A 72089-nucleotide genomic window follows, 5' to 3' on the forward strand; every position below is an offset into this window, starting at 1 on the left:
CAGAGGGGAGCATGGCAGAAGGATGGCTGGTGCAAGAGTCTCTTGTATTGACGACCGAATTTCTATTCGTTTTTGACCCAGAAATGCCTCGATTGTGGAGCAATGAGGAGGATGCAAGACTAGTGGGAGAGGAGCCGCAAGGGCAAGGAGTGCTGAAGAAAATGAACCTGGCCATGCAAGAAAATATCATGAAGTTATGTATACTAAATTCAACACCGATACAAAAATGGCTTGAAAGGTACGAAGAAGAGAAAGAGAGACGCAATCTAGAGCGACAGGATTTCAGGCGAAGTCGAACGACTAGAGGCTTACCCTTGCCAGACTATCTCGCTCCTCTACTTGAATTCCCTACAATGGCATGGTTGGACAAGACACTGAGAGCATCTCGACAGATCGGAGAACCCATATCTCTAGAAGAGGAAGAGGTGGCTATTGGATGTGACTGGAAGTATCATACATACATGGCACTATGGTCGCATGGAAATCATTTCAGAACACAACAAATTGACAGCAGAAGAAACACGTTTGACAGTGGGATAATGGTTAGTTTCATGCAAAAGAGCAGGGCCAGTGCTAGAGACACGAATGAGAGCACTAGCAACCTGGATTACTGTGGTCTGGTGTCAGATATCCTGAAAGTAAGCTTCAGGCGGTTTGAGATGTTTCTGTTGGATGTGAAGTGGTTCAAGGTGATTACTTCTGGTCGTAATGCAACGGTACGCAGAGATGGCAACAAAGTTGTGCAAATAAATTCTACAAAGACTTGGACATATGCGAGCGACACATTTGCTCTCCCCGAACATTGCGAGCAATTGGTCTTTGTACCGGACCCTCGAGAGCGACAATGGTGGTTTGTGGTTCAGGTTGCTCCAAGAAATAAACAAGTATTTGAAGGGCAAGATCTCCTGGAGGAAAGTCAGTCAGACGACGTCCATACTACTGTGACATTAGATGAGATGGATGAAGGTATGGCAGAGGAAGCTGACAGATATACGAGGGATGACGCAGGCGAGCCAGAATTGACACTTGTAGATGAAGATGTAATGGATGAAGACAATCTTCCAGAACGAGTTGGGGTAGAGTTATGTTTGCAGTTAGAGATAGATGATGATACGGTGCAAGATCTTATCGATGATGCCTCACTCATCGAGGCCTAGGCCTATAAGTGTTTGTGTGAAGACTTTGATTTAAAATTAAGCTTAAAGTTAATTTAAACAACTGTGTTCTGACGCTTTATTTTACTTTCTTTGTGCATGACTTTAGTATGGCAGACGAGATTCCAGATCCCGCTTCCATGAGTGCAGATGCATTCATGGGCTTCGTTACACGGATGACGCCTGCTCAGATGGCAGAGGCTTCTCAGTACTGGGTAGCCAGAGGCACTATGCCTCCAGGCTTTACACCCGAGGGACCGACGCCTAGGGGGGGGGGACACCTACGGGGTTCAAGACGCCTATGGGTACGACGCCTTCTTCTCCCATCACGGCTGCTTCGACACCTAGGGGTGGGGCGGATGCGGGTACGTCCTCATCTCCGCAGCACAAGCGCACTCGTCGATCTCGGCGATCGTCAGGTGGAGGTGGTGGTTGCTGTAGAGGAGGGTCCACAGATGCTTCGACCCCTCCTCACTCACGACCCCCATCTTACCCAGGCACACCTCTCGACACAACTCTTGGCACACCTCGGACACCTTGGGGGGCATACGATCCTAGTGCCTCCAAGCTCTATACTATACGGGGAGATGGTTCTATTCACATGGATAGAGTCGGGACTGAGATGTGATAGCGGATTGGCCAGCTCGTGGAGCTGCAGTTTTCGACCAGCATTCTGACGTCTTGGGATCAGCAAGAAAAGGAAAAAGTCACTTACATAGTGGAGACCATCCTGAGAGAGTACCAGCCTGCTCCGGGTTCTTCCGTTGTTTCGGCGCGGTGGATCAAGGGTGTTGCACGGGACACCATCAAACATCAACGAGATGCAGCTCGGAAGGCTTTCAGGACCGGCTCGCCGAAGCCTTCGGGCATCCCACATGAGACGTGGCTGCAGATCAGGGAGGATGAGCGGATAGCGGCCACGCGGTTCAGACAGTAGCGTGAGGCCGCGCAGGTATGACAGATGACTAGGGGGGCATCTCATCTTGGCAGCGGAGGCTTCGACACCTTTTGCTATGATTTTGTGAGTTTCTAATCCGTTTTTTAAAATGTGATGAATCATGTATTCTTATTACTTTGATTTTTGTATAAACGCAGAATCTTGCGATGCATCGAGCTCCATCATGTGAGGAGGAGTCAGATGGATATCGCAGAGGTATCTATGAAGTACTGAATGATCTTGAAGCTTCAGGAGAGCCTGTAGACTGGGAGGCCTTACAGTCTCGCTGATCGCTTGAGGTGAGACGCTAATATGTGTGAGTTGATTTAATTAAGTCAGTATATGTGAAGTAATATCAATACTACTTTTGTGAGTTGTCCTATGTGCAGGTTGCAACGCCTAGTCATTAGTGGACCAGATTTTATCTATATGCTTTGTGAGACACAGACACGCTTCTGTGTCTCTTTTTTGTACAAACAGTTAGTGTTCAGACAGTTATTGTTTCCCTTATGGTTATGATTATTGTCATTGTCATTGTATAGACAGTTATTGTTTCTCTTTCTGGTTATGCTTATGGTTATTGTTAATTTTGTTTATGGTTATGGTTATCTGCATTATGGTTTTGATCAAAGTGGTTATAGCCGGTTATGGTTTTAAGTTATGGTTATGCTTTTAAGTTATGGTTATGGTTCGTTATGGTTATGCTTTTCAGTTGGTACGGTTGTCTTTCATTGACCTTAAATCTCATGTGAGATCCTACATGGATAGCATGTAGGAGGCGTATACATGATATGGTTTTTTTTTAAAAGTTTATGTAAAAACAAAGGGAACTCTGCCGAAATTTCTGCGCGCGGGAGCATGGTTGATATTTTGGTGCTGCTCGCTTTCTTGGGCAGAGGGCAGGAAGTCTGGCTGTGGCTGTGTCCATCTTTTAACTGGGCACAGGCCAGGCTACCTACCCTCTGCCCAATAAAAAAAATTTCTGCTATGGTCGTCGCTATATGCGTCGCTATGCACGTCGCTAATAGCGACTGGTTTCATAGCGACGCGCATAGCAACGGGCAGCGTCGATATATGCATCGATAACACCTTTTTTTGTTGTAGTGAATGTAAAAATATTCTGGTGTCTACATTCCTCCCTCACTAAATTATGAAGTCGTCCTCGATGAACAAGAATGTCTTCTACACTGGAATGAACTTCTTGAACTGTTGCAACTCCCCAGTTTGGCGGCCTCATTTCAAAGAAAATTTTGAAAAATAACTCTCTTCCTTCCTGGACTGTGAATGTCCTCGTGAGCATTTAGCCTGAAATACATTACACTAACACCAGTAGTCTGTCCATTCTTACTTATTTTAAAACAAGAACTAGATTTGTTTCAAGAATAAAACCGTTAACCAGCCAGTCAATGACAACTCAGTGACAAATTAATAAACACTAGACATAGTTATATAAACATGTTAACCCCAGTAATCATATATACCCTCTCTAGCATTTATAAAAATTTAAAAATCACAAACCTAAACCTCACCAATAGCAACTAGAATTGATAATAAGGTGACTAGTTAATGGAATAACTATAAACCGCCCTAAGCAAGACAATAAATTTATTATTGTTTAATAGCAAGAACAACCCCCCTCCATGGCGCTAGATCTCTATAGAGGTAAACCAATTAACCCCTATATTATAGAAAATATCTTAGCATTAATATCTAAGTGGAAGTCATCGCCTTTAATCTAGGTTTCCTTCTTTTGAATTCCCAAGTTTTTATTGCCTTTTTTTCATGCGTTCTTTTTTCTTGTTTTTGTTTTTATTTTTAATTTTAGCAAGTCACATCGAACTTGATTGTTGTTTTTTTTTCTCCGCATACATTCCACTCTCACTGCTACGTCGAGTAGGAATTCTTAACTCTTACACTTCCACCCCGTACAAAACTTGGCTACGGCTCGTGGCTCTGTCACTAGAGACAAAGTGGACCCACCCACTTACCAAACTTGTACGGCAACGGTCGCACAACATATAACATAAAAGTTTTGTTTTATTCTCCCCTTGGCTCATCACTAGTGTGAATTAACTAGCATATCACCCATAATCTAGAGTTTAAAGGTCTATACTCCCAACCATAGAGACCTACATCACTTCTAGGGATCGTTAGATCACCATTAAGAGCATAAATATATTGCCCAAAACTAGTTTAGCTAAAGTGACCCATATAAATAATCACCTTGACTACTTCTCTCAGCCACTACAGGTTGGTCACCGATCGGTGATTGCTAAGTGTAGATAAAGGAAAGTTAAAAAGAATATATAAACCCCCTAAGCTAACAAGTTTAATATGACTATGAATAGTGTGGTATTAACTTGTCACTGACACATCTATTACAACAAGCATAAAAATGATAAAAAATAAAAAAGAAGAAGAAAAAATTGAACATTATAGTTAGAAGTAAACCACATGTTTAATCTTCTTGAGAATGCTCCACTTTAGAACTACATCCCCAGATATAGCTTTGACAATCAACTACAATTTGTAACAGGTATCTTCTCTATAGAAAATTGCTCGGTTCTGCAAAAAGATTAGACTACACTCCCCATAAAGGAATGTGGGTATCCTACTCCTAATTTTTATGGGTTTTTGTTTTATTTTTTTGATTTGTTTTTATTGTCTGGTTGTTCTTTTTTTTTAATTGTTTCTTTTTTTAAAACATAAATTTGCAAATAAATAAGCATTCAGATTTCCAAGAATAGTGCAACGGATTACAAGCATCTCTACGTGGTTCAATCACCTACAATCTAAGGAGCTACAATATCCTACTCAAAGACCGTATCCTAGGTCATAGACACCTATATGTGCTACAGACACCTACTTCCGTTACAAAGCCACAATTTTCTACACATAGACCACACCCTCTCCAATTTCACATTCTTCACATCATGTATATGTTTTTTTTAAAATTTGGTTTGATTTTATATTTTCATTCAAACATTTATTCAAATGCAAATGTATTATAAACTACTTCTTTGAAACTGACACCACAAACAATGATAAACTAACATCTTGAAACTTCCTCTCAAATCTCACATCTCAAAATCTTGTATTATTTCTAACTCTCAAACTTTGTCATACCTCTCGGACAATATCTCCACTAACATCACCCAAACATCTCTCAAGCTTTAATTTCCACTCTACTTCTCAATCATCTCTCAACATCTCTAACTTTCAAGCATCTCTCAACTTACTAAATTTTCTACAAACTTCCTCTCGGGATTGCCTGCAGCATCTCCTTCATCTCCCCAAGGATTACACACATAGAGGGTTCCACACTTGGGCTCTCTCCTCCTCCTCACTCTCTCTCTCTCTCTCTCTCTCTCTCTCTCGCTCTCTCTCTCTCTCTCTCTCTCTCTCTCTCTCTCTCTCTCTCTCTCTCTCTCTCTCTCTCTCTCTCTCTCTCTCTCTCTTCTCAGTCATGCGTCATCCCCCTCGTAGGAGGATGTGCTGCTCTCACAGGGTACCTTCTCTCTCTCCGCTCACTACATGGCGACAATCTCTCTCTCTTCCTATGCTCTACACACACAACAGCGCAGCCCTACTTGGCTCCTCGTAACTACTCATGCTCGCACCCCTTCTTGGCTCTGCATCGCAACCTCTCTCGTTTTGGCAACCCTCTCCCTTCAGCGGCGGTTCTCAGGAAGACCATAAAATAACATTTTTTTTATTGATGTTTTTAATGATCTTTAGAGACCTAATTCTCACCACAAAAAAAAACATTTGATGTCGTACTAACCATCTCAGAAAACCTCAAAAATCTATCCGACCAGAATTGGACACTAGACCTTGCACATTCTATTACCTCAAAGCCTCACCATTTCTCTCCTTCTCCCCGTCTTTGACTCAAAGTTTGAAGCTTTTCCCGGTATTCACAATAAAACTTGTGTAAACCTCACGTTTGTTCAAAGCAAACTGAAAATCTAACTAGGATTTTACTGTTTCAACCGGTTGAAATGTATTGCATTAACACAAAATATGGAAAACTCATAGGACTTCGAAGGTCTATTTTGGCTAAGACTAAACTCAAGACCTCACTACTGCACTTTCACTTGGACTGGATATGGGGTGACTCATCTATTCTGCCAAATCGATCACAAAAAGAAGAATTTTCTTACATCCTAAAGCAACAATAAGGAATTTTAAAGAATCCATTCCGACTAATCTCGAGCTCGCAACCCCATTGCGGTCACTAATACCTATGAAATTTTTGAGTTTCTTTCGGACCAAGCTTAAAATCTAGGTAATATCTGATCATATTGTCGGCTAAACTTAGGCTAGGAACTCATTTAAAACTAATAATATCCTATTCAACATAGAATGAGATACCTAATGGCCATTGCTTGAATTTGAAGTCGTTAAGTTAACTATCAACAACAAGCTCCTTTCAACTAACTCCATCCATCAAGTGACTAACTACCTTCAATAAAAACATATCAGCAAGCACTTATAAAACCTGACAAATCTTAACATTAATGCATCCATTATGGAAATCATTAGCATGCTGATGCACCTAACATGCCCATGAAAATCCCAATTAACCCCAGTTTTGGTACAAAATGTAAAAATATTCTGGTGTCTACACATATCAAGGAAAGTCTGGTCTTCACAGAAAGATGGAGGATCATCTTCTTTTGACAACAACCAAAATCTTTGACAACGATATCAATACGAGTCCTTGAAGCTTCTCAAATCTATGTGGAAACAACACAACCAACCATAGGAGAGAAAGGTAAAGCTAAAGCAACCATGGAAGCAGATCAACCTCGTAAGTTGACTTTATCTCTAATGATTCTCCACCAAAATTCCAACATAGCCTCTACATCAAGAGCCACATCATCAACAATGCAATGGAAAACCAAGAAAAAAGATTATCAACCAAAGTTTCCATCACAACAAGGCCTCCAAAAGAATCCATAGAGTGTAAACCAAGTGTTTTAGTATCCAAGAGTACATCAAAATCAATGACCCAGTTTGGATACATGAAGCAACCTCAACAACAAAAGGTGACAGGGTGGGTTGCATCAAATGAGTCAATCACTGCTCAAGGCTACTTCCAAGGAAATGCTAATGTTTGGGACAAAAATCCTAAAGTAACAGCTTGGACCTACTTACCTCAAGCATAAAGCTCTGCAGCACGCAAGGTGAGCTATCAACAGACAACACCCACCTCAAGAAGGAGAAATAACAACCACAAGAGACAAAAGAAAAGATCAAAGAAGTGGGCAATGTGACAAGTTTGGGTAACAAAGTTAGACTTCAATCAAGCTACCCGACAAAGATAAGTGCAACACCAAGTGATTCCAGTCAAGCTACTTGAAGCACAAGGATCTTATGAAGGTGACACTCAAATATTCTTAACAAAAGCAGTAGCTAAACCTGGAACAAGGAAGATTAGTCAGCACAAGGCTCCACCAAAAGGCAATCAAGGTAATACTCAAATATTCTTAACAAAAGTAGTGGCTAAACCCGGAACAAGGAAGATCAATCATGCAACACAAGGCTCCACCCAAAGGCAAGCAATGACAACTAAAATCCATTAGAAGCCAATCACAACCAAGGGTAATACAACCTCCAGCTGGATACCTTGCCATATACTCTAAAAGCGAGGCTTTTACAATGGTAATCATCAGGTCTAGATATCGCAACCAAGTGTCCATCAAGTTATCAAGAAAATGGAGAAAATGCATAGGAAGATCACACAAGGGCTAAAGACAAGTTGGGTTCCAAAATTTCTAGTGGAAAATCAATCACAAAGAACCCACAAACATCTTCAACCACAGGAGCCAGCATATGTCAACCTACAAAATGATGTCATCCAAAGATCAACACATTTAAAGAGGCCTAAATCTCAAGAGCCTATGGAATTAGGTTTACGATTTTGAATAGGCCTGTCCAAGTTTCCATTCAAAATACATGGCATAAAAGTCAAAGTCGGATAGCTAAGCCACTAAACAAAGTGAGGCGTTAGTTCCAAAGCTTCAAGTAATATTCTTGTGTTCTAAGCATTTTAACTATTCTAGGTACTACTCAATCCAAAAGAATTGAACATAATTATGTTTTGTTGCTCATGCTAATATAGGTGAGCATAAGAGTCAAAGCCTCTGTAATTTATGTCCGGTGAAGTGAAGGAGGAAGTCCACAAGACACGCACACACTGAGCACAATGAGGTATGAGTCAGAAAGCTTCTACATCAAAAACCCTTCTTGAAAACAAAGAAGCTATTGAGGTGTCCTATGATGTCACATGTGTTACATTTGTTCCTTGAAGCACCCATCAAATCCCTCTATCACAATGCATGCTTTTGTTCAACAAATTTCTCATATACATATAGAGTGTCCCATAATTGTCCCTTGCATTAGGTACTCTTTCTTTGTCTCTCCCAAGCACTCACCTTACATGATAGGTACTTCAAGTCCAACTTCTCAACTCCAATAAGAGTGTATACTAAAGGAATTTTTTCCCATCAGGGCCCATTTGGTCATCCAGGTTTTAGACCCTAATCTAAAAATACTCATCATCATCTTCTTGTATATATTCCTTTTACATCAGCATTAAGGAAATGTCTACCCAAATCAATCAGCAATGACTTGGAGCTACATCTACTACAGATCCCAATATACTTATCAAGCACAAATCTTACTTTCAAGAACAACAATCAAGCATCATCAAACATGGGAAAAACAAAGAAGGGTATACAAAGACAATGGACAAACAATAACAACTAGCAAGAAAGCTCTCAACAAGAAACATAAGAATCTCAACAATGTTGAATTTAGTGAAGTATTTTAGGATACAAAGAACAGATCCATCATCCAGTCAACAAAAAAGACAAGCACATCAAAATCCATCTTCACGGACAAAAGTGGCAACAAAGAGAAGAATGAGCAACAAGATGCAAAATTCCCTTCGCAATTGAATTCCACCACATGATCACCCAGAACACAAGAGATATGAACCATTCAAGGAAGGGGGGGCGTCATCAATGGAAAAGAAATTCCCAAGCTAAATGCCAACCTTGAAGACAAAGATGAAGACAAACCTCACAACAAGATTGCACATAGTCGTGTCAAGGGATGACACGAGCTACGAAGGGGGGAATGTTGGTGGACTTCCTAAACGTGCATCCACCTAGACGAACACTTAGCCGCACATCACATTTGTACTCTTATTTTTTCAAGCTAGTGTAGCTACACTGTGTGTAAATCCTGATTCCAGAGTAGGAGGTCAATTCCTGATGCATCACCCAAAACACAAGAGATATGAACCATTCAAAGAAGGGGGGGCGTCATCAATGGAAAAGAAATTCCCAAGCTAAAGGCCAACCTTGAAGACAAAGATGAAGACAACCCTCACAACAAGATTGCACATAGTCGTGTCAAGGGATGACACGAGCTATGAAGGGGGGAATGTTGGTAGACGTCCTAAATGTGCATCCATATAGACAAACACTTTGCCGGACATCACATTTGTACTCTTATTTTTTCAAGCTAGTGTACCTACACTGTGTGTAAATCCTGATTCCAGAGTAGGAGGTCAATTCCTTGAGTTGTAATTTTGTCATGATATATGTAAAGGTCCATGTGAGCCGACCGCCAGCCATTTGGAAATCCCTAGGTGTAAAAGTCAATAACCTTAATGTAGAAGGAGACTTATCTTTTGGAAAAGAAATAAGCTATGTGTACTCTCAAATGAGTACAAAGTTGAAACTTGTAATCATCACAACTAATGATTTGATAATCTGTTTTCAATTTCAAGACATGCATTGTGTTCTTATTTCCTTAATCTTTCAATTAAGTGTAAGCATTGACAGTTTTGTTGAGGTTCATGACAATGTGTTAGTAAGCCTAATTTGTAGATTTGAGTGCTTAAATCACTGTTTTTTGATGTTTTGACCATTGGAGAGTGCTCCTTGACCATAGGGTGACCTTTTGGTTAGTTCTATTGGAGTTTTTAGGACCTCAATAACGATGGATTGTGATTTTGATGCTTTGTTGGATTGCAACCAAACTCGGTATGATAGTGCCCCTAGGTGTCTTAGACCTCCCCCTAAAGTTTTGTTGCATTTAAACTTCGTTTGAGTGATGAAAATGCATGATGACATAGAGTGGCGAACAAGAACATATACCAATTTCCTAATCATTGAGTGATGGTTTGCTTGTTGAGTTAGTGTGTTTGCTTGCTAGGTTCACTTCTTCAGATTGACAACTTCAAAGAATGTCCGTGCCCAATTTGAGTTTCTTTCCTCAGTATTGACATTATGTTAGTGCTAGTAGATAGCTATGCTATAAACAATGTTGAAATAAGTGAAGGGGGTCCTCACTAGACACTTTACATTGTGAGAATCTATCAGAGCCAATCCCTTTGCTAAATACCTTATTCTTGATTGGTATGACACCCCATAGTACTTTTTATAGGAGATCTTCATAGCTAGGGGTCACTTGGGTCCTCGATGGCTTGCTATCAATGCCAATCTAGAGTTTGGACAATTATTCTTGTTTATTGAGCTACTCTCTGAGAATTATGAGCTTCAAAATTCACTCTTTCCAAGCCGTTCCCCCAAAACAACATCAAGACTCTTGCAAGTTGTCTTCCCAAGATAAGTCTTGCAACATTTGACCTTGTGAGCCTCTTTCACTTCTCTCAAAGTCGATCAAGAAACCAAGGGGCCTCCAATGCCCTCTAAAATTCACCATTGAAGCAACTAGGGATGCCTCTTTGAAGTTGAGTGAAGAGGCGAGGGTACATAAGGGGGGTTGTTGGCAATGAAAGGAAAAAAATGCAGCATTGTTTTAAAACACTGCCTGTGCAAGGGGGGGAGGGGGTTATTTTGTTACCAAGGGCTATAAATGGATGATGCCAGTAGAGGTCTAATCGTGGGCATTTTAAGATGCCATGAGGGAGGAAGGAAAGAGGTGTGGGTCCTCTTCTCTATGTATGGGTCCTCTTCTCACTAAGCTACCTTGATCCACCAAGGCTCTCATAACATGACCAAGGGGGAGAGAGAGAGAGAGAGAGAGAGAGAGAGAGAGAGAGAGAGAGAGAGACTCCTAAACCAATCAACCTTGGCAATAAATAAACCGATAATCATACAATGGGGCTTATGTGTGCTTTTATAGACACCTTAGTAAATTTCCCTACCCAACTTTGACAAAAAAGTAAAATAAATACCTAAAAGAAAAAATAATAATGGGAGATCACTTGAGATGACACAACGTTAACAAGACCAAGGATGTCCTAATCTCCACTTCTATCTTATTCTATCTAACTAGTATTGATAGCCGTTTTTTTGGCTATCCAAATTTCCATAGTGAGATACCTCACCCTACCAAAATCAGCCAAACACTGTGGCTATCCCTACCATTTCACTGTACATAGGCGTGTGTGAGTTAGAGGACTTTTCTCACATTTTTTGAAAAACCCTCAATTAGCTAGTCACTGGGCTAGTTGAGCCAAAAAAATAAAAAAATAATCTAAAAAAGGTATATTATGACCTCTTTGTGTGTAAATATTTCATTGTATATAGGGCCTAAATATAAGGATTTTTCATAATTATTTTGGTATCTATTTAAATATTTTTACCTAGGTGTGTGTTATTTATGCTATGTACTTTGACTCACCATTACCACAATTTTGCTTACCATTTTGCATACTCTTTCTTCCATATAGAAATAATTTCATGCAAGCTTCTCTTATTTTTGGTGTAACTCCATCTCAACAAAAATCCAAAAAAACTAGTTTTATTTATGTGTATATGTTTTTCACTATTGTGATTTTTTCCTTCCTACATCTATTCTCTATTACTCTCATAAATTAGAACACCAAAACTATTCATCTTTTTATGATAGACTTATAATGAGAGATTTATTTTGACCCCTTTATATTTTTTCCACCCATATTATTTATATTTGACATGTACATATTTTTTTAGACCCCTCAATATTTGATTTCCTTAGTTGTACTATTCATTTATATCATGATCTCAACAATATCTTCAATTATAAACCTACCAAATAAGGTCAAGGGTATGTGGCATGCATGCATGCACTATGGAGGGCTCACTCTTGGAGGCATTCAAAAGAATCATCCCAAAAAGGAACCCACAAGGACTTTGTGCAGTGGGAAAAGACAGTCAATTTTGCTAAATTTTTAAAGATCAATTTCTCTCCGAATTCGAAAAGGTGATACAAACAAAAGTTGTAGCTCATGGGCTGAACTTTTGCCTCACATTTTTTCATATTTTTTTGAGCTACCTATGCTATGCAGCCACACTCCCTCTTTCACTTTATCATTTTCCTCTTTCACACACACTTCTCCACTCATCATCCCCACCTCTATCACCACTCCTCTCTGCACCCTACTCACCTTCTTCTCAACCTTGAAGAATAAGAGAAATCATGGTGAACTCATGTCTCCTACACACACTTCCATTCCAAAATTGACCACCTAGTCTCATTTTTCCTCCTCTATATTACCCATATCTATAAAAAAAACCACAAAATTCAGTCTCTTCTCTTGAAAGACATCATCATGGTGATTGATTACTCATATTCAATTACCTTGGCTCCCAAGGAAGGTCAAGAGTGGAGAAAAAACGTACCGTCAAAGCTAGTGGACCATCAACAAGCGTCAAAATTGACCCTACTCAAGATGCTTCGAGCATCAACATTGTAAGAAATCCATATTATCTTACCTATTAAGAGTTTTTTCTTCCTTATTTGTATCCTACATGGATACTCCCATTGTAAATATCCAATTCCATTTGTAAATCAATAAAAATACTAACTCTACTAATTTACAACCTATTATGAAAAGTCTTATCACCTCCACTTCTCTCCTCTCTCTTTTCTTTATCTATCCCCACAAACTTCTTGATAATCCCAAGCAAAAGAAATTAAATAAGTGCTGAAAATCTAACCCAACCATGGTTAGAGGAGTAACCCTAGCCCTCAAAATTGCTATAAAAGGAGGGTGTAGCTAGCACAAAAGGGGGAAGCCATAAGCAAGAGCACTATGCTATAGCTTGAGAAGCCAAGCTCAACCTCTCTAGAAGGAGCTCTTGCGTGGAAGCTCATTGGCTTATACATATGCATGTGTTGTATTAGGGGTGATTACCAAGGGAGATCTATGCCATTGTAAGAGAGAATGATCATTCAATTGATAGTAGGAAATCTATCATTTCTCCTACTAGTGTGAGCCCAACATTTGCTGAATCAAGGAGGGTGGATTTGGACTAAGCATGGATACTTTGTCTCTCTTCCAATGTCAAGTCATGGACAACAATGATGTGTAAGTGTCTTGGTGTTTTTATTTAAGTTCTTGATAGCTTGTCTCTGGGTGTTGTCGTCAATTTAGACATAAATCTCATATACTGTAAGAGGGCAATAGGGTGGAGAGGACTCCCCTGGCCTTAAGATAGTGATTGGGGTGGTTTTTCTTGTGATGTATTGTGGTGTAATTTACTCAAGCTAAGTTGAACAAATACTAATTTCTTTTTTATTGGTCATGAAATATTTGTAAGAAGGTATTAATGCAACAAGCACCCCCTCCCCCTTCTCTCTCTTTCTTACATATATAATTGTGTTTGCTTGATCACTGCCGATACATTTCAAAGCAGCCCAAGTACTATCTCTCTCTGTCTCTCTCTCTTTATCTCTCTCTCTCTTTATGCGTCCTAGTTTGCATCCAAAACTAGGTGGTGCCCCAAATTTGTGTAGGGTTAGGTTGTGGGTTTGTGTGTGTGTTTCTTGTTTTTTCCAACCCCAACCCAATTGAGCAACACGGGAGTCTAGAAGGGTGCTTAGAGGCCACTCTTCTTGTTGCCCGCCCTGGACCGCCTCAAATTGGTGCCCCCACGGAGGACAGCTTGTGTATCCTTTTGTGTAGGTTAGCATAGTCAAGTAGGTTGCATGAATCAAGAGAATTTGTATGATCCTTTCATTCCCATTGCAAGGCAAAAGGTACACATAATTGTTAGTACTAAGTTGCAATTTCAACGTGCAATTCGTAGAATTTTAGGTCCCCTTAGGTTGGCAGAGATAAACGCATCAGTAAATCCCTTTATTTTGCCTCTCATTAGGTACGACCTTAGTTTGGACGTCTATATTTTTGTTTTGTTTTAAGTATTAGGCCATGCATAGACCATGGATAATGGCCCAAGAATAGAGGTTTTCCCCTTCGATTTCACTCCACACATTAGAATAAACATTGCAATTAGTAGGAAGATCCACTTTCAACAACGTATGGTGTTCAAGTTTGGTGCCCAAAGAGTAGGAGAAATTCTGGCGTCCCCAAACCCTGTCATCCTGCCTCTTATTGATTATCATAGGTCATTTGATTTGAATATTTTTATTTTGTTGTAGAATAGATTGCAATTTAGAAAATACTACTATGTAAATCCTTTAAAAAAAAGGAAAAACAAAAACGTGTTGTCACTTTGAAACTGATTCAATGGAGGCCCAACGCCAAATGTCCGGATATCCTCTTTTCTTTGGAGAGCCTGAAGAGGATGCAGAATTATTTCTAGCAAATTTCAAGATGTCTTTTCGTATCAAGAGGATAGTAACTGATCAAGAATGTCTAGAGATGTTTGAGGTGGTCCTTAGGAAAGATGCTAGCACTTGGTTTGACTCTTTTCCTGAGGAAGTTAAAGGGAATTACATGGAATTTGTGAATCATTTCAAGAGATACTTCTTTGATCCCCAAAACACGCAAAAGCTATGGCAAGACATTGTTTCTCACAAACAAAAAGACTTAGATGACTACTACATGTATAAACAAGAGTTTCTACGTCTTTGGGTTGTATGGGTGAGAAATGTTGCTAACTCTGGTGATGGTGCAAAGTTCCTAAAGAAGGAGAGGTTCATAGCCGGACTCTTCTCTGACCTTAAGGTAAAAGTTGAGGCGGGTGCACCTGCTACCTTTGATGCACCTGAAACTAGGGCTGCTGAGAAATATAGGAAACTCAAGTGCTTAAGGGGAGAGGTTCCAAAGAAGGTCTTAGACCCAAATGTAAGTCACAAGCATACAAATCTAGGGAGCTTCCTGAGGTAACGACGGAAGTGATTAAGAAGTTAAATGAATCTTTAAGGAGCCTGTCAATTCACCTTGCACAAGCTGTAGGTCCAAAGGGACAAGCAAAGTAGTCTGAAGAGCAAGATCCACGACCTAGGAGAGTCTTGCAATGTTGGAATTGCGGAGAGTCTGGACATGGGATGTATAATTGTCCTTGGCCCCGTGGGGAGCCATGGAGACCTAACTTGAATTACCCAGTGCTGAATGCAGGTGAAGGAGTTGGTCAACAACCGAGGCTTCTACAAAGGCCAAGTGGACCAAGACCATCTCCACAAGGGGTGGAAGGAGTTTCACCTTTGCTTGACCCAAATGTCAATGTTATAGAAGTCACACAATCCAAAGAGGGTGACTCAATGAAGCAAATGGCATTAAGCATGGCTGAGGAAAAGGTAAAGGGAAAGAAGGTGTCACATCACAGAAGGCAAGAAGGCAAAGGCAAGAAGGCAAAGGAGACCAAGGAAGCTAAGAGGACTCGACGTCGTATCAATCTCGAAGACTTCCCTCTTGGACATGGTATGGCTCCATACAACCTGTTGGAAGACATGCGAGGTAAGGGTCCTGATATCTCATGGCCTCAATTCCTTGCATTATGTCCACAAGTTAGAAGGGATTTAACAAAGGTAGTTAGCACTAGGAGAAAGGTAAAAGAGAGTGTGCCTATTGTAAAAATTGCACAAGATGAAATGAATGAGGATATTACACATGTGCTAGATTGTTACATCAAAGGAAGATTGGTTAGGAAAGGTGTAGTGGATGGGGGCGCACAAATTTGCATCATGACAGAGGGACTCATGCAAAGACTAGGCATGCACACCCATGAGACACCTGAAATTAAAGTCAAGATGGCAAACAATAGCAAGGCTAGATGCGTAGACATTTGTAAAAATGTTTTTGTGGAGGCCTTTGGCATTAAGAAGGCAGTGGATTTCTATGTCATCTCTACCAAAGGAAATGGTTACCCATTTATCCTAGGAAGACCATGGCTAATGAAAATGCAAGCTTTGCAGGATTGGGAGAGTGGAAATCTAATTTGCAGGAATGACAATCATAAGAAGGTTATCTTTGACATGAAGGAGCAACTCCAAGAGGAGCTCCATGAAGAATCATCACAAAGTGAGACGGAGGAAGGCTGGACAGATAGCACTTCAGAAGAAGAAAGTAGCGGTAGCATTACTGAAGAGGAGTCTTTTATTGAAGTGATGGGGGTAAGTTTTAAGCCAAATAACCAAGAGACCTCTTGCCCAGGTTTGGAAGAGGTAGGTTCCCAAGAGAACCAAAAAGTGGAATATGAAGGAATGCTAGAAGGTATGTTGTACAACACTTACAAAGGATGAAAGAGAGGAGTTCGAAGGTGTTTCAAGGAAATTTCCTAGGCTTTTTGCTAAATATTACACCGATGTGCGTGGAGTAGATGTTGTTCAACACAAGATTGAGTTGAAGCTAGAGGTCACACCTAAGGCTCAAAAGCTACGAAGGCTAGGAGTCATCAAGGACCAGGCTTTACTCAAGGAGGTAAGAAAGCTTCTAGTAGCAGGTTTCATTTATCCAGTGGAGAATTCAGAGTGGGCTTATCCCGTTGTTGTCACTCCTAAGAAAAACGGAAAATGGAGGGTGTGTGTGGATTACCGTCCACTCAATGAGGCAACAAAAAGAGATCACTTTCCCCTCCCATTTCAAGATGAGATACTAAATGAGAAGCTGGTCATGAGAAGTACACTGTGTGTGATGGCTACTCGGGTTACTTTCAAATTGGTATCGCATTGGAAGATCAGTTGAAAACAACCTTCATCACTCCTTGGGGTTGTTATTCTTTTAGATTCATGCCATTTGGCCTGACAAATGCTCCTGCAACTTTCCAACGCTTCATGAACATGGTGTTTCAAGAATTCTTTGGAAAGTCCATTAGGGTTTTTATTGATGATTTTTGCATTTATAGCTCAAAATCATTGCATCTACAAAGGGTAGAAAAAGGTTTAAAGGAGCATTACAACATGGGAGGTCAACTCAACCTCGACAAGTGTCACATAGGTGAGGATGAAGTGATCTTGCTTGGTCACAAGGTTTCCTATAAAGGCATTGAGGTGGATCCTTCAAAGGCAAAGGCTCTTATTGAGCTCCCATCACCCAAGAATCTCAAAGAGGTCATCTCATTCATTCAAAAGGTGAAGTATATGTTACGCTTTATTCACTTAGCTTCGGAGTTGCTTCATCCTTTGCAAAAGTTGACACAACAAGTAGAATTTGCATGGTCTGATGAGCTTGAAGAGTACTTTTGTAACATTAAAGTCATCATGTCAAAGCTACCAACACTCATACCTCCTTGTTGGGAGTACACATTCTTTGTTAGCTCTAGTGTTGGGAGAGAAACAATTGGTGCGGTTTTGCTACAACAAGATCCCCATAGTACCCGGATACGACCCATCTACTTTGCTAGTAGGGTCATGAATGCTTTGGAAAGAGGCTACACGGAGGCAGACTTCATGATGCTTTCTCTCATGTTTGCGGTGAGAAAGTTTAGATCCTACTTGCTACCAAAACCTTTTATAATTCTCACTACAAATTTTTTTTTTCCTTGGGTGTCATCTCAAATGAATCTTAGTACTAGGATCTCAAAGTGGATTATGGAGTTTCAAGAGTTCCAATACTCTTTCAAGGTAGAAGATAGTGTGCGTGCACAATTGGCAGGGATCCTTACTTATAGGGTACATGAGAAGGAGATTAAGGTGCCTGAAATAAATACCCTACCATTGCCACCACCAAAAAGTATTCATAATGCTTTTACCTTGTTCTTTGATGGATCTTTTCGACGAGCCACAGGAAAAACAGGGGGAGGGCTAGTGTTGCTCAACCCAGGTGGAGAGGTGGTCAGGAAAGAGAAGGTCAATCTACCAGGTTCAACTAGCAACAATGAAGTAGAATACGACACACTACTTCATGGTTTAAAGATATGCATTGGCCAAGGTAAACAACGTCTCATGGTAAAAGGGGATGCACTTCTCATTGTGAAGCAGACCTTAGGCATTTGGGCATGCAAGAATGAAAGCCTAAGGACAAAAGTTCATGCCATTCGTAGATTGTTTAATCAGTTTGAAGAAGTGCAACTATATCATATTCCTAGGAAACAAAATGAAGATGCCGATTTACTTGCACAACAAGCAGTTACATGTGTTGAGAAAAAAATGCAGGTCATCATAGTGGCATCAACTGTCAAGCAACCAAGATACCAGGGATTGGAGTCATTGACTCCCACTATTGGCTACATTTTGGAGGGTGAGTTTCCACAAGACTTCACGAAGGCTCAGAAGAGGGGACTCATGAAGAAGGCAAGCGTGTATCTCTTCCTAGAAGGATCCCTCTATCAAAGAGGGAAGGATCAAGTGTGCAGAAGAGTACCAACTATCGAGGAAATTCCAGCTATTCTAAAAGTTTTGCATGAAGAGGCATGTGGTGGTGATCATTTTGCCCAAGAGTTAACTGTGAAGAAGATTTTGCTTGCGGGGTATGTTTGGCCAAGTCTGCATGTGGATATCCAACATTGGTGTAAAAGTTATCACAATTTCAGGTAAATGGGAATAGAAGATTGGTTTATGGTCCAAGTCAAATCGTGCTTGCAAATGGACCCTTTGAAAAGTGGGGCATTGATGCTATGGGTCCTCTGCCTAGGACAAAAAATGGTAAACTCTACATTCTAGTGGCTGTAGACTATATGACTAGGTGGGTAGAAAGCACAAAGTGTGGCAAAGGTAAATGAGAGGACAGTGAGCAAATTTGTCTACACTCACATTTGTTGTAGATTTGGCACGCCTTTGGAGATTGTTTCTAATAATGGTCCAGGGTTTAGAAAGGGCTTGTTCATCGAAGTCTTTGAAGAACTTCACATTCTACATCCTCACAATACACCCTACTATCCCCAGTCAAATGGTTTGGTAGAAAAAGCTAATGGTGTCATTGCAGGAATCATTAGAAAGATGGTGAAAAATAAGACAAAGTTGTGGGATGACTTCTTGGATGGTGCCTTGTGAGCGTATCGAACCACATATAGGGAAGCCACAGAAATCACACCATTTCACTTGGTCTATGGTCAAGAGGCTTTACAACCAATTGAGCTCAACATTCCAACAATGCGGCTTCCATGTCAAAGCAACACAAGATGATCAAGAAGCATGGATGGATTGACTTCTTACCTTAGATGAGCTTGAGTGGAAAATAGAAGCAGCATACAAGTGCTACCAGAGGAAAGCTACATAGGCGAAGGAGAAGCTTGACAAGAAACTAAAGGACAAAGGCATCAATGAAGGAGATCTTGTGCTAAGGTATGACAATCGACTCGATAATCATTTTGATGCCAAATTTGAAACTAGATTTCAAGGTCCATACATAGTTAAGAAGGCTTTCAATTCAAGTTACTATCAACTTATGGACATGAATGGGAAGAGCACTCTAGGAAGGTAAATGGTTATCGCTTGAAGCCCTATTTGAGTCGCCTTCTACCAAAGGATCTACCAAAGGTCTTTCAAACGGCAGCTATCTCATGTAAGTACTGTTCCATGAAGCATGAGTGTAACTCGATCCAAAATTCCAAGGGGCCAAACAATGAAGATCTCGTCAAGGACTCTGAAGCACTCTCTTTGGAAAGGATGCTCTATGATGGTACATGAATATACCATCATCCGGGGGGGGAGGGCTAATGATAGTTATTTTTTTGGCTATCCAAATTTCCATAGTGAGCTACCTCACCCTACCAAAATCACTCAAACACTGTGGCTATCCCTACCATTTCACTGTACATAGGCGTGTGTGAGTTAGAGGACTTTCCCTACATTTAAAAAAAAAACCCTCAATTAGCTATTCACTGGGCTAGTTGAGCCAAAAAAATAAAAAATAATTTTAAAAAAGGTATATTATGGTCTCTTTGTGTGTAAATATTTCATTGTATATAGGGCCTAAATATAAAGATTTTTTATAATTATTTTGGTATTTATTTAAATATTTCTACTTAGGTGTGTGTTATTTATACTATGTACTTTGACTCACCATTACCACAATTTTTCTTACTATTTTGCATACTCTTTATTCCATATAGAAATAATATCATGCAAGCTTCTCTTATTTTTTGTGTAACTCCATCCCAACAAAAATCCAAAAAAACTAGTTTTATTTATGTGTATATGTTTTTCACTATTGTGATTTTTTCCTTCCTACATCTATTCTCTATTACTCTCATAAATTAGAACACCAAAACTATTCATCTTTTTATGATAGACTTATAATGAGAGAGATTTATTTTGACCCCTTTATATTTTTTCCACCTATATTATTTATATTTGACATGTACATATTTTTTTAGACCCCTCAATATTTGATTTCCTTAGTTGTACTATTCATTTATATCATGATCTCAACAATATCTTCAATTATAAACCTACCAAATAAGGTCAAGGATATGTGGCATATATGCATGCACTATGGAGGGCTCACTCTTGGAGGCATTCAAAAGAATCATCCCAAAAAGGACCCCACAAGGACTTTGTGCAGTGGGAAAAGAAAATCGATTTTGCTGAATTTTTAAAGGTCACTTGCTCTCCGAATTTGAAAAGGTGATACAAACAGAAGTTGTAGCTCATGCACTGAACTTTTGCCTCAAATGTTTTCATATTTTTTTGAGCTACAAGCTGTGAGCTATGATTTTATTGGTGGACCCCAGTTGCCCATGTTATGCAGCCACACTCCCTCTTCCACTTTATCATTTTCCTCTTTCACACACACTTCTCCACTCATCATCCCCACCACTCCTCTCTGCACCCTACTCACCTTCTTCTCAACCTTGAAGAATAAGATAAACCATGGTGAACTCATGTCTCCTACACACACTTCCATTCCAAAATTGACCAGTTCCTCCTCCATATTATCCATATCTATCAAAAAAACCACAAAATTCAGCCTCTTCCCTTGAAAGACAGCATCATGGTGATTGATTACTCATATTCAATTACCTTGGCTGCCAAGGAAGGTCAAGAGTGGAGAAAAAACATACCGTCAAAGCTAGTGGACCATCAACAAGCGTCAAAATTGACCCTACTCAAGACGCTTGGACCATCAATATTGTAAGAAATCCATATTTTCTTACCTATTAAGAGTTTTTTCTTCCTTATTTGTATCCTACATGGATGCTCCCATTGTAAATATCCAATTCCATTTGTAAATCAATAAAAATACTAACTCTACTAATTTACTAACACTAACCTACTATGAAAAGTCCTATCACCTCCACTTCTCTCCTCTCTCTTTTCTTCATCTATCCCCACCAACTTCTTGATAAATCCAAGAAAAAGAAATTAAATAAGTGCTGAAAATCTAATCGAACCATGGTTAGAAAAGTAACCCTAGCCCTCAAAATTGCTATAAAAGGAGGGTGTAGCTAGCACAAAAGGGGGAGGCCATAAGCAAAAGCACTATGCTATAGCTTGAGAAGCCAAGCTCAACCTCTCTAGAAGGAGCTCTTGAGTGGAAGCTCATTGGCTTATGCATATGCATGTTTTGTATTAGGGGTGATTAGCAAGGGATCTCTATGCCATTGTAAGAGAGAGTGATCATTCAATTGAGAGTAGGAAATCTATCATTTCTCCTACTAGTGTAAGCCCAACATTTGTTGAATCAAGGAGGGTGGATTTGGACTAAGCATGGATACTTTATCTCTCTTACAACCTGAAGTCATGGACAACAATGATGTGTAAGTGTCTTGGTGTTTTTATTTAAGTTCTTGATAGCTTGTCTCTAGGTGTTGTCCTCAATTTAGCCATAAATCCCACATACTGTAAGAGGGCAACAGGGTGGAGAGGACTCCCTTGGCCTTAAGATGGTGATTGGGGTGGATTTTATTGTGATGTGTTGTGGTGTAATTTACTCAAGCTATGTTAAACAAATACTAATCTCACTTTGATTGGTCATGACAGATTTATAAGAAGGTATTAATGCAACAAGCACCCCCTCCCCCTTCTCTCTCTTTCTTACATATATAATTGTGTTTGCTTGATCACTGCCGATACATTTCAAAGCAGTACGAGCACTCTCACTCTCTCTCTCTCTCTCTCTCTCTCTCTCTCTCTCTCTCTCTCTCTCTCTCTCTCTCTCTCTCTCTCTCTTTATGCGTCCTAGTTCGCATCCAGAACTAGGTGGTGTCCCAAATTTGTGTAGGGTTAGGTTGCGGGTTTGTGTGTGTGTTTGTTGTTTTTTCAAACCCCAACCCAATTGAGCGGCACAGGAGCCTAGAAGGGTGCTTAGAGGCCACTCTTCTTGTTGCCCGCCCCGGACCGCCTCAGTATATCTAAGGTAACTTTGCCAGTTTTGGTATGTGTTCACACTAGTATAGGTACTCATTTCCTAGAAATGGCACCAATGTCTGAGGGGGCCTTTCTACAACATCTATCACATCTCACAAATTAAGAGATAGTCTCAAGACTAAAATATCAATCCTAGGGAACAAGTGACTTGGCTAAGACATGGAGGCACGCCAAGAGGTTATCAAAGAACATTTCATAAAATATAATATCCACCTATCCCAAATGATTTTCTCTATTGAATTGATCATTTAATATGGGGAGATAAATACAAAAAAGAGATAGAATAGAGATATGTGTTGCTAGACCCATTCTCAACAAGGGATCAAGAGGAGAGATAAGCTAATCTCAATCAAGGTCCAGAGGGGGAGAGGTCTACCAAGGAGTAATGTGCACCTAATGGAGCTTTAAAAGACTTAGGTTAAGCTTCACTAAAGCCTCCAAAGGCTACTGTTAACACTAGGTTGGTAATGGGACACTTTTATGTCCTGAGACACTTATATGTCCTGTTAAGTGACCATTTTCCTTGAATTATGTCAAGGGTTTCAAAATGGATTTTGAGGTGCTATCTATCTAGAAAGTTGTCTCATGAGCTGAAAAAAACTCGACATTTTTTTGGAATATCAATTCCATCTTTAACATTGTCCTTGCACAACATTTCACAACCTAAACTGTGTGAAAAAACGGGTCCTGTTTTTGGCTTTTTTCAACTTTTTGCAACTATACCACTCTAGAATTCATGTTTGTGAGGTCTATAATGCTAGAGAACTATCTTTAGTAGTCCTCAACATGTCCAGATGCTTCTAGGGAGAAACAAATATTATAGTTGTAAGTTATGACCAGATTACAAAAATTGTCAAATCCTGTTTTTTAGCCAATTTTAGCTCTTCTATGATTTTTTTGGTGGATTTCATGATATCCAAATTCATTTTTGATTTTCTATGTCGCATATTGTAACATAAAGCTAACATTCCTTGAGTTTTGGGGCACCTAATACCCTATTTTGTTGAGATGTCGAGCTCTACACCTTGAGCTGGAATCCACTACGGGTCTTGGCCGCTTACGGCATTTACTCACTGGTGCGTTAGGTGACCGACACGGAGGATCTCTGCCAGTGATTCTACAGCTGGACTACACTTATAGTGACAGCCTAGTACGCTTCTAGCGAGTTCACACTTAGTGACCGCATGTACATATGTGCTACTTTTCAGCTTTAGCACTTATTCATTTTGTACTCTCTTTTCTGTGAAGAAGAAGAAGAAGCTTTCCATCTCTGTGTGCTTTGTGCTTGTCTTGTGTAGCTCTCTTGCATCCTCATTCTTTACATGGTATCAGAGCCTGGTGCAGGCAAGAGAGGCTAAGAGAGCAAGAGCATCACAATCCCTTCGTTCGCAATCCACGACCAGATTTTTCGCACAAGTTTCTGAACAGGTCTCCAAAGTGCAGTATACAGAGATTTACTGTACAAGTACAGTGGTTGTGAAACGCTTGATTGTGGACACTCGTTGAGTGTAGAAAGCGTTACAGGAACCACGATAGCAGGTTCAGCAGATTTGCAAGTTTTTGCAGATTGCAGCTATTTTGTCTTAGTGCTTCAAGATGTCTGACGGTTTCAGTCAGATTGTTACTGAGAAGCTTGAGAAAAATAACTACCCTGCATGGAAGTTCAGAATAACAAATTTCCTAAAAGGAAAAGGTTATTGGGACTATGTAGAAGGAGACAATGAAAAGGAACCAGAGATTCCCGAGGCAAATGCTACACCAGAACAAAGGAAAGCTTTGAGGGACTGGCAACAAGGCCAGAGAAAAGTGATGTATTGGCTGTCTATGAGCATCACAGATGGCATGATGGGCTATCTACAGGATGCTGAAACCCCCGCCATTGCATGGAGAAACTTAGGCAGAGTGTTCGAGGTGAACACCAAGGCCAGGAAGCTTCAACTAAAGTCGGAGCTAAATCAGGTTAAGAGGAACAACCTCTCAATCAATGATTATGCCTTGAAGATCAAGAGTATCATTGAGGCTCTTGGATCTATTAAAGTCTCAGTAGAAGACGATGACATTGTCCGTGCATGCTTGGATGGTCTAGGAGATGAGTATGTACATTTTAGGTCTTCCATGAATACAAGAGACGACATCCCCGTGTTCCAAGATTTGATTTCTATGCTTATTCTTGAGGAGAAGAACCTTGACACATCTTCTTCTCATGGCAGAAATAATTCTGAACAAGCCTTCTATTCTAACTCCAACAGAGGTAGAGGTAGAGGTCGTGGTCGAGGCCCAAGGGGTTGCAGGGGCCAATTTCTGGAAGGTCAATCAAATCAAAACAATACAGGTGGCAGGGGAAACCAGTCTCAAGGCAGGGGGAGTCAAAGAGGTCGTGGTGCAGGATCAAGCAGGCAGCAACATACTCCAGATAGTAGAGAATGTTGGACTTGTGGTGAAAGAGGTCACATGTCACGTGACTGTCCAAAGGGAAAAGCAAGTAGAAAGAGAGAACAGGGCAACTATGCATCTACTAGCAGAGATGCAGATGACAGCAAAAACGAGCGCATGTTTGTTATGCAACATGTAATGAATACAATGACTGCAGAGAATTCCACCCAAGATGATGTTTGGTATGTGGATTCAGGTGCCTCTAATCACATGACGTCTCGTGGAGAGTGGTTTAGAGATATGCGCAAACCATATGTGTCAGGCTATGTGCAGACAGGAGATGACACAGCTCACCCCATTGCTCATGTAGGGGACATACCTCTAAATACGAAGAGTGGGAAATCAAAGTACTTAGCAGATGTACTTCATGTCCCAAACATTACAAAGAATCTTGTTTCTGTTGGACAAATGGTTGAGCAGGGTTTGCAGGTTCGCTTCAATCCAAATGGCTGTTATGTAGAAGATTTCCAGAATGGTTGTAAGCTGATCACAGAGGGCAAATGTGTGGGCAGAATGTTTACGCTGAATGTAGACATGCCTGAGGTAAAAGCTGCATTATTTGCAGAGGGCACAGGTGTTGTGGCTGATGTTGACATTTGGCACAAACGCATTGGCCATGTCAATGAGCAGAGATTGCGCAACATGCAATCAAAACAGATTGTAAAAGGTTTGCCCAAATTCAAGGTGGATGGTATGCATAAAGTGTGTGCAGCATGCCAGTTTGGAAAACAGTCAAAGGGCTCATTTCCACATGAGCGCAATGTATGTAAAAAGCCACTTGAGGTGGTGCACACAGATGTTTGGGGTCCAACCGATACTGCAAGTATACATGGTTGCAGGTATTATGTCTCTTTCATTAATTACCATACAAGGAAAGTATGGGTCTACTTCATGCGTAACAAAAGTGAAGTGTTTGGTCACTTTCAAGACTTCAAAGTCATGATTGAGAAGGAGACAGATATGCAAATCAAGACATTGAGGTCAGATGGAGGGGGAGAGTACTTCTCCAATGATTTTTCAGATTTTCTGCGAATGCATGGTATACACAGGCAGTTTACATGCAGATATACTCCACAGCAGAATGGGGTCGCAGAAAGGAAAAACAGGCACATTGCAGAGGTTTCACGTGCATTGATGAATGAGAAGAACATGCCTCATCATTTCTGGGCTGAAGCTGTAAATACAGCTGTGTACATTATGAACAGGACACCTACAGCTGCGGTGCATGATGTAACACCTGAGGAAAAGTTTACAGGTACAAAGCTTGATTTGGCACACTTGAAAGTGTTTGGATGCATAGCTTACGTGCATGTACCAGATGAGTTGCGTAGGAAATTGGATCCTAAAGCAGAGAAATGTATTCTTGTGGGATATTCCCTTGAACAAAAGGGGTACAGGTGCTACAATCCTACTACACGAGAATTACGAGTGAGCAGAGATGTAGTCTTTGATGAGATGAGCAGCTGGTACAGTAATGCACATGGCACTATTGGGGCTGATGTAAAAGATGATGTGGTTGTACAAAATGTGAGGCCACAGTCACAGGTTTTGAGTGGACCACAAGAGTCCTCTTCTCGTGGCTCTGTTGAGAAACCATGGAATGGTAAACTACGTACGCAGGTTACTCCACCAACAGGTATAGGGAATGTATCACGAAAAGGAAAGGAAAAGGTTGATGAACCTCCCTTTATGGTTGATGCATCATCAGGTTTTTCACATGTAGACATGGATTCAGATGGTTCTGAACAAAGTCTTGATGAGGAATTTGGAATTCCGGCTGTCAGGACACCTGGTGTAAGGAAAGTACAAGAAGATGCTAGAGGGCAAAGGAGTGACCCAGGACCGCGCAGATCTAATAGAGTCAGAAATCCAATTCAGAAATTGACTTATGATGGGTATCTAGCGCATCACCAAGCCTACATGGCTAAAGTGATACAGGATGTGAAGCCCACATGTTTTGAGGATGCAGTTGGAAATGTGCATTGGGATGATGCAATGAATGAAGAGATGGCTGCATTGGAAGCAAATGACACATGGGAGTTGGTGCCATTGCCAAGTGGCAAGAAAGCTATTGGCTGTAAATGGGTGTATAAAACCAAGCATAAGGCTGATGGTAACATTGAGTGTCACAAGGCAAGGCTGGTCGCAAAGGGTTATGCACAGACGTATGGCATAGACTATGAGGAGACCTTTGCTCCAGTGGCAAAGATGACGACAGTGAGAGCTGTCATAGCAGTGGCTGCATCTAGAGGATGGATTATGCATCAAATGGATGTAAAGAATGCCTTCTTGAATGGTGAGTTGCAAGAGGAAGTGTATATGGATCAGCCACCTGGTTATGTCGATCCAGGTTACCCAGATTATGTATGCAGACTTCTCAAAGCTTTGTATGGTTTGAAGCAGGGCTCTAGAGCATGGTATGACAGGATTGCCAAGTATCTTGTCAGTATTGGTTTTAGGAGAGCTCATGCTGATCATTCACTCTATGTACGTGAGAGTGATGTGGGGATTGTGGTCATTACCATATATGTAGATGACCTTATTATTGTTGGTGACAATGCTATGGAGATTGACCATGTGAAGGGTCTTCTCAAACAGGAGTTTGAAATGAAAGATTTAGGCGAGTTGCGCTACTTTCTTGGCATTGAAGTGATCAGGACTCCAGAGGGTGTATGGCTATCACAGAGACAGTATGCTTTGGACATGTTGTCAAAGTATGGTATGGCTGATTGTAAGCCAATTTCTATTCCCTTGGATGTGAATGCAAAGCTGAGTGCAGAGAAGGGTGATGTTGTTGAGGATGTCAACATGTACAGGAAGATTGTGGGTAGTCTAATCTACTTGACTATCACGAGGCCAGACTTGAGCTACACAGTAGGCTTGGAGAGTCAGTTCATGCAACTTCCGAGGAAGCCACATTTGGATGGAGTACGACGCACACTTAGGTATGTGCAAGGTACTCTTGACTACGCATTGTTCTATGCAGCAGATGCACCATTAGCATTGTATGGGTATACAGATGCAGATTGGGCAGGTAGCATTGTTGATACGAGATCTACGAGTGGCTTCATGTTCTCTTTTGGGAGTGCTGCTGTTACTTGGAGCAGCAAAAAGCAGCCTACGGTTGCTTTATCGAGCACAGAGGCCGAGTACAGAGGTGCAGCAGTTGCGGCGTGCGAGGTAGCTTGGCTACGCACATTACTTGAGGACTTGGGAGTGCAGGTGGACCAGCAGATTTTCATCCATTGTGACAACCTCAGCAGCATGCAGTTGGCTAGGAACCCAGTGTTCCATGCCAGGACCAAACACATAGAGGTCCATTACCACTACGTTCGAGAGCGAGTGTTGGCGGGCGACATCGACTTGGTCTACGTCAGCACAGAGGAGCAGATAGCGGATATCTTTACCAAGGCCCTCGGAGCTGAGAAGCTATGACGTTTCCGGACTATGCTTGGACTCTGCGACATGCAGAGCTCGAGGGGGAGTGTTGAGATGTCGAGCTCTACACCTTGAGCTGGCATCCACTACGGGTCTTGGCCGCTTACGGCATTTACTCACTGGTGCGTTAGGTGACCGACATGGAGGATCTCTGCCAGTGATTCTACAGCTGGACTACACTTATAGTGCCAGCCTAGTACGCTTCTAGCGAGTTCACACTTAGTGACCGCATGTACATATGTGCTACTTTTCAACTTTAGCACTTAGTCATTTTGTACTCTCTTTTCTGTGAAGAAGAAGAAGAAGCTTTCCATCTCTGTGTGCTTTGTGCTTGTCTTGTGTAGCTCTCTTGCATCCTCATTCTTTACATATTTTGCATAGTACACAACGATGGTTGATTTTTTCAATTATAGAAGAAAACAAAACATTCTAGTATATCAAGTATAGCTTTTTTAATATTGTTAGTTTCTTGTGACAACTGCATGCATTTTGTAGGTATTAACCATATCTAGTCATAAGGATCAAATTTGGCTAGATATTGAATAGTTTCTATGGGATTCTACAACTCATAATGTTGAACCCAGGTTTTTCATGTTTGCTGTATTTAACACTTCATCTTTGTCCCCAAGATTCCCCTTGGTAAGAGATGTATTATTCTTTTGACATGCTCCATGGATACTTATGAACATAAAGTACAATAGGAAACTAAGAGAACATGCATATATTATTTGTATTGAGCGTGGCTATAGAAACTTTGATGATATGTTTGCAGAATGGTAAAAATTCAACTTTTTTGTACCTATTTATTCTGGCAAAACAAAAAATAGTGAGTGAGAAGCAATGATATGTTCTAATCACCAACCCATTGAAGTTAACTAGGGAATTTATCTCAAGTCCTACAAAAATCCATAATCTTATTTTTATGCAACAAAGCGTAAGAAATGACTGTTTTGATGAAAATGCATTGGTCCATCAACTTTGGAGGCTTGGTGTGACCAAAAGATGAGAAATTTTACAAGTTTCTTATTTTTTCCATGTGTAGTAGGCCCTGAACTATAACCTCATGAAAGGATTTTACAAAATGAGTGGATCTACTATGGTTTTGGAGGTTTTTTTCAAAACCCTGAAAGGACACTTTTATGTCCTATTAGGTTACCAACCTAGTGTTAAAATTCCTTAGACCTAGAACTTTTAGGTAAAATTTTGGCCAACTTTAAGTGCTTGAGCACCACAAATGTCAACAACTAGTCCTTCAAAGGAGGGGGCGAGCCCTTTTGCTAGGGGGATGAGAGAGAACACACACACGCACACACACACACTAGACCCACTCAAGACAAAGAGGGCATATAGGACACATGTCAAGCACCTAGCAAAGTTTCCCCCCATTCAAGCCTAATTCCTATTGTATGGCCTATGGCAACGTCCAATGGGAATTAACCTTGATTATATTGAGCCTATACAAATGACTAATGACAATTAAGAACCCTAAATTCCTATTGGCAATCTACCAATTAGAAGTCCAATGAGAATTAAGTAGCTTATAAGCTAACTTAATTCCTATTGGCCAGTAGACCTAGAGGTCCAATCAAAATTTAGCTTCATCTAAATAATAAGCTAGGCTCTCTCTCTCTCTCAAAAGGGGAAAGGGGGACACTTGTCACAATTCTACACCCCTTGGTTGTTATGCTGCATACCATTGATTGGGTAGGCCCTGGCATGGACCAATAGGATATTTGGAGGGAGAGGGGTCGACCAAGGCAAGAGGGGGGCTCTCATTTTTGGGAATAATCAAAAGCAACAACAACACACACACACACACACACACACAAATCCTGTGTTGAGCAAGAACTCCATCTCCTTCTCAAAGCTTGAGAAGTAGAGAGCCTACACAAACACCTCTTGGCTATGTAATGCAAAGTCAAGCTTCAATGACATACACATATTCTCTACCATCTATATTAGTATGCTAAGCTAAGATCTAAGAGTAATCTAGAAAACTTCTTTTTCGTATGTTACATCTTCTCCGTCTTCACTTTCCTCACTCCGTATGAGCTCTCCTCACCTTTGAAGGTGTTTGAGGTCTTGGGATTGAGGTTGGGGACAAGTTTATGTTTAGTTCTTGTTTTGGGCATAATCTTAGTGCATGAATATTTTCATCTTCATGGCATCAACAAGTTCTTAATGAACATAGAGATTGTATTGTACCAAGTCTCTCTTCATGGGAGAAAATATAGGACAAAATCCTTTTGGAGGGGGGACCGGATCCAAGTAAATCTAGTCCTCAACTTTTGTCAATTTATCTAATTATCTCTTTTACAAGTATTCTTCATGCCAAGCTAACTAGGTGTCATGTTATGTTGATATCTCTAACCAAGTAATCCCTCTCTATCTTCATTAGGAATTATCTTAAGGAAATGTCCACTACTGTCATTTTAATTCTACTACATTGGTATCATAGCTAATTGGTTTCTCTTTTTTGGAAAATAGGAGAGGTCCTGAAATCTTTTCAATAGGTTTTTAAGCTACCAAAGAATAAGTTAGCATACACCTAAATTTTGTTACCATGGCTGATAATAATAAAGAGAGTAGAATGCATGTTGATGACTTTGATTTTTCATATGAAGGTGCTACTAATGATGCCCCTATGCTTGTGGATTATCTTGTCACTGTGCAACAACAAGCCATGGACAACCCTGTTCTACAGGGTGAAGTTGTCCAATAACTTCACACCCATGGGATTCTCCAAACTCCCCAAGAAGAGAGAGTACTTAGGAAGCCTCTCAGTGAGACTTTCAAAAGAATATTTTCTCTAATGCAAGAAGAGGAGGAACCTTACAAAATAGAAATAAGTGAGTCTCCAAACCCTTTGAAAGATGTGGCTCCACGATGATGGCGGTCACAAATATCTCCAAGTCCTTCTAAGAGGAAAAGATCACCGCATACTCCTTCTCCTTGCAATCCCAAAGAGAGGAATAAAAGGCAAAAGGAGATAAAGAGGTCACCCTCTTCTCCTTCTTCATCACCTTCTTCTTTGGAGAGAAAAAGGTCACCCTCTTCTTCATCTTGATCACTTTCACCTTCTTCTGATGAAAGTAGCGGCTTGTCTCCTAAAGATCCTAGACAAAGAGAGCATTGGAAGTCTTATGTTTCTTTGAAAAGGTCCAATAAGCTCAAGACGTTCAAGGAGGGAGGAAAGATCATCTTTTTTTTCATGTATGATGGCATCTTTGGTGCTACGGATAAAGTATTGGCCTTCATCTAGAAATTTGATACGCCCTTTGAAGATGAGGGCTTCACAGAGTCCTCTAAGCTACGACATGTAGCTATGCATTTTTAGAAGTCTACTAGACAATGGTGGGCTAGTCTACAAGCTAATGGCAAGGCTTCAAGGACGTGCAAATCCCTAAGAGCTTCCATAATGAAGCAATTTCTTGCAAGCAATGCCAAAGAGAAAGTTCTTATGGAATGGCAAAGTTTGAAGCTATCTCCCTATGAGTCTATCCACCACACGTATGTGGACAAGTTTTGGGATTTGCATCTTAAAGACATTTTCTACAAAAAGATAGACTTTGGAGAATAAAAACAACAATTTTGTATTGGGCTATCTGAAGACATGGTCGAACATGTCAATTCTCAAAGGCCTAGAAGCATCTCTATTGTCATACATCATACCGTGGTCGCTTCACAAAAAAATTTCCAACAAGGGGCTAAGAGGAATTCTAAGCCCATGGAAACTAATGATCAAAATGAGCCTAAAGAGAAGAACAATGCTCAAAATTCTTCTAAAGGAAACTCTATCAAAAAAGCTAAGGAGAAAGGAGTCTACAAAGGTAAGAATAGACTCTCCCCTGAAGAGATAGAGCATTTTCTCAAAGATAACAAGTGCTTCAAGTGTGGGGAGCAGAGACATGGCTATCGCATTTCCACCAAAACAATACGTGCAATGAATCACCTAGAGCTTCTATGATTGAGAGTTTAAAAGGGGATGCTCATTGCAAAGGATCTCCCCTTTCCTATGTTTGGGGAAAGGTGAGAGAGAATGGTTTCTTTATTATTTTTGACCCTGGCTCAGCTCACAAATTTATATCAACAGAGTTGCCTCCCAAGTAAGGCATACAAGCTTTTGAGAGGGGAGACACTGTGATTGCCGATGGGGCTTTCAAGGGACAAAACTCCTCCGTCCCTTGATTGAGAAATTGAGGCTTCATGTCCAAAGCTACATTGACAAAGAAGACTTTATCATTTGTCACTTAATTGAGAAACTAAGGCTTTATTTCCAAAGCTACATTGACAAAGAAGACTTTTTCTTCCCCCTCTCCAGCAAGATGATGTTATCCTAGGGGCACCATGGTTCCATTGCATGGCTACCAATATGAAGTTCCCTGAAAAGAAAATATATTTCAAGTAGAGGGAAAATAATATGTACGTAGAAGATAATGAGCTGGGTAACACCATACCCCTTGTAAATGCTAGATTTTCTTCATCTCCAGATGCTTCGTAGACTGTCTATAGGCTCCTCACCACTCACATGCAATGGGCCTTGGTTGTGGGTTCGCCACCCGTACACCTGCTCGATAGGGATCTGAGGCACACTTAGGGTTGTTCATCACATTTCCCACTTTAGACCTATTTTGATCACATATTCCCCCATTTATATTGGAGGGTCATATTTTTAGGTCATTGGGCTATATTAAGGATTATTGCCCGACCAACCCCTATTCTCCTATATATAGGAGGGGGGCATCCTCTTTCTCTTGTCTTGTATCATCTCATCCCATGTAGCCATCTAGAGTTATTTGGCTATCAGCCTTTCCACCATCTGTTTCATGTCATGTCCTCTCTCTCTCTCTCTCTCTCTCTCTCTCTCTCTCTCTCTCTCTCTCTCTCTCTCTCTCTCTCTCTCTCTCTCTCTCTCTCTCTCTCTCTCTCTCTCTCTCTCTCTCTCTCTCTCGATTGTCTCTTTCTCTCTCTCACCTTCCGTTGCACACTCTGACATGGTATCAAAGCACAAGGGTGATAGATCTTCCATTTCCATCAACAAGGAGGCCATTGTGGGGAGTTTCATCGCAAAGAAATCTTCAGCTTCCACCATCTTTTTTTGCCCTAGCGTTTTTGCTTGAGGGCTGTGGTTTTTTGTGGGCTGCTGGTGTCTTTTGATTTCCTTTCCATCGCCTCCTCCTACAACCCTCTGGCTACCTAGAACTTTTTGGTTGACTTGCATTTTTTATACAACTAGCATTTTTTGTAGCAGTGGGAGATCTCCTACACCTAGTGGTTTTAGCTTTAGTATCATTAGCAATTGGCCTCTTCCCTGCCGGATCTACATCTCCTCGTCCATGAGAGGCTTCTTCCATTGCTAACCGTACCAATTGTTGGACCTTTTACTTTAGATTTGGGACTGTTTTGCTAATTTTCAGTCGATTACTTGGTGCCCCTCCCATCCTCTTGCCCCAACATCCGGAATCCGATGTCTCTTGACATCGTGAGCGATGCGAACACTCTATGTACAACAACATTTCTCAGCCTCTTTTGCTACAATTTTTTGGCATGGACATCACCTCACCCTGGCCTCATTAGTGACTTCTTGGATTCCCTTCTTGATTCACAGGTCTTTACCCCCTACCCGCACCGGTGTGGCGCTTACATGGTGTGTTTCTAGATCTCATTTCAGCTTTTCTCCTTCTTCGACATTGAGATGTGAACTCAAATATAGGTTCTGCAACAATGAGTGGATCCCTCTCGACATTGCAGATCTTCCCTCCTCGAGGCTCTCTCGTCCTTGAGAAGATGTAGGAGATTCGAATGGTACAAGTACGTATGTGGATGTTTCTTGTGATTTCCATCACTACTTCTTCCTTAGTAACCATCCCTCCTTCTCCCTTGATTGTTGTCTCTCTATTTGGGATTGCCCTGTCCACCTCCTTCATTGGTTCTCTATATGATAGACATGTGTCTCTTGGCACGTCAGACACTTCTTTGGACATGTACTCCTAGATATGAGTATCCTTTGGCATCTAGATGATTACATGGTCTCTTATGGCACACTGCTTCATGGTGGATCTTTTGCCTTGCCTCTCTATGGTAGAGCCTCTTCCTTGCTTTTTCTTGGCCGTGTCGCTCCTCCACTTGCAGTTTGGATATACCTATGCACTACTTACACGATGAAGACCTCATGGATGTTCCTTACTTTGCTGGTCTACTCTGAGGCTATGAATTCTACAACACCAGTCATTCTTCTTGATGCATCCTCTCAACCATCCTTTACCTCACCACATTCCATTACTTTCCCAGGGGGGGAGTGCTCCTATGTTGCGTGTCTTCACGACTTGCACTTGCAGACTCTCTCTTGGATTTTTTTGTCCAGACCCCGGTGGTGGATGTGCTCCCACACGTTAACTTTCCCCAGGATCTCCTCTGACTCTTTTGTCCGATATTGTGTTTCTGCCATGGAACGACATCTCATATTGCAGCTTATATAGACCCTTGAGATGAATCTTCTCCCAAAATATTGCAAATATTGCAAATCTCTACATGGATGGATTGCTTATCGTGTCATCTTGTCTACTATGGTGGAAGATGCCTTCCCTATTGAGCCTCTTTTTTCTTTCTCTTCCTCCCTCATCTGCTAGAGCTTGATTGACTTGGATATGCTACCGGTTTCCCACCTCGGCAGATTTTCCTCTCCTCTTGGTCAGAGTCCTCGTCTTTAGTGGGGGTCCCCATGTCTTGTCTCTTGCTGCTTCATTGGGTTCCTCCCTCATATTGGTGATCATCACCAATGGGCTATTGGATGCTCATCTTAGGTTACTTCCTCATATAAATCCTCTTCAACAATTTATTCCGTAGTTTGCCACTCCATCAGCTTCCTTGTGCAACTTGATCAAAGTTTCCTAACCCTTGGTCATCATCAGATTGGTGTTGTATGGATTGTCATGTTGTTTGGCTCGCGCTCCTCATCCTTTTCTCTCGGATTTACATCTTCTCCAAATTTACCAGGCGTGTTGCATTCTCCTTGACAGCTTCTCCGCATCTGTTGTTGGGGAGGGGTGTTAGATTTTCTTCATCTCCAGATGCTTTGCCCACTACCTACAAGCTCCTCACCACTCACGTTGTTAGTGTGCAAACAAGAAGGAAAACAAGAACCTCTATAGCCTTGCACACACCACACCGTTGGAAGGAAACACCATAAAGCTGCTAAAAACACATACGTCGAACACCTATAAAGTCGGGCAGGATACAGCCCTAACCCAAACCATGATTAAAATCGATGAAAACCAAGACCATAAATATGAAGCTTGTGTCATGCAAACCTCCATAGAGTATCCATATGCTTGATTCCAACAACAGACGAGAGAGTTACAAGCTTTCAAAGTTGGGGTATCTCTCAAAAGCTCCAAAAAAGCTAGTCTCTGTTAGGAAAAAGGGTGTGCAAGGAATTGCAGCTATTAAAAAGGGGTATCTTTTGGATCTTATGCCAAGGAAGTTTCTCTCCTCTTAGCCGATATGGTTCTCTCTTTGGGCACCTTCTAATTAGTCCAATTTTGGCTTTTTTTGGGTGAAAAATGACCTGTCGCGGTGATGCTTTGACCAAGGAATGGGGTGGGGGCAAGTGTCTGGGGACCAAAAAAAGAGGCCAAAAACCTAGGCAGCTGGTGTGGACTGAAAATTTTTCCATCCCCTTCCCCATGAGCCCACGAACCCCCATAGCCAAGCCTTGAGAGAGCTCCTCTCACCTTTGATACACCATATCAGGCTCCCAAAGTGCCCTATGTACCCTCCACTTTCCCCTTTCCTCTTCCCATGTGGGATTACTTCCATGCCACATGGAAACTCTCCCCAACCTCCCCAGCTTCCCCTAAAAATTCACAGCTTCTCCCAAAGCATGAGAGGACTTCTTGGACAATTTTCCCCGAGGCATACCTTGCTGCTCCGGTCACAGAATGACGCAGCGTAACACGTGGCTCAAAGTCCATCACTCATGCTATCTCCAAAAATATAAAACTTCAGAATATATAATCTTAGACCCCCAAGTTCGCCTAGTTTCCCTTCTTGCATGCACCTGCAATCACCTTCAAAGTTGAGACCGCCCGCTTCGGATGCTCATAACTCATTTTGATGTACAGGTTCGATTCACAAGATATAAAGCATGGCTAAAAATACTTAATAAAAATCATATTTTGGAGTCTCAAACAACCCAAAAAATCAACATTAAATCTTGGCAAAATCACACCTTTGTACATGAATTTTTACAGAACCACTTCCAAAACTCGTAGGGCTATGTACACATATATAAACGAGATTAGTGGGCAAGCTTTTTAGCATGAATTAGTAACTTCATGATTGTCCAAAAAATTATTGACATAACTTGTCAACCCCCCCCTAGCCTGCTTAGTCATTCATGACAAGCAGAGGTTCCTAGGGTGAATAACTATTGCATCTTATCCCCAGAAACCTCATCCACATTTTTAGATGGCTCCAAATTGTCTCCTTCTATTGATAGCATTTTATCAGTCACAATTGTCATTAAACGTGGCAGATACTTCTTCAATCTATAACCATTAACACGATACTTATGCTGTGCACCATTTAAGTCTGCCAACAACTGATATGTGCCATTTTCAAGTTTGTTTACAACAGTAAAAGGACCTTCCCGTTTGATTTGAAACTTCTTTTGAAAGGTATTGTCCAACTTACTATTGTAGCGCAACACCAAATCACCCTTTTCAATTTTCTTATCCTCTACGCATTCATTGGCTTTTAGCTGAGCCTTTCTTGACGCTTCCTCATAGTATCTCAAAGCTAAAACTCTATCCAATTGCAAGCATTGTAAATCCAATAACCTTTTCTCCCATGCATTTGTTTGCTCCTCATCTTCCAATGACAACAACTTGAGAGTAGGAGTTGCCACTTCAATTGGCAATAAAGCTTCCTTGCCGTAAACCAAGTGGTAAGGGGAAAATCCTGTGCTTGTTTTGATAAAAATTCTATAGGCCCATAATGCACAAGACAACTCTGAATCCGAAGTCTTCCCATGTGTCTGAGTCATCTTTGTCAAGATCTTTATCAACTCTCCATTGAACCTTTCATTAAATCCATTGCATTGTGGATAATAGAGAGAACTGTACCTATGCTGTATATTGAGCTTTTCGCATAAGAAATCAAACATCTCTCCTCTAAATCCTCGTCCTCTATCAAAAGTATCTCTAGTGGCACACCAAATTTGCAAAATATGTACTCATAAACAAATTTTCCCATCTCTTTACTGGTAATCGATCTGTTTGACAGCCTTGTCTTCTGCCCATCGTGACAAATAATCCACTGCAGTCAAGATGTAAGCATTTTTTTTGCTAGTCATAGGTAAGGGTCTAATGGCATCAAGACCCCATTTCTCAAACACTTCAAAAGCTAAAATTGTCTTTCGCAATTCAGGCTTCAAAATTCTCTTTCCCATCCTCTGACAAGGCAAACACAACTTGCACCAATGATTAACATCCCATTGAATACTCGGCCATATATAACCTTCTAGCAAGACCTTATGCAACATGATCTTCATAGCAAAATGGCCTCCACAAGATCCCTCATGATTTTCTTCCAGGATTTTGTAAATATCCTCTTTTCAAGGTACACGACGCAAAACCAAATCACCTCCTTTCATGTAAATCACATCATCAAGAATTTTATATTTCTTGGCTTTCCTTATGAACGCATACTTTTTAGAAGATGGTAACCCTTGCAACAAGTAGTGTCTGAATCATCTACAAGAATAAACCATACTGGTCATCACCAATTCAATTTTAGGAAAGTCTCTTTCATGAGGAGTCTTCACTCTGCTAGCATAATGAACAGGCCTCATATAAAGAGATTCCTTCCTCCTTTGCAATAACATAGCTCCAATAGCACCATCTCCGACTGATGGGTTGACATAAAATTCTTTTTCCCAATCAGGAGCTTGCATAATAGGTAACGTACTCAAAACCTCTTTAACTTTGTCAAAAACCTCATCACAGTCATGAGACAATTCCAAGGAATCATTCTTGACTATTTTCTACAATGGATATAGTAGCTGCGATGCCAAGGGTATGAAGTGAGACAGATATTTAACTTTCTATATAAAAGTGATCAACTGTCTAGTATCTTTTGGAGATGACAGTAATAGCAAAGCCTCCACTTTTTATGGATCTGTTTCAATCCCATTTTCTGAAATAACATGCCAAAGAAGCTTCACTTGTGGCTGTGCCAAATGACAATTTTTAGGGTTTAGCCGAACCCCGCATTCATCATACCTGTCAAAAGTCATTTCAAGCTTTTGAACATGCTCTTTCCTTGAACTTTATATATAGAAAACATCTATGAACCCTTTGACAAACTTTCCAAGGAATGGGGTAAGGACCCAATCCACTTTCCTTTCAAAAGCTCCAGGCCCATTTGTCAACCCAAAAGGAAGGCAGCAAAAGCAGAAACAACCCCATGGCATGATAAAAGTAGCCTTTTTTCGGTCTTCAAGAGCAAGGATAAGCTGAAAGTATCCTGAATACCCATCACAGACACTGTATCTCTCAAAAGCAGCCACTACATCTAACAATTGATCAATAAAAGACAAAGGGTAAGGATCTTTCTTGGTCACCGCATTTAGTGGCTTGTAATCTACACAAACTCTTTAACACCCATCTTTCTTTGGGGTGACTACTACAGGGCTCCCCATTTAGCATTATCCACTGGCACAATGAACCCTGCATCCAAAAGCTTATCCACTTCTTTCTTTAAAGAATTCATCTGTTCCTTACCCATCCTTCTTAATTTATGTTGTATTGTCTTTGCCCCTTCAAGTAGCTCGATCTTCATAGGATCCCCAACAAAACCCCTTATTTCCTAATATGAGGTAATGAAAAGAATTGGAAACTTGTCCAACATTGCTAAGTACTCCCTTCTTTCTCCTTGTGTCAAATCAGTACTCAGCATATTTTGAATCAACTCTTTCTTGACTGGTAGTTCCTATTCAGGTTGCATCAACTCTTCAAGTTTCTCTAAACGGCTTGAAGCATTTATATTCCCTGATAGTTGCAACACTTCACTAATTTCTTTCCATTCCTCATCCAACAACAAGAATGACACTTCATCCTCATCAATGGAACTTGAAGTAGTGCTACTTTTTGAGTTTTCAAAACTATCATCACTGGTAGTTTCGGACTTATCATTCTCACTCACATCTTTAAGTTCCATAGGCTGTTTGGTAGTCATATCAAACACTCTCTTTTCACCCTTCTTGTCATGCACATCGATTATGCCCTTACACCAATCTTGCACGGAACCCACAATTCTCAACCAATGTTGTCCCAAAATGAGAGGAAAGGCTCCCAGAACAGCTGGCATAACATGAAAGTTTACCATAACCTTCACGTTAAAGACTTTGACTTCCAAATTCTTGATCGTTCCCAAAAATTTCTGTAGACATGTAGTAGTGTTAGTGTGTATACGCGCTTCACCAGGGGCACTTTTCTCCCACTGGGTTTTTCCCCTTGGACATCTGGTGTGAAAGGACACCTTATCTCTTAGGGTTTCATATAAGCTTTGTAGCTCTGAGTTTGTATATACACTATTATTCCAATACAGAGAGACAGACTACAGAGATCTCGTACGCAAGCTCTGTGTCTTCTCCTTCTCCATCTTCTTCCTACTCCGAGTTGTTGTCTTCCTTCTGTTCCCTGTTTCATCATCTTCAACAATTGGTATCAGAGCAAGGTGATTTCCAAAGCCTCTACTTGCGTTTTCACGTCCGCGCGCGCAATCGCAGTTTTCAGGCAGTTTTCGGAAAATTTGCTCGTGGGAGCATCCTTGACGTTCCGGGAGTATTCTGAGCAGGCGACCTGAAGTTTTACCCCCCTTTTGAAGCCGTTCGAGCCCTCAGAATTTTGTTCTGAGCAGCGTAGCAGAAGTTACTTTTCGGAGGCGTTTAGATCAAGAGGGTGTGCTTTTTGACAGATTTTCTTCAGGTAAACAGTTCTTTTGGGAAGCAGCTTGTCTTAGCTTTGTGCTGAGATTTTGTGTAGAGTTTTTCTTGGAATGGAGAGGAGATTTGTGAATCTCTTGGAGGTTCTTTTGCTCTCTTGTGTGCATCCACAGTATGGCTCAATCTACGGAGAAAGAGATTTTTGGTGCGTTTACATCCGAAGACAAATTGGATGGTACCAACTATTCTCTTTGGTCTTTTATGGCCAAAAATGTTTTGGTTGGTAAAGGATTGTGGGATTATGTATCTGGAGATGAAGTTCATCCATGTAGCATTGCACCTGCCATGCCTGGTCGTGGTGCAGCTGTTGGTGCAGGACCCTCACAAGTCACTGCAGAGCAAAAGAGATGGGATACTAAAGATGCACAGGCTATGGCTGTGATTGCCTTAACCATAAAGAGGACAATCACACCACATATCAAATCTTGCAGAACTTCTGAGGATGCTTGGAACACTCTGCAAGCTATGTTTGGAGGAAGAAACGCTGCCAGAATAGAGTTTTTGAAGAAACAACTTGACAAAATACAGATGGACGAAGGTGACGATATCGTCGAGCATCTTACAAAAATCAGGGATCTTAAAGAGCAATTGCTTAGCATTGATAAAGTGATTCCAGAGAAGGACTTGGTTTCCAAAACACTCAATTCACTACCACCATCTTATTTGACTTTTCAGACTTCTTTGACTCTGTCTTTACGAGCTAATCCTGAGCCTCTTCATTTTGAAGAGTTAGTGGCTTTGCTATTGCAGGAAGATCAATCACGTAAGAACAAGTCTTTACAGGTGGATGGTATGGATCATGCTCTTGTTGTACAGAACAAGAACAAGGGTAAAGAGAGTGCTCATTACTCCAAGTCTGGTGCAGGACAGTATTCAGAGAAGTCTAAAGGTGATTCCGACAAGTCCAAGAAGAAAGGTAAATGTCACTACTGCAAGAAACCTGGTCACTACATTAGTGAGTGTAAAAAGCGAATTGCTAAAGAAAAGAAGAAAGAGTCAAGTTTGGTTGTTTCAGCTTCTGGTGATTCTTCTACAGCTAAAGAAGAGTCTACAAACTTTATGCAGGATTCTTATGCTTTTGTAGTATGTTCAGATTTTTCTGCTTACAGTGTTGACAAGACACAAATGATTTGGTACTTTGATAGTGGTGCATCCAGGCATATTACTTCAAGGAAGGATTTGTTTTGTTCATTGGATGCAGCTCCAGCAGGAAAGAAGGTGACATGTGCAAATAATGCTTCTTATCCAATCAAAGGCGTTGGTAAGATTTTGATTACCATTTCAGATGGTTCAGATTTATGCGTGCCAGATTTCTTATATGTTCGAGGGATCAAGAAGAATTTGTTGTCTGTATCCTCTCTTGCAAAAAATGGTCTTTGGGTCATTTTTGAGGATGACAGATGTGTTGTACGAGATCGAGAGAATGGTTATTCTCTTATCACTATAGGTACGCTGGAAAATGGACTATTTGTGCTAGATCATTATGAAAAGCAGATTCAGGTATGTATTACAGAAACAAAGACTCAGGCCATGCAGGATGCTGAGTTGTGGCATGCTAGATTCGGGCATGTTAGTTATGGCAGTTTGATGACTTTACAACGTCATAATATGGTGCATGATTTGTCTTTATTGGAGATGCCACCAAGACATGTATGTGAAGGTTGCGTTCTTGGAAAGATGCACAATTTGCATTTTCGCAGGATGGTTCAGTTAGAGCGACACGAAAGTTGCAGCTTGTACACAGTAATGTATGTGGTCCTATGAGGACGCCATCTATAGGAAACAGCCTTTATTTTTTGACCTTCATTGATGACTTTTCCAGGTTTTGTTGGGTGTATCCACTCAAAGCAAAGTCAGATGTGTTTGCAGTTTTTCAACATTATGTCGCCATGGTTGAAAATGAAACAGGTTGCAAAGTACAGACTCTTCGTACCGATCGAGGAGGTGAATACATGTCAGGTGCATTTAAGGATTTTTTGGGAAAGAAAGGCATTAAACACCAATGCACTATGCCATACACACCACAACAGAATGGTGTTGCAGAAAGGAAGAAAAGGTCTTTAATGGAGACGGCTAGATGTATGCTCAAGGCTAAGAGTTTGCCTCATAAGCTATGGATGGAGGCAGTTGCTTGTGCAGCACATGTTTTGAACAGGTGTCCTACTCGTGCCTTGAAGACCATTGCTCCATATGAAGCTTGGTATGACAGAAAACCTTCAGTCAGTTATCTTCGTGTTTTTGGTTGTCTTGCTTATGCTCACATCCCTCAGCAGTTACGTGGGAAGCTTGATGATAAGGCAATCAAATGTATATTTGTGGGGTACAGTAGTGGAAGTAAAGGTTATAGACTTTACAATCCTGCTACAAACAAGATTTTTGAAAGTTGTGATGTAATTTTTGCAGAAACTACTGCTCAACCTATGGTTGCTTTTGATGTACCGCATATGCAGACACATGATGTATTTGAAGGTTTTCTTCCTTCTTTTGTGGAGAATCAAGAATCACAACAGGTTGATAATCTTGATCAATCTTTTGATCAGCATGTGACACCTCATGATGTAGAGGAAATTGTGCGTGAAGAGCAAGAAGTTCTCAGGGAAGAAAGAACCTTGCCTAAATGGGTTCAGAAAACTTTGTAGGATAGCAAGTTGGATGCACTGTTGCCATGAAAAACACGTGCTGGTACTACTTTTGGCAGAGAGCAAGTAGATTTGGCTTGCTTTAGCACTCTTTGTGATGCAGATGAGCCTGATTCATTTGAACAAGCTTTAGAGTGTGTTCAGTGGAAAGATGCTATGCAGTAAGAAATTGATTCTATTCATAAGAATCATACATGGGATCTAGTGGACTTGCCTACAGGTAAAAAGCCTATTGGTACAAAGTGGGTTTTTAAGGTAAAAAGGAAACAAGATGGTACTGTTGACAGGTACAAAGCAAGGCTTGTGGCAAAAGGCTATGCGCAACAGAAAGGCATAGATTATGATGAAACCTTTGCTCCTACTTCTCGTGCGTCCACAGTTAGATCACTAGTTGTAATTGCTCCTCATCATGGTTGGAAAGTGCATCAGTTGGATATCAAAACTGCTTTTTTGAATGGTGATTTGCAGGAAGAAGTTTATGTAAGTCAACCAAGTGGTTTTATTGTAAAAGGTCAAGAGCAAAAGGTATGTAGATTGCGTAAAGCTTTGTATGGTCTCAAACAGGCTCCAAGAGCATGGTATGAGAAGATACATACTTATTTGATTGGCCAGGGATTTCAGAATAGTCCAACAGAAAGTACTTTGTATGTCAAAAAGAGAGATGGAGTTCTCATTATGCTAACACTTTATGTGGATGATATGCTTCTTACAGGCCATACTGCAGATGAAATTGAAGCGTTTAAAGATGCTTTGAGAAAAACCTTTGAGATGTCTGATCTTGGTTTGCTACATTATTACTTGGGTATTCAGTTTGTGCAATCAGAGGATGGCATATACATGTTGCAGGCAAAATATTTGCATAAAATTTTGGACAAGTTTGGTATGCAAAATTGTAAACCAATCTCTACACCTGTAGAAACTGGATCAAAGTTGAGCATGCACGATGCTGGAGAACCTTTTGATGTACATACTTATGCAGCAGCTGTTGGTTGCTTGATATATTTGGCAGGCAACACTCGTCCAGACATTCAATTTGGGGTTTCACAAGCAAGCAGATTTATGCACAGCCCAGGTATGCATCATTGGCAGGCTGTGAAGCGCATACTTCGTTACCTTTCAGGTACCCCTAATCTTGCCATGTTCTTTCCAAGGGGGGATATGTATGGAAAGCACAGTTCTATGCAGCTTCTTGGTTACAGCGATTCAGATTGGGCTGGTGATTTTGACACACGACATTCCACAAGTGGAAATTGTTTTTTCTTGGGAAATGCATGTATATCTTGGCTAAGCAAGAAGCAACCCACAGTGGCTACATCAACTTGTGAAGCTGAGTACAGGGCAGCTTTCACGGCAACAGTTGATTGTGTATGGATACGCAGGTTATTGGCAAATCTTTGTGAGTGTCAACAGGCACCCATTACCATTTTCACTGACAGTCAGAGTGCTATGGCAGTTGCAAGGAATCCAGTATTTCATGCAAGAACAAAGCACATAGAGGTTCACTACCACTATGTCAGGGAAAGGCTACATGCAGGGGAGATCACACTAACTTACTGTCCTACACAGGATAACATTGCAGATCTATTTACGAAGGCGTTATCACGAGAAAAGTTTGAAGCTTTCCAAAAAGCTTTGGGCTTACTCTCATACACATGATGATCTGCTACCTTGTACGGATTCACACTATCACTACAGGGGGGATTTGTAGACATGTAGTAGTGTTAGTGTGTATATGCGCTTCACCAGGGGCACTTTTCTCCCACTGGGTTTTTCCCCTTGGACATCTGGTGTGAAAGGACACCTTATCTCTTAGGGTTTCATATAAGCTTTGTAGCTCTGAGTTTGTATATACACTATTATTCCAATACAGAGAGACAAACTACAGAGATCTCGTACGCAAGCTCTGTGTCTTCTCCTTCTCCATCTTCTTCCTAGTCTGAGTTGTTGTCTTCCTTCTGTTTCCTGTTTCATCATCTTCAACAATTTCACTTTGACATGGTTTGCTAGTTGAATCCAAAACCCAGAGCTTCTGCAAGTAATGAGACCCAGTCTCTCAACACATGACTGTGTGATCACACAAACTTGAGCACCTCCATCAATGTAGGCTTCTCCTATGCCCACACCTTTGTGTCAAGCGTTCATCACAAGACAGATGTCGGGTAACTCTCCCACAGACAACACTCTGACTTGTCCATGCTTTGGCTCTTTTTCCAAATTCAGTAATGACTTCCGTTGCCTTTTAAGTTTGGGCACCATGTTCGTCAACTGTCCAAAAGTACAATCTACTTTCCTCCCAATCAAGTCTTCCTTTAAAGTGTAAGCTGTTTGGCCTTCTCCCAATGGTAAATCCGCCACTTCAAATTGTCTACGAGGCTTTCTCTTTCTCTTGGCTTTCGCATCTTCACCCTCTGTCTCCTTCCCTTTCTTTCTGCTAGGCCCTGGTGCTGCATACCCTTCCCTCTCTCTTTTGCCTACTAGCAACACATCTGCTTCTTTCTTTTCTACTCGCACAACACACACATGACCACCAGAAGTTGAAGATTGATTTTCTTGTCCAGTACCTTGATCTCCCCACATATCCAATGCATAATCATTAGCTCTGTTAGGAATCTAATGAGGAAGTGGAAACATATCCCCTCCCATCCTTGATGGCTTTGAATAATAAGTGCTAATATGACCAAGTTCACCACAATTATAACAAGTGGGGATGAACCTCCTTTGTGGCTCTAAACCACCTTGTCTACGACCAGCATTTGCATTAGGCTGAGCTTCAAATGCCTGAGCCATTTCTCTACCATTTCCACAACCACGACCACCTCCACCACCAAGAACACTAAGTCGTAATTCTTGCATCATGGTCATCATTTCTTGCATTGTAATTGTTTGATATTAGCATCCCTTTGAATAGGTTCGCCTCCAGCTTTTGCCTGACTCTCCTCCTTTTGGCCCCCATTATTTTGCTCAGGGACCGCTTTCCCGTATTCATTAAGCCTTTGAGCTTTCCATTCTTTCTCTCTAGCAATGGTGACTACCTCCTCGAAGGTGATGGGTCTTTTTAGCTCAAATTTGAACTTCAAACTTTTTCTTTTAGGTTTGTCACAAAATGATCCTTCTTTAACGTGGATGGAGGGATCTCGTTTCCCAAAGCCCGGGCCCATCTATCCCATAAATGGGTGACTTGCATGTCAAAATCATCAACACTTTGATTAGACCTCTAAGTGTACCCCAAAATTTCATGCCAAACTTCATCAAGTACTTCGATGGATCAGTATTATGCCAGGAAAGCTTGCTTCACACAATTACAGTCCAAAACCACTCCTGGATTTTGTGCCTGCATCAACTCCTCAAAATTGTGTAACCAAACTTTTGCCTCATCCTGCAAACTATATCGCAGCAGCCGCAACAATATAGCTTGGTCTAGTATATTGCACAACAAGCAATTGACTTCCAACTTTTTAATAAACATGTGTATATTTTCATTAGCCAAGCTCTGGGGACCGGGTTATATACATATGTGACATCAAAAACTCAAGGGATGTTGATGGATCGCTCCAGTACCTAATCCACCTCACAATGGGTAACCCAGCCCCCAGAGCTTGGCTTCACAAAAAATCACGACCCTCTAAAGGCTACAATCCAATTATACGACCACCTCAAGTGTTGTCCACAATTTGCACATACATAGGCGGTTGTCCATAAGGATCCACATCCCTTTTACATTCACTACCTACATAATAGACATATTTCATAGGAATTGGAGCATAGGAGCACTTGCTCCTCCGTGGGGTCACCAAAACAATGTTAGCATGAAAACAAGAAGGAAAACAAGAACCTCTATAGCCTTGTACACACCACACCGTCGGAAGGAAACACCATAAAGCTGCTAAAAACACCTATGTTGAACACCTGTAAAGTCAGCGGGCGGGAAACAATCCTAACCCAAACCATGATTAAACTTGATGAAAACCAAGACCATAAAGATGAATCTTGTGTTGCTTAGACCTCCATAGAGTATCCATATTCTTGATTTTGACAACAAACGAGAGAGTTACAAGCTTTTGAAGTTGGGGTATCTCTCAAAAGCTCCAAAAAAGCTAGTCTCTGTTAGGAAAAAGGGTGTGCAGGGAATTGAAGCTATTAAAAAGGGTTATTTTTTGGCTCTTATCCCAGGGAATTTTCTCTCTCCTCTTATCCGACATGGTTCTCTCTTTGGGCACCTTTTAATTGGTCCAATTTTGGCCTTTTTTGGGTGAAAAATGACATGTTGGTGACCCTTTGACCAAGGAATGGGGTGGGGGCAAGTGTCCAGGGACCAAAAAAAGAGGCCAGGCACCTAGGCAGTTGGTGTGGATTGAAAATTTCACCATGCACTTCCCCATGAGCCCACGAGTCCCCATAGCCAAGCCTTGAGAGAGCTCCTCTCACCTTTGATACACCATAATGGGCTCCCAAAGTGCCCTATGTACCCTCCACTTTCCCCTTTCCTCTTTCCATGCCACATGGCAACTCTCCCCAAGCTCCCCAACTTCCCCCAAAAATTCACAGCTTCTCCCAAATCATGAGAGGACTTCTTGGACAATTTTCCCCGAGGCATACCTTGCTGCTCCGATCACCGAATGACACAGCGTAACACACGGCTCGAAGCCCATCACCTCGGCTATCTCCAAAAATATAAAGCTTTAGCATTTCTAATCTTAGACCCCCATGTTGGCCTAGTTTCCGTTCTCGCATGCACCTGCAATCACCTTCTAAGTTAAGACGGCATGCTTTGGATGCTCATAACTCATGATGTACAAGTCCGATACACAAGCTATAAAGCATGGCTGAAAATAATTATTAAAAACCATATTTTGGAGTCTTGAACAACCCAAAACATCAACATTCAAGATTAGCAAAATCAACCTTTGTACATGAATTTTTATAGAGCCACTTCCAAAACTCGTATGGCTATGTACACATATATACACGAGGCTAGTGGGCAAGATTTTTAGCATGAATCAGTAACTTCATGCTTATCCAAAAAATACCTGACAACATGCACTGGCCCTTGGTTGTGTGTTGGCCACCCGTACACTTGCTGGACAGAGATCTCAAGCACACTTAGGGTTGTTCGTCACATTTCCCACTTTAGACCTATTTTGGTCACATATCCCCCATTTATATTGGAGGTTCATATTTTTTAGGTCATTGGGCTATATTGATGATTATTGCCTGACCAGCCCCTATTCTTCTATATATAGGAGGGGGGAAACCCTCTTTTTCATTGTCTTGTATGGTCTCATCATCATGTAGCCATCTGGAGCTATTGGGCTGCTAGCCTTTCCACCATCTGTCTCATGTCATGTCTCTTCTCTCTCTCGTGCCATTGTCTCTTTCTCTCTCTCACCTTCTGTTGCACACTCTGACAGTAAATACGCTTGCTTTTGATATGTCAATGAAAAGCACAATTTTTGCGTACATAATTTTTTCTAAGGAATCCCTAAATGATCCTAATGTTCTCCTAGATAAAAATGGTCGCAATCAAGAGGAATTAGAGTTTTCTACTTTCTCAAGTAAAATCCAAGATGTTTTTATTGATGATATCCCTAGAGATTGTACCAAGAAGCCCACCACCTAATAAGCCTACTTATTGAGAGTCACAAGCTCAACAAGAGGAGATCATGAGGCAAGTTCATGAATAGGTAGAAAAGGGGATGGTGAGGCCTAGCTCTTCACCATTTTGTTCATGAGCCTGTTAGTCCAAAAGAAAGACGACAAATATCGTATGTCGAATATAGAGCACTAAATGTGTAATGAAATTGATAATTACCTATTTATTGTAGCTCACAGGCGGAAAAAGCATCAACAATTATTGGACTATGCGAAAGGATATATAGTTTATGTACATTTTATGATTCAAGTGCTCTTTATGAGCTTTGGCCATTTATGATTGACCGATCAGTTTGTACTTACTTTGACCATTAAAGAAATCCATAAAGTAAATACGTGCAAGAGTGAAATGGTCACTCTTGCATGGGGGGGAGATTTCACCCAGTGTCTACGTCTTTGTTCTCTCCTCTTCTCCCTCATCTCTCATCGTGCCGGCATAGAACTCCTCTCTAGGAGGTGTGCCTACATGTTCTTGCTCTCTATCTCACTATTTCACGTATGATGTCGATTATGTCCTACCGGATTTTCCAAGTAAGCAGTTTTGTGTGTTTCACTAGGATTGCAATATGTTGTTTTTTTGGTATTTTGCATGGACATAGTGCCTCCGTTTGTAGGAGTCCACAATGTCTATGTCTTCCTTCTCTCCACTCCTCCCTCCTCTCCCATTGTGCCGGCATAGCACTCTTCTCTAGGAGGTGCGCCTACATGTTCTCGCTCTCTGTCTCACTATGTTCACGTGTGACGTTGATTATTTGCTATCGGATATTCCAAGTAAGTAGTTTAGTGTGTTGCACTGGGATTGCAATATGTTGTTTTTTGGTATTTTGCATGGATATTGTGCCTCCGTTTGTAGCAATGCACGGTATTAGAGCTATGGCTACATTATTGGAAATACAATCATAGCTATAGAGAGCTCAATTGAAAACACGAAACATAGCCGAGCTAAATCTTCTTTCTTCTCTATGCTGATTTGCTTTATTTTTTCTTTTTTTTCTTGCTTGGTATAATATATCCCTGTAGAGATAAATCTAAGCAAAATTATATGTTTACATGTTCCTAGAGTAGAAAACAATAAGAGAGCTCTATAACACTGAAAGAGAACCAAAATAATAATAATAATGATAATTAGATTAGAGTTTAGTAAGTTAGATTAGCATGGAAAGTAGAAGAAGGCTTGTTGAAGAAAGAAGTGATCTGAGATGTGTTAGCATAAGTTGATGAAATTGGCACGATTTTGGACTCGTTATCTACTCAGAATCTTAAGCAATTCCAATGTTGTGAATGAATCAAAAAGGGTGATACCAGGCACTGCAAAGGTGCAAAGCTCATTTACAAGTCATCATCTACTGTCATGTTTACCAGTCAATCAATTCTTATTCTTCATCATCAAGTTCTACATACATGGTTAGCATTAGCTTGTAGGATGCAATTTCTTTGTTGCTCAACCCTACCACACTTTCAAAGGCATGCCTACCAAGTTCTAGGCTCCTTTACTTTCAACTAGCATCTAATATAACATACCAAGTCACAAGATCAGGTTGAAAACGCAGTAGCTTGAGCACAATGACGATCGTGTTGAGCTGGCCTGCACGACCAAGTAGACCAATCATAGAGTTGTAATGTTCATGAATCAGAAAGAAGCAATAATTTGAGTGCACTAGTTAAAAACACATTTTCCCCTCCTCTAGCAACAGCCTATTTGACTCTCTCTCCCCCTTGTTTTATGTTGGCACCAACACCCCATCTGATCTCTCTCTATCTCTACCTCTCCTCCCACTCACTACTAGCCGGCATGCAATCCTCTGTAGTTTATAGCTCAATGATCTCTCTCTCTCTCTCTCTCTCTCTCTCTCTCTCTCTCTCTCTCTCTCTCTCTCTCTCTCTCTCTCTCTCTCTCTCTCTCTCTCTCTCTCTCTCTCTCTCATCAACAAGCACCTACTCACACACACTATGGCCGCCATAAATAATTCTCTCTCTTCCTCCTCCTCCAGCTAACAGTGCAGTAATTTAACTCTCTCTCTCTCTCTCTCTCTCTCTCTCTCTCTCTCTCTCTCTCTCTCTCTCTCTCTCTCTCTCTCTCTCTCTCTCTCTCTCTCTCTCTCTTTCTCTACCCCTTGTTGCTGCAGTACCAACCACCTGTATGCAAAGATTTTCTCACATTCTGCCACTCCTTTTCAATGGACAAACTCATGCCAACAAGATTGTCACTAGCTCACAACCACCCCTCCCAACGACTCCCGGAACCCTCACCACCCACCATCACCCTTGCTTTTGCATGCAGTAGCTTCCAATGCCCACTCCATGCCTACCATATTGTGTCCAACTTGTCTTTATTTCTTCTGTTGCCTCTTATACTTTTTGGTGGTGGAGACCTTGGATGTAACCGTGTTTTTGGACTTTGCAACAGCATGTATGGAAGTTGCATCATTGACAGGGAGACAGCCACTTGGTGTATTTAGAAAATCCTTCTTCACAAGAGCACGTTCTTTGGCGACCAGATCCAGTACAAAGAGTTCAGCTTCTGCAATATTTCCTCCACTGACATACTCACTCTCTACATCGTTTGGAAAAAGATCCCATCCCCGCTTGTCATACTCAAGAGTCAAGTGTGCAGTCGTTGAAGAGAGAGAGTGTTTGCACTGTGCACCATTGATCTCCATGAGGGATCATGGATAAAGGAGACTTCGCTTCTTGCTAAGAGGTTATCTGCAATTTACATAGTGCAACCTTATTTTTCTTTAGGACTTGACAAGGGAATGTAAGCTTTCATCGATGACCAATGACCAAGCTGTATCACAAGGAATTGATGCTAAGAAGACGGACTTGGACAAATCTCTTTAAAGAATTGTGCAACACTCTCTTAGACAACACCAGTTGTCGGGCATCCTCGGGCATTAACGATGAGGGAAATGGTCACTCTTGCACAGGGGGAGATTGCACTGAGTGTCTGTGTCTTCCTTCTCTCCTCTCCTCCCTCCTCTCTTGTTGTGCCAGCGTAGCACTCCACTCTAGGAGGTGTGCCTGTGCATTCTCGCTTACTCTTTATCGCTCTTTGTCTCTCTATGTTTGCATATGATATTGATTATGTGCTATGGGATTTACGAGGTAAGTGGTTTTGTGTGTTTTATGTATTGCAATATGTTGCTTTTTGGTATTTTGTAGGGACACCGTGACTCCATTTGTATAAAGATAGAATCACTATCAAGGATAGATTTTTTGGGCCATGGGTAGAAGATCTATTTGATAAATTACAAGGGTCTACTTACTTCAGTAGGATTGATATTAAAAGTGGCTATCATCAGATAAGGGTAGTCAATGAAGATATCTTAAAGAACGCTTTTTGCACAACATTTGGTCTTCATGAATATCTTGTCATGCCTTTGACAACTGCTCTGGCCACATTCAACCGCTTAATGGAGAAAATCACTAGGTAATCTTTCAAGTTCTGAGAGAGAATAAACTTTTGATTAATAAAAAGAAAAGTGAATTTTTCCTACAAGAGATTTAATAGTTAGATCACATTATGTCATACAATCCAAAATCTAACTATCCCAAATGATTTTCTCATTTTGAACTGATCATTCAATGTGGGAAAATGAATGGGAACAAGAGTTAGAATACAGATATGTGCTTTTAGATCTATCTCAGTACGAGACCAAAAGGGAGAGAAGTTCACCTCTCATTAAGTGTCCAAAAGGGAGATGGTCTACCAAAGAGCAATGAGCAGGTAATGGAGCTTAAATAACTTAGGGTTAGCTTCAATAAAGCCTCCAAAGGTCAGTCTTTAAAGCCTTGCCATGGGTAGGTATTTTTAGCCTTTGTAAACTTTGGACTATGGCCACCAATTGGATGCAAGTGGCCAAGTGAACACTCCCACTTGCATGGGGAGAGCTCTCTTTGTAGGGGATGAGAGAAAACACACACACACACACACACACACACACACACTACAATAGCTCCCCTTTTTCACATAAGGCATGTACAGGACACATGTGAGGCTCCTAGATAAGTTTCCCCTCAATGAAGCCTAATTCCTATTGGATGGCCTATGGCAAGGACCAATGAGAATTAAGATTGAGTAAATTGTGCTTGAACATTCTAGAAAAGTTTGTTAAAAGAATCAATGAGAAATGAGATCCCCCTAATTCCTATTAGACAGTCTACCAAGGGGTCCAATGGGAATTAAGCAACCCATAAGCTAGCTTAATTCCTATTGGCCAGTTGATTTAGATGTCCAAAAGAATTTAAATAATTATTGCTCTCTCTAAAGGGCAAATAAGGACACTTTTCACAAGGCTACACACCTTTCTTGTTATCTCTCATTAGGTAAGCCATGGATGAACCAATAGGATGCAAGCATCAGTAATTGCATGAAGGGGAGGGGGGTCGACCAAGCAAGAGGAGGCTCTCATTTTTGGCATACTGAACCACATATACTTACACTTCTCTCATTGTGTTGATCAAGAACTCCATCTCCTTCTCCTACACCAATACCTCTTGGCTATGGAATGCAAATTCAACCAAGAGTTAACCCTCAATGGCATGCTCCTCTTCTCTACCATCTATATTACTATGCTAAGATAATATCCAAGAGTAATCTATAGTGAGGAAATTACCTATTTTTCATATACTACTTCTTCTTCCTCTTGCCTTCCCTCACTCCCTGCTAGCTCTCTCCACCTTTGGAGGTGTTTGAAGTCTTTGGATTGAGGTCGAGGACAAGTAATTCATTTGCAATTCAGTTATGGGCATAATATTGGTGCATGAAGCTTACCATATTCATGTCATCAACAAGGTCTTAAGGAACTCAAATTATGTATTGTACCAAGTCTCTCTTCATGGGAGAATCTATAATACAAAAGCCTTTTGGAGGTGGGACCAGCTCCAAGTAAATCCGGTCCTCAATTGTTGTCAATTTCTATAATTATCTCTCTTTTACAAGTATTATTCATGCCAAGTTAACTAGGTACAATGTTCATTTTACTACCTTTAATTAAGTGCTATCCTTATGCTCTCTAAGAATTCTCTTAAGGAAATGCTCATTATTGTTACTTTAATTCCACTACAATCAATGTTATAGACATATTTTGTTACATCCGTATTAGAGCTATTGGTTCTTTGTTTAGAAAAGAGGTCCTTGAGTTGTCCATGAAAGGTTGGACCTGTTCATTGCAAGAGGGTAAGTGGAACATGGATTTATTATCCCGGTTGGAATGAACTAAGTTTGTCGTACATCATTGGAATCTATATACTTAATAATGGAGTCTTTCAGGGCTTGCCTTTGCCTTAGCAATTATTGAGCTACTAGCAAGCTCAACAAGACCTATATCAGCAGAGCACTATTAGACCCTCTCCACTACTCTTTGCAATTAGCAGTCTCTAAACAATGGGTCTAGCTGCTTGAGAGGTAATTTTCAAAAGTTAAGAAAGTAGAAACTAAAGTTTTGAAGTTTCCAAAGCACAAAGTAACATAGATATAAATTAAGTTAGCATGGATGATAATAGTAAAGAGAGTAGAATGAATATTGACAACTGTAATTTTGTACATGAAGGTGTTACTAATCATGCCCCCATGTTTGTGAACTATCTTGCTACTAGGTTGCAACAAGCTATGGGTAACATTTCCTTGCAAGCCTAAGTTAACCAACAGCTTCACACTCATGGGATTCTCCAAACTCCCCAAGAGGAGAGAGAGCTTAGGAAGCCTTTTGTAGAGACTTCCAAAAGAATACTCTCTCCGGTGAGAGAAGAGGAGGAACCCTTTGAAGAGAAATAAGTGAATCTCCAAATTCTTTGAAAAATGTGGCTCCACGAAGACGGCGGTCTCGATGATCCCCAACTCCTCCAAAGAGAAAAAGATCGTCATAAAAGCATTCTCCTTGTCATTCTAAGAGAGAAGAGAGAAATCAAAAGAAGAAAAGGGCAAGAAAGAGGTCACCCTCTTCATCATATTCCTCCACTTTTGATGAAAGCAACAATTTTTCTCCTAGAGAATACAAGAGGGGAGGACATCACAAATCCTATGCTTCTTGGAAAAGGTCTTACAAGCTCAAGAAGTTCAAGGAGGAAGAAAGAGCACCTCTTTTCTCACCTATGATGGTGTTAGGAAATAAGATGTAGCTAAATAGATATTTAAGTAGATTACTTAATGGAGAGAGATAGATTTCACACACAAAAGATTATAGAGTAGAGAGAGAGAGAGAGAGAGTACACACAATATACGTGGTTCACCCAATGTGGGCTACGTCCACGGGAAAGCAGCCACTCAATGGCTTTAGTACTTCAAAACAAGAAGTAGTTTACAAAGGGATTATACCCTTAATGGAGCTCCCGCCTTGCTTCACTCTCACCACCTCACACTCACCTTGTTGCATCAACTTCACACACTAAAATGTGTGTAGAAATGGCCTCCTTTTATAGGCCAAAAGGGCTGCCCTCTCTCATGAGAGGCAGCCATGTGCAGCCACCCTTGTGTGAATAAGTCCAAATCCGACCCTCCAATCCGCCCATGTGTGGCCGCCCTTGTGTAGAAAAATCCTATTTTGAATTCGACCACCGGCCATTGAATTCGGCCACCGGCCATCAACTACCAGCCACCGGCCAACCGATCGGTCATTTTCCGACCACTTTCCGGCCGCCGTCCGGCCATAATATTCCGGCAAAAAGGAATATTCCGGCGAGGGAGAAAAAAAAAGTCTAGGGGGCTTCCGCCCCCGAGGCCCCTAAAGTTGCCCCTGATTCTTAGCCGTGAAATTTTTTGGTTTTCGGTGAGTGATTTTCCTTCACACACGATGGCTTCTCCTCATAATGGCGGCCTTACAAATGTGCGCTTTTACCACAGAAAATTACAAGGGTAAATCAGGCTCCATACTTAACAGATGGCACCTTTGGTGCTACGGATAAAGTTTTGGCCTTCATCCAACAATTCGATCTATCCTTTGGAGATGAGGGCTTCACGGAGTCCTCCAATCTATGTCATGTAGCAATGCATTCTCAAAAGTCTTTCCAACAAATGGTGGGCTACTCTATGAGGTAATGGCAAAGCTCCCAAGACATGGAAAGATCTACGAGTTTCCATAATGAAGCAATTTCTTGCAAATGATGCCAAATACAAAGTGCTTCCTAAATGGAAAAGTTTGAAGCTTACTCCTAATGAATCTATCCACAAGTATGTGGACACGTTTTGGGATTTACATCTCAAGCTGCAGTCTACCAATAGATAGACTTTGCCAAACAAAAGCAACAATTTTTGTGCAAGACTACCTGAAGATGGTCGAATATGTCAACTCTCAAAGGCCTAGGACCATCATTGAGGTGATTCACTATACTATGGTTGCTTCACAAATTAGTTTCCAACAAGGGGCTAAAAGGAATTTTAAGCCCATGGAACTAAGACCAAAATGAACCTAAAGGGAAGAAAAATGCTCAAAATGCTTCCCAAGGAAATTCTAGCAACAACAATAGCAAGATTACAGAGAAAGGAGTTTACAAAGGTAAAAGTAAACTTTCTCCTGAAGAGTTAGAAACGTTTTGCAAATACCATAAATGTTTCCAGTTTGGGGAGCAAGGACATGGCTATGAATCTTGACCCAAAAGAAATTCATGCAATGAGACTCCTAGATCTTCCATGGCCGAAGCCCCAAAAGAGGATACTCATTGCAAAGGATCATCCATTTATTATGCTTGGGAAAAGGTGAGGGAGCATGATTACTTTATTCTTTTTGACCTTGACTCTACTCACAACTTCATATCAATGGAGTTTTCGACTAAGCTGGGCATACAAGCTTTTGAGATGGGAGATACTGTGATTGTTGATGGGGCTTTCAAGGGACAACATGCCTCTATTACTCCCTTGTTTGGGAAATTGAGGCTTCATGTCCAAAGCTACATCAAAAAAGAGGACCTTTCATCTCCCCTCTCCAACATGAGGAGGTTATCCTAGGGGCACCATGGTTCAACCGCATGGTTGCCAATATGAAGTTCCTTGAAAGAAGAATTTATTTCAAGTGCATGAACTGGTAGACAAGGGTATGGTGAAGCCTAATTCCTCTCCCTTTTGTTCGCCCGTCCTCCAATAAAAGTTGATTATGTTGGTGTTAAAGTCATTCAGATGCTCTGCAACTCGACCATTCTATGCCATCTTTAGATTGAACAAGTTCTTCATGAGAAATAACTTATTGGATGTCGGTGGTATCTTGTATTGGCTGTCAAGTTACTTCATCAAGTCCTCCATGGTCTTGATCTCTAAAATGCTGAAGACCACCATTGACGCCAAGCTTAACCGGATTGTTCCTAATGCCTTTCAGTCAAGGACATCTGCCATTGTTGCGGGATTCTTTACAAGACCGGATAGTGGAAAATAAAGGTCCTTCTGGTAGAGATAATCTTCAGTTTTCATCTTCCAATGTTGGTAGTTTTTTTCCATTGAAGTTCTTGATCTTGAGCTTCCCTTCCTCCGCTATTACTCCCACTCAATTCAAAGAATCCTTTCCTTGAGATACTTTAGCTACGAGAAAATCTTGCTCTAATACTAGTTGTTAGGGAATAGAACGTACCTAAGAAGATACAGGAGTAGTTTGTTACCATATACATGTGGTAGTGATGTGTGTGAACACATTAGGGCCATCGAGGCATTTTTTTCCTCTTTAGGAGGTTTTTTCCCCCGTGCATTGTATATACGCCCATCACTCTAGGGCAATCTATCTTCCATTGCACACTAAGTAATACACTCTCATCTGTGGGCCTTAAGTTTCCTTCATCTTCTCCAAGCTGTAAGCATTTCTCTGCAACCCTAATTCCAACAATTGGTATCAGAGCAGGTTGCATTCTCCCAAACTTAGTCGCCAGCAGCTCCAGCAAATGTCTACTCACATACTCTGATTTCAGTGAGCTTTGGCAAGCATTCATAGGTCGACAAAAAATTTGGGTGAGCTCATAGAGCTCAGTCTGCTCAGATTTCTTATTCGGGCTCATTTCAGCCTCCGTTTTCACTATAGGCACAATATTACACAGGTTGTTCCATCATTTTGTGTAGAATTTCTATCAGTGCCGTTTTTCATATAACAAGTCTCTTACAGTTTTCTACGGATTGTGCTATATAGCACGTGTTGTTCCCGCTTTGTTTCTCCTCTATTCGGCACTTTTTACATTTGGTGCAGCATTTACCATGGCTGACAACAACACAGATGTGTTCAAGATGTTTGCTGACAGATTGCATGGGGACAATTACCCTATGTGGGCTTAGATGATGCAACATGTTCTTGTGTCAAAGGGCATTTGGAATATTGTGCAAGGCATTGATGTACATCCTCGTTCTGAGGATGTAGGCAATGTTGAGGATGTTGCAGGTCTTGCTGCAAGGATTACTGCTATTAGAGTTGTTTTGCCTATGGCATAACAAGCTCATTGGGATGTAAAGGATGCGCAGTCTCATGTGTTGATTGTGTTGTCTGCGAAGCATGCCATCACTCGTCACATTTGTTCAGTGAAATTTGCAAAACAGGCTTGGATATTCAAGTTGGTCTTTATGCAAGCCGCAATGAGGCAAAAATTGCATTGTTGCATAAAGGGTTGGACTTGAAGATTATGCATGAGGAAGATGATATGGACACTTTCCTTGCTGAAGTCAAGGATATGAATGAGCAACTTATTTATGCAGGTGAAGTCATTTCAGACAGTTCCCTTGTGCAGACTGCTCTTGATGCCTTACCATATTCTTACCAGACTTTTGCTAGTACTTGGAGACTTATGATCCAAGGAAATCTTGAAGTTGTCAAGTTTATGCATTATGCACATTGCTGTTACAAGAGTCACTTTCCAAAAAAATAGGACTAGACAGCGTGCAGTTGAACAAGCTTTTATTGCTTCTCAAAGAAAGGGTGGTAGCATCAATGCAACCACTTATTATGGTTCTGGTGCGAGTGGCAAAACTTCTGTTCCCAATGCTTTTGCTGGCAACACTTCATCTGGCAATTTTGGTGATAAGGGAAAAAAGAAGATACGCTGCCATTATTGTGAAGCTAATGATCACTCGATCAAGCAGTGTCCTAAGTTGAAGGCCAAAGAGACTAAGAAGAAAGAGGGTGGTTCCACTGCAAATGCTGGTTCCACTACAAATGCAGCCATTGCTGAGTCTTCTACGAAAGGAGACTGTGATGTTGATGTTGATGCAGAATGCGCTTTTGCACTTACAATCCTGTTTTCCATGATGCATGCATGTCAGTTGCTTTTGATTCACATGTGTGGTATTTTGATAGTGGTGCTACAAAGCACATTACCTCACATCATGAATTGTTCACCTCTCTTGAGTATGTCCCTCATGGAAATTCAATCACTTGTGTCAACAATGCCTCTTATCCGGTTCAGGGAGTTGGAAATATTGTCCTTGCTACTGCAAATGGAAATTTCTTCACACTTGTTGATGCACTTATGTACCTGGTATCAAGAAGAATATTTTATCTGTATCCGCACTTGCCAGACATGGACTTTAGTCAAATGTTTGGATGGCAGATGTACAGTTCATGATCTAAGTTTTGGTGATGAAATTATTGCATCTAGTTTTTTGTGTTGTGGGCTATATAAGCTCACTTTTTATGACAAGTATGGAAAAAATTTTGCAAATATACTTGCAGATTCAAGGGCTATTTCAGATGCAAAACTTTGGCATACACATTTTGGTCATCTGAATTTTGCCAATTTGCTACGTTTGCAAAAATTTGATAAGGTTGCTTCTTTGCCGCCTCTTGAAGCACCTGTCAAACATGTTTGTGAAGGTTGTATTTTGGGTAAGATGCAGCATTCAAAGTTTCCAAACAATGGTTCAGTTAGGGCCACATGCAAGTTGCAGCTTGTGCAAAGTGATGTTTGTGGACCCATGCAAACTCCGTCCTTGGGCAATTACCTTTACTTCATGACTTTCATTGATGATTACTCCAGGCATGCATGGGTATTTTCACTTAAAGCGAAGTCCAAAGTTTTTATGTGCTTCAAACAATTTCTAGCTATGGCTGAAAATGCATCGAAATGTACTATGGACACCCTGTTGGACAGGCACATCAGCATGTCAGTTTTGTAGTCAGTCTCGAATATGTTTTGCTGGTTAATCAAATATGCTCAGTCGAATTGTAATAAGTTGGATTATAGTCAGTTGGATTGTACTGAATTGGATATTTAACAGTTAGTGTGTATCAAGACTGAGGTTGTTATAACCAGTTTCTGGTGAAGCAGTCTAAAGTTTACTCTGCGCTTTGTAGAATCCGACTAAAATGAGATTAATTTGTAGCTCTTTTCTTTATGAATGAAGTGATTTTGAGTTCTGTTTTGAGTTACTATCTTGTTCCATCTTATCTCTTTTGTGTATCACTTCAATGTTTCTAAATGAAATTTTGAGTTTTGTGAGGTTATGGATAGTGTTATTATTCAGTTTTGTCCATGTTAATGAACCACAACACATTTGGCGATCCTGCTGGTGACGGACGCAAAGCGGACCCCGAACCCCCGACGGCCTCTAAAACGTCGGGGGCCGAATGGCGCGCCTCGAGCCTGCCACGGTAAAGCGAACAAGGGGCACCACCTAGCTTTGAGCGGCTAGGACGCAAACCGCAATGATATGAACACCACAAACTTACACACACACACACACACACACACACACACACAGATTTGAAAATGATGAAAACCCTCGGGGGTGTGAGGGTGAATTATTTCTGCAATATTTACAAAGTGGCACGCCGTGGTGGTAGAGAGGTAGGGAGAGGAGGTGGTGCAACCTACTTGGTGCGTTCTCTAAGACGACTCAATGATTGTGAATACTTGCTACCAAGAGCATGTATACGTGTGTGCATCGACCATTGGAGTCGAGAGATGGATGTGGTTCCCTTCGCATGGTGCAATTTCCAAGGCAAACCCAACACACAAGCCCTCTCCCCATGATGGTGATAGTGTCAATCCTTCCCACTACACTCTACCAAATGCTTGGCACCTCATGACTTGCCCCCCACCCGATAATGACCTCTCAGTGCCAATTTATAGGTGTTGGCTGCTTGGATCATGGTAATCCCAGTGTGGTTAGGGTAAGTCGGGGAGACAAAGCAAGTGGTGGGCCCGGTGTGGTTGACCCTTGCTTCGTTTTGGGAGGTTATTTAAAAGATGGGAATCTCTAGGTGGGCCTTCGTTACCATCACCTAGAGAGAGGATATTTACAAAGAAAAATGGGAATTTACAATGGCTCGGGTGAAAACTGAAGAAAACGATGATAAATAAACTATAAATTACTGGAATGGCACCCTGGTTGCGTGTTTTCGGTGAATGGTGTGTTGTCGGGGTGTCGGTGCCGAGCGTACTTCTTTTTGGGGTCGGACGAGGCATGCCTTTGGTGCACTTCCTCTTTTTGTTGTTGGCGGCGCGTGGTTTGGATCCTTCTTCTTTTTTGTGGTTGTCGTAGTTGTGAAGTCCTTCGTTTTTTTTCCTGAATTTATGGTGTGTATACGCGTGTGTGTGTGTACGTGTGTGCATGAGGACAGATGTGTGTGTATGTGCGAGTGTGCACGCGTGTGTGTATGTGTGTGTAATTGTATATGTATGTGTGTGCACGTAAGTGGGAAAGGGGCTTAATATTATTATGTAAATAATATATATATATTTATATTTTTTTTGTTTTTTCTCTGTTGGTTGACGGCCGGCTGCCTGCAGGTTACGCGAGGCGGATGGTGGGGAGATGGGGTCAGAGACAGAGTGTGGGTGTGTGCAGTGTGTGTGTGTGTGGAGAGAGAGAGAGAGAGAGAGAGAGAGAGAGAGAGAGAGAGAGAGAGAGAGAGAGAGAGATTGTTCTGCTGCGGGCTCGTGCACAGCGCCAGAGGGAGAGAGGGCGCGGTGAGATGGTGTGTGTGTGTGTGTAGAGAGAGATAGAGAGAGGTTATATGCCTGTGCAGGCCCGTTAGAAGGAGAGAGAGAGAGGGAAATGATCTGCGCCTTCGAGCTGAGAAAAAGGGGAGAGAGAGAGAGAGAGAGAGAGAGAGAGAGAGAGAGAGAGAGAGAGAGAGAGAGAGAGAGAGAGAGAGAGAGAGAGAGAGAGAGAGAGAGAGAGAGAGCCTTCGGGCTGAGAAACGGAGAGAGATATGGGGTGAGGGAGAGGGAGGGATAGGGTGTGTGGTGTGTGGGTAGAGAGGGTGTGTAAGGGAGGGAGTGTGTGTGGATAATAGAGAGAGAGAGAGAGAGAGGTTATACGCCTTCACAGGCTAGCTGAGAGAGAGAGAGAGAGAGTGTGAGGGAGAGAGAGACAGATAGGGTAAGGTCCACGTCTCGTGGGCCGCCAGACAAGAGAGTGAGGGAAGGGGAGGAGGGGTTTTGGCAATGGAGTGGGGTAGGGGGAATGTGTGGGTGAGAGAGAGAGGTAATAGTATCTATTGTCTTGCATGGTAGCTTAAGGACGAGAGGAGGGGAGCAAGTCAAAGGGTGGGAGTGAGGGAGAATATTAGCAGGCCAAGGGAGAAGGGAATGAGGCCAAGGGGAGAGTGAGGCAAGCGGGTGCGGAAGAGGGGGAAGGGGTTAGGGGAAGAATATTAGCGGGCCAAGGGAGGGGTAATGAGAGTGGGGGGAAAAAGTGTGAGGGGGGGGGGGGGTTGTAAAGGGTGAGTGTAAGAATACGGGAGAGCGGAGGGGGGGGGGGTTTCCATGCGGCTCACACAGAGGGAGCACGAGAGAGGGGTCGGGGTGAGTGCTCAAAGCTTGCACCTGGCCTGGGGGGTGGTAAATTTGGAAGAGAGGGAGAGAGGATATTAGAGAGAGGTATGTAGGGAAAATGAGAGAGAGAGAGAGGGTGTTATTTCATCCAATGCCCGTCGGGTGGGGGGGGAATAAACTACGGGGGGGGGGGGGAAGGGTATCTGAAACCGAGGGCGGTTGGCTAGGCTGGGGTACGAACCAACGGGTTGAGGGTGATAAGGCCGGCAAATCGAGGGGGGGGGGTGTGTCATGCCCGTAGGGGTGTTGGGAGGATTGACCAGGCAGTGCCGAGCCTTCCAACAGTGTTGCCAAGGCTTCAACAGAGGAAAAATAAGTTTTTTTTCTTCTTTTTCTTTGATTTTCAAAAGTAGGCTATCATTAGCCCTCTCCCTTTGGCTAGAGGCATTCATGCTTCTAGCCCTTCTTCTGCTTCTTTAGCTGTAGAGTTAGAGGGTTCTCCCTCCTCTGGAATGTCTAGCATGAGTTCTGGGTCAAACCTAAGAAAATACCTTTTCAGTATCCATCCATTGAACCTAGTCTTGTGAATTCTCCCATCAGCTTATAGCTGCCGTTGTCATAGCGCTTCTTGATGATGAATGGTCCTTCCCATCTGGGTTGAAATTTCTTATCCTTCCTAGTGTCAAATCTGTTGTCGTATCGCAGTACTAACATGCCTTTTTCTAGTCCCTTTTCTTTAAGCCCTTGATTGAAAGTGAGCCGGCGTCGTTCTACATGTGCTACATAGTGATTGATTGCTTCTTCCCTATCCAGTTGGAGTCTCTCCAATCCAAGATGTGGTTTTGAAGGTTTACAATTGGACGATGTGTCTAGCTAGCAAAAACTCGTAAGCTGGCTATCCGTACCTCAATGGGTAGAATTGCCTCCTTCCCATAAACCAGATGGAAAGGGGTGAAACCTAGTGATGTTCGGAATGTTGTTATGTAGGCCCAAAGAGCTGCCATGAGGTGTTTATCCCAGTCCCCTATGTGATTGTTCACCTGTTTTGTGATGATTTTGCAAATCATTCCATTTACCTTCTCTACCAGACCATTGCATTGTGGATAGTATGGTGTGGAATGACGACATGTGATGCCTAAATTCTTCATCAGTTCTCTCACCAAATCACCTCTGAATCCTGGTCCTCTATCTGATATTATCTCAAGAGGAGTGCCAAAATGGCAAACGATATGCTCAAAGATGAACTTTGCCACTTCTTGGGCTGTAATGCGGGTGGTGGCCATTGCTTCTGACCATTGAGTCATGTAGTTTACACCCACTAGGATGTATAGTTTACCTAATTGGGCCCTTGGTAAAGGACCGATTGCATCTGTTCCCCATTTCTTAAAAGGACCATATGAGATGATAGGGGTTTGTGGCCCGTAGGTTAACGTGCGATCATTGACCACTTGAAAAACCTTGCATGTTTTACACCAATGGTGTACATCCCTATTCAAACTAGGCCAAAAGTATCATGCCTGTAGAATCTTCCTGATGATAGGGGTTTGTGGCCCGTAGGTTAACGTGCGATCATTGACCACTTGAAAAACCTTGCATGTTTTACACCAATGGTGTACATCCCTATTCAAACTAGGCCAAAAGTATCATGCCTGTAGAATCTTCCTATTGGTGATATGTAGAGCAAAATGACCGCCGTAGACGCCATCATGGAAACTTGAAATTACCTCTGTGATTTCACTGGAGTTTGGCACCCGCCTGAGAATTCGATCTTCGCCCTTACAATACAAGTGGTCATCTATAAGGCGGTACCTAGTAGCCTTCCTTACCAGCCACTGTTTTTGGCCTTTGGTGTGTCCTGCTGGACATTCTTCTATATCTAGAAATCTGATGACATCAGGCATAGAATCACTACCTTGGAAGAGGGGTAGCTTTAATTTGATCGCCCCTACGGGAACGTCTTGTATTCTTTCTTTAGCTAGAGCATCTACCTCTTGATTTTTTGCTCTGGGGACATGGAATAGTTTCACTGCTTCAAACTTCTTTAGAAGGTCCTTAACTTGGCGAAGTTGACCAAGTAAAACCTGATTTTTACAATCCCACATGCCATTTATCTGCCTTATCAAAAGCAAAGCGTCGCTGAACACATTTAGGTGATGAATTCTTTGTGAAATACATTGTTCCAACCCAAGAATTAGGGCTTCATATTCTGCTTCATTGTTGGAGTGGGAGTGTAATAGCTGCCAAATGGAGAATACTCTTTCTTACTGTTCATTGAAAATGACCATGCCTACTGCAGACTGATCCATTGTTCTCTTGTATGCTCTGTCAAAGAGAAGAGAGTGAGCTCTTTCTAGCCTAGGACTTTCTACCATTGGTGTTTCTTCCTTTGCTTCCGTGTTGATCTTCAGCTTCTTCTCATAATGGAGATGAGTGAGAATTCCCGCTAAACTAACCGTGGTGGAGTTTTCTACTTGCATGGTGTAGTCAAACTCTTGTAGTCTAATTAACCACTTTGAGATCTTAGATGAGACATCCATGTGTCGCATTACATATGGGAAAACGTCCTCCATTGTCAGGATTACAAAGGGTCTAGGCAAGAGATAGGAGCGGAACTTTGTGGTAGCAAACATTAGTGCCAGAACCATGTGTTCTACTTCGGTAAATCCTTTTTCTAACGGGGTCATGACATGACTAGAGAAGTAAATAGGGTGCATGAAAGAAGTTTTGGGGTCCTTTTGCATTAGCACTGCTCCGAGTGTATCACTTCCCACACTAGGGTTCACATACAATTGCTCATCCCACTTAGGAGGTGAAATAGTGGGAAGCTTAGCTAGGATTTGCTTTACCTCAATAAACTACTGCTCATTCTCTTCACTCCAGGAGAGGACATCCCTTTGGGTGAGTCGTTGTAGGGGAAGGACCACTTGAGATAGCAGGTGAATGAACCTGCTTAAGTATCTTACCTTCTGAAGGAAGGAAACCAGCTGCTTGGCGGTGGTGGGTGACATAAAGTTACCAGGGCCTGAATCTTGCTAGGGTCAGCCTCGACTCCTTTTGCTGAAATTACATGACCAAGCAGAGTGACTTTGCTTTCACCAATGTGACACTTGTCTACGTTGAGTTGGCCACCCAAGGTTTGCAGCCTGGTTAAGACATCATAGACTTTTCTTAAATGAAGGGCTCGTGAGCTATAAATGCAAAAATCATCTATGAAAACCCGTATTGATGTTCCAAAGTAGGGTTGGAAAACAAAATTCACATAGCGTTGAAATGTGGCCGGGGCGTTAGTGAGGCCAAACGGCATCACTCTGTAGGAAAAACATCCCCAAGGTGTGATGAAGGTTGCCTTCTTCTGATCCTCCTCCTCAATGCTAATCTGGAAGTATCCTGAGTAGCCATCGCATATTATGTATCGCTCATGACCTGCCACTTCATTGAGTATTTCATCCTGGAATGGGACAGGAAAGTGGTCCCTCTTCGTAGCTGCATTGAGAGGTTTATAATCCACACAGACTCTCCACTTATCATTTTTTTTTTGTGTGACTACTACTAGGGAGACCCATTCTGAGTCTTCGACAGGGTAGATGAAACCTGCTTGTAGCAAACTTCTCACTTCTTTAAGCAATGCCTCTTGTTGGATTACTCCAAGTCTTCTGAGCTTTTGTACTACAGGTTTACTGCCTTCCTTGAGCTTTATGTGGTGTTGTACTACTGGAATTCTTGTGATCTTATCATAGCCATCAATGAACAAAGTAGTGAAGTTACCTAGCATGGAAACATACTCCTTCCTTTCTTCATTGGTTAACTCATTTGAGAGCATTTTTTGTAGCTTACCTGCATCCTCCAAGGACTGCATACCTGATGATCCCTCTTGGTTTGTCGAGGTTGTTTCAGATTTTGTTAATCTGCTTGGGTCTTTAAGAATGACCCCCATTACTTTGATGCTACTGTCACTTCCATCGGTGGTGGTCGTCTCTTCTCCTGAGGTAGACGAGTAGTCGCTGGTGGACTCATCTTCTGAATCCTCCAAGATCATGTTGCGCTGCTTCCCAGTCCTCATGTCATAGAATATGGACTTCCCTTTGGCATCCTTCGTCTGGATCATCCCGGTGCTCCAGTCTTTTTTAGCTTCCATAGCCATAAGCCAAGGCCTCCGAAGAATGATGGGGTAGCCGTCCCCTTTATGTGGCATGACGAAGATGTCTACCTCCACTTCTGTATTGAATGATTTTACTTTGACCGCATTTACAATGCCTACGTATTTTACTCTTACATTGTTTGCCATCTTGGCTCGGCAGGGTGCCGGCCTACTTACCTCTAGACCTAGATGGTGCATCATCTTTTCCCTCATGATGCATATTTGCGCGCCACCATCTATGTAGACGTTTGAAATTCGTTGCCCCTTGAAGTGAGCATCCATGGTTGGCAAAATGTCATCAAGATCCCTCCCAGAGATAGCGCCAGCTATCCTGGGCCTTGATTTCCTGGTACTTACCATTTTTGTCCATTGCCTCCTCATTCTGGGTGCAAGGTGGAGTAATTGGGGCCAAGTTATCTTCGGGCCCTACATTAACACATCCTGAACTAAGCCATAGGGTTTTGCATACTCACCTAGTGAGAAGTCCACGATGTCTATCTTCCGTCGCGGTGTAGCTTCTTGCTTGCTAGACTCGGCCTTTCCTTTCATCTTCTCTTCTCTTTGAGATGCCTCCTCGTGCCTTGCACGCTTCACTCCCATAGCATTCACTTCTTCTACCTTCGCTTTTCCTTTGTGCTTCTCTCGAGCTGATTCTTCTACCTTCACCTTCCCTTTAGCCTCCAAGCTAGTAACACTCACCGCTTGGTTCACAACAGGTGGTGGGGGTAGTGGCGGAATGAGAGGTTGGGGTGGTGGTTACTGTTGTACAAGTGGTCAAAGGATTTGGACCGGTGGGAATGGTCCCTGTTGCCTAGGTGGTGGTGGTCTTTCTCTTGGCGGAGAGATCTGATTCTGTCTCCCCCCTCTATTGAAATTCTACCTCCTTGGGTGTGGGCAGTAGTACATTTCATGGCCATCTTCCCCGCAGTTGTAACAGTGGTACTCTGGGTTCTGCCTTCGTTGTCCTCTTCCTTGTTCTGGGTTCCTTCCAGATGCATGCCCTTGCTGCACCAGATGCACAGATAAACTCTCTAGTTGGGTGGTGATGCAACTCAACAGGTCTTGCTGCTCTTCTAATGCCTCCTCTGGTTGGACTCTATGATTGGCTGTTGCAGCCACTGGGGTTGGCCGGGCCGCTTGTTTCCTCTGACTCATTTACTCATGCTTGCATGCGCAGCTTCTTGTCTTTAATGCGGGCTACTTAGATTGCCTACTCATATGTTGCAGGAAACCTTCCCTTCACCTTCTCTCTAAGCGGCGACCATAGACCAACAATGAAACGGTCCTTGTTTAGGAAATTAGGTGCTCCTTCACCTTCCGCCAGTTAGGCAACCCATCTATCCCATAATTCCACAAATTTGGACTCGTAGGTGGCATACTCCAGCAGGCCTCCCTGCTTTAATTTTTTCAGTAGTAGCTACCATAGCATCTCCGAGGTTGTGCCTCCACCAAACCTCTTTACAAAAGTATCCCTTAACACATCCATGCATTCTTGGTAGCCTGGGGCAAAGCATTACACTAGGACTTGGCCTCTACGCTGCACCAGATGCACAGATAAACTCTCTAGTTGGGTGGTGATGCAACTCAGCAGGTCTTGCTGCTCTTCTAATGCCTCCTCTGGTTGGACTCTATGATTGGCTGTTGCAGCCACTGGGGTTGGTCGGGCCGCTTGTTTCCTCTGACTCATTTACTCATGCTTGCATGCGCAGCTTCTTGTCTTTAATGCGGGCTACTTAGATTGCCTACTCATATGTTGCAGGAAACCTTCCCTTCACCTTCTCTCTAAGCGGCGACCATAGACCAACAATGAAACGGTCCTTGTTTAGGAAATTAGGTGCTCCTTCACCTTCCGCCAGTGAGGCAACCCATCTATCCCATAAGTCCACAAATTTGGACTCGTAGGTGGCATACTCCAGCAGGCCTCCCTGCTTTAATTTTTTCAGTAGTAGCTACCATAGCTTCTCCGAGGTTGTGCCTCCACCAAACCTCTTTACAAAAGCATCCCTTAACACATCCATGCATTCTTGGTAGCCTGGGGCAATGCATTACACCAGGACTTGGCCTCTACTTTTATCAGTAGAGAAAAAATTCTAAGTCGTGAAACGTCGTCATCTTTGTTGCAGACGACACAAGCAATGTCGAAATCATCCAAAAAGTCGGTGGTGAGATCCTCTCCCTTCTTTCCACTGAACGTGGAGAAAGAAACACTTGCCATGGTAGTGACTCAAGAAATTACAAACCTCTTTTCTTCTTTTTCTTTTTTTTTTTTCTTTTTTTTTTTTTTACATTAACAGTAGCGGCTCATAGCGGCTTTTTAGAAGGGTGGGTAGATAGGTTAAAACAGGATAAAGATAGAAACATTAAAGGAATGATAGTAATCTAATATGGGGAGAATGATAGGGTTCTGGGAATTGAGGATTTCTCCTAGTAGCACCGCACCGAATAGGTGTATGATCTTTTGTTGGTAGAAGACTTTCCTATCTACATAGATATTCACATGCATATGCTGCAGGAATCTGAACGGAAATGTCATCGGCCCGTTTTCCATCATGCATAGAGGGTGGAATACTTACTCATAATCTTACCGTGCCAGTGTTGATGAGTCGGCACATCCACAAGAGGTCGTCGTCTTTCATGGGTTCTACCTTTCCTTCGTTGCTCAGCACATACGAGGTGATGGCGATGCGTCTGACCACTCTTAGCCTCTTGGCTAATAGCAATTGTAGGTAATTTCCGTAGTCAGCGTGTTGCATGAATTCTACTCCATTCAGTTGCAACTCGTCCCCAACCCACTGGGTTTCTCCCGTGGTAGAGAGCTTCTTTAGTATAAGTTGTACAAGGAGAGGAGGAAGATCCTCCACTCGCTTTCCAAAATAGCGAGAACAGTAATTGAACCACTCTTCTCTAGGACATGGGAATCTTCTTACCACTTCTTCTTCCGGATTGTCGAAGTGGATTGGTAGCACTCTCATGCGTCATGCAAATCGGTAGGCGACCTTCCACAGCTTAGCTTCAGATGACTTCTTCTTTGGCAAAGTGGGTACAACCCGGCTTTCTGAGCTTGAAGCACTTGCTTGGCTAGATGCTTCTTCCTTCGGGGCCATGTGTTTCGAGACTGGCTTATCTTCTCCTTGCCTTTGGCTCGAGCAGCCCCTTTAGGCCACTTTGGAGTTATAACTTTGACTGCAGTTTCTTTAGGGAAAAGAGGTCTCACCGTTTGCTTCCCTTCCTTGATGTGAATGACTTCTTCGTGATGAATGTCGATGTAGATGACTTCAGCCCTTTCGCTGCCTTCGTTGTTGGCACTCATTGACAGTGTGCCTTGGTTGACAATAGTGATGGCACTTCACCGACCTCCTACCTGATGCTCTCAATTTATAGTTAGAACGAGCGACACGAGATGGAGAATTTACCTCTTGAATGCTGACAACACTGCAGCCTGGCAGTAGCACCTCAATGAAGGCGGCTAGTGCCTCCTTCATCTCCTTTTCTTTTGTCCTCCAGTTAGAAAATTCCTTCAGCCATTCGTCCATGATTGATAGTGGGTGTCACTTTCAGCATTGTAAACTAAAGGGTTTTAGAAAGCCCTCCTCAGTGGGGGCACCAAATGAAGGACACAAAGCGGACCCCAAACCCCGACGGCCTCTAAAACGCCGGGGGATGAATGGCGCACCTCGAACCTGCCACGATAAAGCGAACAGGGGGAACCACCTAGCTTTGAGCGGCTAGGATGCAAACCGCGATGATATCAACACCACAAACTCACACATCGAGAGAGAGAGAGAGAGAGAGAGAGAGAGAGAGAGAGAGATATTTGCAAATGATGAAAACCCTCAGGGGTGTGAGGGTGAATTATTTCTGCAATATTTACAAAGTGGCACGCCGTGGTGGTAGAGAAGTATGGAGAGGATGTGGTGCAACCTACTTGGTGCGTTCTCTAAGATGACTCAATGATTGTGAATACTTGCTACCAAGAGCGTGTATACGTGTGTGCATCGACCATTGGAGTCAAGAGATGGATGTGGTTCCCTTCGCATGGTGCAATTTACAAGGCAAACGCAGCACACAAGCCCCCTCCCCATGATGGTGATAGTGTCAATCCTTCCCACTACACTCTACCAAATGCTTGGCACCTCATGACTTGCACCCCCCCCCCCCCCCCGATAGTGACCTCTCAGTGCCAATTTATAGGTGTCGGCTGCTTGGATCATGGTAATCCTAGAGTGGTTAGGGTAAGCTTAATGAGGGAGACAAAGCAAGTGGTGGGCCTAGTGTGGTTGACCCTTGCTTTGTTTTGGGAGGTTATTTAAAATATGGGAATCTCTACGTGGACCTTTGTGACCATCACCTAGGGAGAGGATATTTACAAAGAAAAATGGAAATTTACAATGGCTCGGGTGAAAACTGAAGAAAATGATGATAAATAACCTATAAATTATTGGAACGGCGTCGTGGTTGTGTGTTGCTGGCGAATGGTGTGTTTCCGAATGTCGGTGTCGAGCGTACCTCTTTTCGGGGTCGGACGAGGCATGCCTTCAGCGCAGTTCCTCTTTTTGTTGTTGGCGGTGCGTGCTTTGGATCCTTCTTCTTTTTTGTGGTTGTCGTAGTTGTGAAGTCCTTCATTTTTTTCCTGAATTTGTGGTGCGTATACGCGTGTGTGTACGTGTGTGCATGAGGGCGGATCTGTGTGTATGTGCGAGTGCGCACGCGTACGTGTATGTGTGTGTATTTGTATATGTATGTGTGTGTGCATAAGCGTGCGTGGGAGAGGGGCTTAATATTATTATGTAAATAATATATATCTATTTATATATTTTTTTGTTTTTTCTCTGTTGGTTGACGGCCGGCTAACTGCAGATTACGCGAGGCGGATTGTGGGGAGATGGGGTCAGAGAGAGAGTGTGGGTGTGTGCGATGTGTGTGTGTGTATTGTGTGTGTGGAGAGAGAGAGAGAGAGAGAGAGAGAGAGAGAGAGAGAGAGAGATTCATTTCTGCGGCCTGAGCGCCCGAGAGGGAGCGAGAGAGAGAGATTGGTCTAGAGCGGGCTCGTGCACAGCGCCAGAGGGAGAGAGGGCGGGGTGAGATGGTGTGGATGTATGTGTGGAGAGAGAGAGAGAGAGAGAGAGAGAGAGAGAGAGAGAGAGGTTATACGCTTGTACAGGCCAATGAGAAGGAGAGAGAGAGAGAGAGGGAAATGATCTGCGCCTTCCCATTCTTGTAGTGCTTTCTAATGACAAGTGTCCCCTCCCATGTGGGTGAAAACTTCTTATCCTTTCTAGTGTCAAATCTTTTATCATAGCTTAGGACCAACATACCTTTCTTGAGACCTTTTGTCTTAAGTCCCTTGTTAAAGATAAATCAAAGTTGCCATGCCTGTGTTGCATAACAGTTGATAGCATCTTCTCTATCTATTTGACGCCTTTCTAGATCAAGAATATGGTTGTGAAGATGATCATCAGGGTGTTCCATATACCTCGCTAGCACCCTGATACTAGCCAATTGTACTTCAATGAATAAAATGGCCTCCTTGCCATACACCAAGTGATATGGTGTG

Source organism: Adiantum capillus-veneris, chromosome 5 (assembly GCF_014529385.1).
Source record: "Adiantum capillus-veneris isolate H3 chromosome 5, ASM1452938v2, whole genome shotgun sequence".
NCBI classification, from domain to species: Eukaryota; Viridiplantae; Streptophyta; class Polypodiopsida; order Polypodiales; family Pteridaceae; genus Adiantum; species Adiantum capillus-veneris.